The 72,089-nt window shown below is 50.6% G+C and overlaps 1 protein-coding gene across 1 annotated transcript; it reads left to right on the top strand.

Moving 5' to 3' along the window:
• The first annotated feature begins 21,268 nt into the window (after positions 1–21,268).
• tmem263 (transmembrane protein 263) lies at positions 21,269–54,838 on the top strand. Its single transcript, XM_038780964.1, has 4 exons — positions 21,269–21,367; positions 28,997–29,071; positions 32,793–32,862; positions 54,549–54,838. Exons 1-4 carry the CDS (start codon positions 21,353–21,355, stop codon positions 54,833–54,835), a joined length of 447 nt encoding a protein of 148 aa, XP_038636892.1. The 5' UTR covers positions 21,269–21,352; the 3' UTR covers positions 54,836–54,838.
• Positions 54,839–72,089: the final 17,251 nt, after the last annotated feature.

Here is a 72,089-nt window from a genome sequence, read left to right as displayed (position 1 = left end):
TTTCATTACCAGGGCCAGTTGAAATGTGTCCCAGGCTGCTAGAAGCAAAGGGAGAATAGCAGAGGAAGACAAACTCTCCTGTCATCTCTGCTGGACTTTTGGCTGAGTAGGGCCAACAGCAGGGCCAGAATATTCCAGCCTCTGTTCCTTTCTCCCCAGGTGCTGCCATAACTTGCTGAATGTTGCATTATGAGCGATTAATTCTAACGGTGTGATATGCTAATGAGATACCGTGTACCTCATCAGGAAGAGATGCAAAGTCTCATGACCTTGCTGCCTCTTGTACGACCTTGTGATGAGATGTAGCTTGCAGTAAGATGGCTTCCAATAGAGTTGATGTTTTCCTTACCTCTTTAAATATTCTGCATCAGCACAACGAGAGCAAGAATATTATAAGTTTTTCCAAAATATTCTGGGGGTTTTTCTAGGAATAGCAGAGGACCTGATTAGCATTTTCCATTCCTCTCTCTGTTATAGGTCTGGTGCTGGAAGACTGTGAACGTGGTACCATTGTTTAAAAAGGGAAGAAGGGACGATAGGAGTAATCACAGCCTAACCTCCATCGTGCACAAGCTATTGGAAAAAATTCCGAGGGACAGAATGAATAGTCATTTAGAAAGGCGTGGATTAACCAAAGTCAGCATGGATTTGATCAGGGAAATTTGAATCTGATTAACTTGATTGAATTTCGCGAAGGTCACAAGGAGGATTGATGAGGCTTTTGACAAGATTCCACAAGGCAGGCTGGCCAAAAACCACAAGTACTACTGGGATTCGAGGGAAAGTGGCGGACTGGATTCAAAATTGGCAGGAATTAGAGTGTGTTGGTTTGACTTGGAAAGCTATTTCCAGTGGGGTGCCACAGGGCTCAGTACTAGGTCCTTTTTTTCTTCTGGTATATATATTGTTTTAGACTTACATGTTGGGGACATGACCAAAATATTAATCATGTGGTTAGTGAGGAAGAAAGCTGTAGACAGCAGGAAGTTATCAATGTAGACTTGAGTAATTTCCCAACCTGAAAACCAAAAAATCAAAAACACGAGAAATAGGAGTAGGCCATTCTACCTAGCAAACCTGATGTACCATCATGACTGATTTTCAGCTTCAATGCCATTTTCCCACCCGCTCCCCATATCCCTAGATTCCCTGAAACCAAAAATCTGTCTATCCCAGTGTGAAATATATTCAATGTTGGAGCTTCCACAACCCTCTGGGGTAGAGAATACCAAAGTTTCACAATACAGTTAAACGCTGAACAGAAAACTAGGCTACTGCTCCATCCTTCCCCTACAACCTTCCTCCCTTCCTTGGTCATCTTCCACGCAACTTGGGCTGCCAACACCCACTTACACACATCGGCTGGCACTTACTGACCCACAAGGACAATGTGGCAGCAATTCATCATTGACCGTGGAAGAAGTCATATTGCCAGGTGTACACCACCTGCGAGCAGTTGTAAAAGTGAACCTTCTAATTTCTCGCTGGTGGGGAAACTTAATTCCGGCGAGGTGGACTTTTAGCAAGCTTGCAGGACTTGCAAGATTTTGCCGACATTAAAGGTGGGTTGAGCTACCTGATGAACAATGTCCTAATTCCTAAAGTTCATCCCACCTGTCGAGAAACTGATTTTTGGCCTCATGCCAAATTAAGTTCCTCTGTCCACCATACTCGCTGCTGCTAGTGGGACCGGAAGACTCCAGCCCTGGTGTCTGAATAGGAATAGGTTTTAGTCAGATTAACGAAAGTCAACAAAGTACTTCTCATTTGTCGTTCACTGTTTTAATGTAGGAAACAAGGCAGTCAATTTTTACGCAACAAGCCTGTACAACAACAAGCTGAGATTGTCCATGTCATTTTTTTTAAGAAATGAAGTTGATGGAGGGATATCTGGACACCAGGGAGAATTCCCCTTATCCTCCTTAAACACTACCATTAGATCGTTTACAATCACATGGGGCCTCACTTTAACGTCTCATACAAACGGCAGCACCTCTGACAGTGCCGCACTCCCTCAGTACTGACCCTCTGACAGTGCGGCTCTCCCTCAGTACTGACCCTCTGACAGTGCGGCACTCCCTCAGTACTGACCCTCTGACAGTGCAGCACTCCCTCAATACTGACCCTCTGACAGTGCAGCACTCCCTCAGTACTGACCCTCTGACAGTGCGGCACTCCCTCAGTACTGACCCTCTGACAGTGCGGCACTTCCTCAGTACTGACCCTCTGACAGTGCAGCACTCCCTCAGTACTGACCCTCTGACAGTGCAGCACTTCCTCAGTACTGACCCTCTGACAATGCAGCACTCCCTCAGTACTGACCTTCTGACAGTGCAGCACTCCCTCAATACTGACCTTCTGACAGTGCAGCACTCCCTCAATACTGACCTTCTGACAGTGCAGCTCTCCCTCAGTACCGTACTGGAATGTCAGCCCAGATTTCTGTGCTCAAATTGCTGGTCTAGGACTTGAATCCACAGTCTTCTGACTCAGGAGGCAGGGGTGTTACCCACTGAAGCACAGCCAATAGAGACCCTTGATTGATGCTTAGATTAGGAGGCTTGACCTTCAATCACTCTCATTTTAGATTGTGAGCAACAATTTGCATTTCAACGACTTTAAATTAATAAATATCACAAGGTACTTTGGGCGAACATTATTACTAGATTTCTTCTCCCATTTGTGTTAAGGAAAAGGCTACCGTACAGTATTCCAAATTGGTCTGGCTCGAATTTGAAGATTATTCCCTCTTTTCAGCAGAGGAATAAGTTTCTTTCTATCATCACCAGCAACTCCTGTGAGTTAAAGTAAAACTATAAACTCCCAAGAGATGGTGCTGTTTAGCACTGGGCTAAATCGCTGGCTTTGAAAGCAGACCAAGCAGGCCAGCAGCACGGTTCGATTCCCGTAACAGTCTCCCCGAACAGGTGCCGGAATGTGACGACTCGGGGCTTTTCACAGTAACTTCATTGAAGCCTACTCGTGACAATAAGCGATTTCATTTCATATCAACATCATTATCGAAACAGAAAAATGTCCGAAGACACCTCATTGACACAGACCGTATGGGGAAGGAACGAGGGCCTCCGATGTGGCCTGGCCCACGATCAGGACCCACTGATTGGCGGGCTGGGATCCTCCTTTCCTACGCACCGGCCCCTGTAGCCCTGCGCCATGTTGCATCGGGGCCAGCGCGTTGAAGGAGGCCACTGTGCATGCCCGCGTTGGCGCCACTGCGCATGTCCTCGTTAATGCCGGCGCAACTGCGCATGTGCGGATCCCGCGACGCAGGGATCGGCAGCTGGTAGCGACGTGAACCGCTCCAGCGCCGTGCTGGCCCCCTGTAGGGGCCAGAATTAGTACTGGGAGCGGCCCGTTCACACTGTTGTAAAACACGACGGCGTTTACAACGGCGTGGACACTGCTGTGGGATTGGAGCATCCCGCCCCACATGACAAACCTCATCTGGATGTATCCTGTGATCTGGTGGTTGTAAGAAAAGCTTTGGCTTGATATAACAATGGTGTGAGAGGAAGGGGTGGATGTATTCTGCTAGCTGTGAGCATCCTCTAGAGGCCACACAAATAACTGCACCAGAAAATTAGACTTTGAAACACTGCATGAACCATTTTGGAGATGAGCAAAATTCATTGAAGTAAAAAGACTGCTCGTTACTGGATTTGTAATCCAGCGAACATAATGTTTGTGCCCGATCAGAGTCCATGGGTCATATTTGACCCCACCCTCCAAAGGGGAGTTTAGATTGGGCGAGGCAGCTTGTTAATTGGGGTGGGGACCCCGCTGATCAAATCTGGGGAGAGAAGGTCATTAACCAGCACTAACTTTCCAGCCGCCAGACCCCACCACCACTGGGGGGTGTAAATTTGTGAAGTGTTCATTCACTCTACCCTTTGTCGGTTCTGGTGATTTCCTTACAACAGGTTTGAGGCTGACATTTAAAATTCCCTCGTTTCCCTCTCTCCCCTTTGGAAATAGCAGAGTTACAATTTTCCAGATAAAGAAACATTGGAAAATTAAAGTTACTTATTTCCTGTGGACTGCGGGTTGGAAACTACCTGATCCTCGGGATTTGCCATTTTCTGGTGCGATTATTCAATTACCCATATTTTGCTGACGATCATTTTGACAATTCCCAGTCCCCATTCAGGGTTTGTTTCGTTGGCCCCGGGGGGGGGGGTCTGACACGTTCTCTTCCTCTGCTGTAAGTCCTGATGCAATGTAATTATTCAACAGGTCTGCTAATTTCTTTTTTCATTGACAATACCATTTTCAAGGGTCCCACTTTGTGCCGAGAACTTTATTCTCGTAAAAACGTTTCATAAAACGTTAATTTTGATGGCTTCTGCAATTTTTCCCCATATTCTCTTTTAGTAGCTCCCATTATCTGTTGTGCCATTCTTGCTTTTTCCTTTGTACCTATCCCAATAACCAGGATCGGTGCTTCTAAAAAAAATTACGTAGTTATTTTATTTTTGTGTTGCTTCTTTTCTCTTTAGTCATCCATGGCTGTTTTCTTTTGGCAAGTCTGGGTCAAAACTGGTTCTGCTTCACATGCACATCTTTTTGAATACCTCACACTGATCTTCTGTTGTCTTATCCATTAAGGGATTTTCCCAATTTACTATGAAAACTCTATCGCATCACATGGAAGTCAGTCTCCAATAAATCGACAATCGTAGTAGCTATTTGGCGATTTTCCCTTTCCAACACCCATGGAACTCAATCATGTTGTGATTTTCATTAGATCATCATTTTTTAAAAATTAATTTACGGGATGTGGGAATTTCTGGCTAGGCCAGCATTTATTGCCCATCCCTAGTTGGCCTTCAGAAGGTGGTGGTAATTACCTTCTTCAAATGCTGCAGTCCTTGTGGTGTAGGTACACCCATTGTGCTGTTAGGGAGGGAGTTCCAGGATTTTTCCCCAGTGACAATGAAGGAACGATGACATATTGCCAAGTCAGGGTGGTGAATGACTTGGAGGGGAACCTCCAGGTGGTGGGGTTCCCAGGTATCTGCTGCTCTTGTCCTTCCAGATGGTAGTGGCCGTGGGTTTGGAAGGTGCTGTCTATGGAACCTTGGGAGGTTGCTACAGTGCACTATTAAGCTGTAAACTAAATATAGCACATTGTTCATCATCAAATCCAGCATATTTCTGACGGATTGGAAATTAGCAAACACCACTGTTTAAAAAAGGAGGTAGGCAGAAAGCAGGTAATTATAGGCCAGTGAGTTTAACTTCGGTGATAGGAAAGATGCTGGAATTTATCATCAAGGAAGAAATAGCGAGGCATCTGGATGGAAATTGTCCCATTGGGCAGACGCAGCATAGGTTCATAAAGGGCAGGTCGTGCCTAACTCATTTAGTGGAATTTTTTAAGGGCATTACCAGTGCAGTAGATAACGGGGAGCCAATGGATGTGGTATACTGTATTTCCAGAAAGCTTTTGATAAGGTGCCACACAAAAGGTTGCTGCATAAGATAAAGATGCATGGCATTAAGGGTAAAGTAGTAGCATGGATAGTGGATCGGTTAATTAATAGAAAGCAAAGAGTGGGGATTAATGGGTGTTTCTCTGGTTGGCAATCAGTAGCTCGTGGTGTCTCTCAGGGATCAGTGTTGGGCCCACAATTGCTCACAATTTACATAGATGATTTGGAGTTGGGGACCAAGGGCAATGTGTCCAAGTTTGCAGATGACACTAAGATGAGTGGTAAAGCAAAAAGTGCAGAGGATACCGGAAGTCTGCAGAGGGATTTGGATTGAATGGGCTAGGGTCTGGCAGATGGAATACAATGTTGACAAATGTGATGTTATCCATTTTGGTAGGAATAATAGCAAAAGAGATTATTATTTAAATGATAAAATATTAAAACATGCCGCTGTGCAGAGAGACCTGGGTGTGCTAGTGCACGAGTCGGAAAAAGTTGGTTTACAGGTGCAATAGGTGATTGAGAACACAAATGGAATATTGTGTCCTTCATTGCTAGAGGAATGGAATTTAAGACTAGGGAGGTTATGCTGCAATTGTATAAGGTGTTAGTGAGGCCACACCTGGAGTATTGTGTTCAGATTTGGTCTCCTTACCTGAGAAAGGACGTACTGGCACTGGAGGGTGTGCAGAGGAGATTCACTAGGTTAATCCCAGAGCTGAAGGGGTTGGATTACGAGGAGAGGTTGAGTAGACCGGGACTGTACTCGTTGGAATTTAGAAGGATGAGGGGGGATCTTATAGAAACATATAAAATTATGAAGAGAATAGATAGGATAGATGCGGGCAGGTTGTTGCCACTGGCGGGTGACAGCAGAACTAGGGGGTATTGCCTCAAAAAAAGGGGAAGTAGATTTAGGACTGAGCTGAGGAGGAACTTCTTCACCCAAAGGGTTGTGAATCTATGGAATTCCTTGCCCAGTGAAGCAGTTGAGGCTCCTTCATTAAATGTTTTTAAGATAAAGATAGGTAGTTTTTTCAAGAATAAAGGGATTAAGGGTTATGGTTTTCGGGCCGGAAAGTGGAGCTGAGTCCACAAAAGATCAGCCATGATCTCATTGAATGGCGGAGCAGGCTCAAGGGGCCAGATGGCCTACCCCTGCTCCTAGTTCTTTATAAGGTCACCCCCCCCACCCCCCTTCAAAGTGCAAAGACCCCCCCAAACTACCTCCCATCACATCCCCCCTCCACCCCCCAAACCACCTCTCCTTCCCACCTATTCCTCCATACCCCCCCACCCACCTATCCTTCCTCCACACCGCTCCACCCACCTCTCCCTTCCTCCAACCCCCACCCTCCCTTCCTCCACTCCCCCTTCCTCCAACCCCCCACCCACACTCCCTCCACCCCCACACTCCCTCCACCCCCCACCCTCCCTTCCTCCACCCCCCTTCCTCAACCCCCTTCCTCACAACCCCCACCCTCCCTTCCTCCACCCCCACCCTCCCTTCCTCCGCACACCCCACCCTCCCTTCCTCCGCACACCCCACCCTCCCTTCCTCCAACCCCCCTCCCTTCCTCCACACCCCACCCTCCCTTCCCCCACCCCCACCCTCCCTTCCCCCACCCCCCACCCTCCCTTCCCCAACCCCAACCCTCCCTTCCCCCACCCCACCCTCCCTTCCCCCAACCCCCACCCTCCCTTCCCCCACCCCTCCACCCTCCCTTCCCCACCCTCCCTTCCCCCAACCCCCCCACCCTCCCTTCCCCCACCCCCACCCTCCCTTCCCCCACCCCCCACACTCCCTTCCCCCACACCCCACCCTCCCTTCCTCCACCCCCACCCTCCCTTCCTCCACCCCCACCCTCCCTTCCTCCACCCCACCCTCCCTTCCTCCCCCCCCCTCCCTTCCTCCACCCTCCGACCTCCCTTCCTCCACCCCCCGCCCTCCCTCCACACCCCGCCCTCCCTCCACCCCCCGCCCTCCCTTCCCTAACCCCCCGCCCTCCCTTCCTCCACCCCCCACCCTCCCTTCCTCCACCCCCCGCCCTCCCTTCCTCCACCCTCCACCCTCCCTGCCTCCACCCTCCCTTCCTCCACCCTCCACCCTCCCTCCTGCCAAACCTCCTCCACCCTCCACCCTCCCTTCCTCCACCCCCCCACCCTCCCTTCCTCCACCCCCACCCTCCCTTCCTCCACCCCCCCACCCTCCCTTCCTCCACCCCCCCACCCTCCCTTCCTCCACCCCCCCACCCTCCCTTCCTCCACCCCCCCACCCTCCCTTCCTCCATCCCCCCCAAACTCCCTTCCTCCACCCCCCCACACTCCCTTCCTCCACCCACCACCCTCACTTCCTCCACCCCCCAACCTCCCTTCCTCCACCCCCACCACCCTCCCTTCCTCCACCCCCCCACCACCCTCCCTTCCTCCACCCCCCCACCCTCCATTCCTCCACCCCCCCCACCCTCCATTCCTCCACCCCCCCACCCTCCCTTCCTCCACACCCCCACCCTCCCTTCCTCCACACCCCCACCCTCCCTTCCTCCACACCCCACCCTCCCTTCCTCCACCCCTCACCCTCCCTTCCTCCACCCCCCTCCACCCCCCCACCACCCCCCTCCACCCCCCCACCACCCCCCCCACCACCCCCCTCCACCCTCACCACCCCCCCACCCTCCCTCCACCCCCCCACCCCCCTCCCTCCACCCCCCACCCTCCCTCCACCCCCCCACCCTCCCTCCACCCCCCCCACCCTTCCTCCACCCCCCCACCCTTCCTCCACCCCCCCACCCTTCCTCCACCCCCCACCCTTCCTCCACCCCCCCCCACCCTTCCTCCACCCCCCCCACCCTTCCTCCACCCCCCACCCTTCCTCCACCCCCCACCCTTCCTCCACCCCCCCACCCTCCCTTCCTCCAACCCCCCTCCACCCCCCCACCCTCCCTCCACCCCCCCACCCTCCCTCCACCCCCCCACCCTCCCTCCAACCCCCCCACCCTCCCTCCACCCCCCCACCCTCCCTCCACCCTCCCTCCACCCTCCCTCCACCCTCCCTCCACCCCCCCACCCTCCTCCCCCCCCCCACCCTCCCTCCACCCCCCCCACCCTCCCTCCACCCCCCCACCGTCCCTCCACCCCCCCACCGTCCCTCCACCCCCCCACCGTCCCTCCACCCCCCCCACCGTCCCTCCACCTCCCCCCACCGTCCCTCCACCCCCCACCCTCCCTTCCTCCACTCTCCCTTCCTCCACCCCCCCACCCTCCCTTCCTCCACCCCCCCACCCTCCCTTCCTCCACCCCCCCACCCTCCCTTCCTCCACCCCCCACCCTCCCTTCCTCCACCCCCCACCCTCCCTTCCTCCACCCCCCCACCCTCCCTTCCTCCACCCCCCCACCCTCCCTTCCTCCACCCCCCCACCCTCCCTTCCTCCACCCCCCCACATTCCCTTCCTCCACCCCCCCCACCCTCCCTTCCTCCACCCCCCACCCTCCCTTCCTCCCCCCCCCCACCCTCCCTCCCTCCACCCCCCCACCCTCCCTCCCTCCACCCCCCCACCCTCCCTCCCTCCACCCCCCCACCCTCACTGCCTCCACCCTCCACCCTCACTGCCTCCACCCTCCACCCTCACTGCCTCCACCCCCACCCTCCCTGCCTCCACCCCCCACCCTCCCTGCCTCCACCCCCCACCCTCCCTTCCTCCACCCCCCCACCCTCCCTTCCTCCACCCCCACCCTCCCTTCCTCCACCTCCCCCCACCCTCCCTTCCTCCACCCCCCCACCCTCCCTTCCTCCACCCCCCACCCTCCCTTCCTCCACCCCCCCACCCTCCATTCCACCACACCCCCACCCTCCCTTCCTCCACACCCCCACCCTCCCTTCCTCCACCCCCACCCTCCCTTCCTCCACCCCCACCCTCCCTTCCTCCCCCCCCCTCTCCACCCCCCCCACCACCCCCCACCCCCCACACCCCCCACCCCCTCTCCACCCCCCACCCCCCTCTCCACCCCCCCACCACCCCTCTCTCCACCCCCCCACCACCCCCCTCCACGCCCCCACCACCCCCCTCCACCCCCCCCCACCCCCACCACCACCCACCTCCACCCCCCCACCCTCCCGTCCTCCACCCCCCACACCCTCCCTTCCTCCACCCCCCACACCCTTCCTTCCTCCACCCCCCACACCCTCCCAGTCCTCCACCCCCACACCCTCCCTTCCTCCCACCCCCCACACCCTCCCTTCCTCCACCCCCCACACGCTCCCTTCCTCCACAACCCTCCCTTCCTCCACCCCCACACCCTCGCCCTTCCTCCACCCCCCACACCCTCCCTTTCCCTCCACCCCCCACCCTCCCTCCCTCCCTTCACCCCCCCACCCTCCCTCCCTTCACCCCCCCACCTCCCTCCCTTCACCCCCCCACCCTCCCTCCCTTCACCCCCCCCCCCCTCCCTCCCTTCACCCCCCCACCCTCCCTCCCTTCACCCCCCCACCCTCCCTCCCTTCAGCCCCCCCCACCCTCCCTTCCTTCAGCCCCCCCCCACCCTCCCTTCCTTCAGCCCCCCCACCCTCCCTCCCTTCACCCCCCCCACCCTCCCTCCCTTCACCCCCCCCACCCTCCCTCCCTTCACCCCCCCACCCTCCCTTCCTCCCCCCACCCACCCTCCCTCCCTTCACCCCCCCCCACCCTCCCTCCCTTCACCCCCCCCCACCCTCCCTTCCTCCCCCCACCCACCCACCCACCCCTACAACACTCAAGAAATTTGCTGCCTTTCTAGCATGCGCTAGGCTGCTTATCAGAACTATATAGAATTTACGGTACAGAAGGAAGCCATTCGGACCATCGAGTCTGTACCGGACCTTCGAAACATCACCCTACCCAAGTGAGCACCTCCACCCTACCACCCTTAACCCCACCCAACTATTTTTTTGGACACTAAGGGCAATTTAGCGTGGCCAAACCACCTAACCCGCACATCTTTGGACTGTGGGAGGAAACCGGAGCACCCGGAGGAAACCCACGCACACACGGGGAGAAAGTGCAGACTCCGCACAGACAGTGACCCAAGTTAGAATCAAACCTGGGACCCTGGGGCAGTGAAGCAACTGTGCTAACGACTGTGCTACCATGCTGCCCACACATATGGAAGTTAATATCCTCCATTAAAACCCCATTGCATTTACTACAGTCTTGTTTAATCTCAACATTTACACCACCTGCCACCTCCTGGTGTCCACCAACAAGAGGCTGATACACTGCTCTCACTGTGGTCCTTTTCTGTTTCTTAAATCTACCCATAAAGTCTCCACTGTCATTTCACCTCTCATTTGATCATCTTTTTTTTCATTGAAGTGATTTCATCCTTAATCGCTCCTCCCCACCCCTCCCATTTCCCCCACCTTTCCTGCAGACTTCATAACCTGAGAAATTTCATTCTGGTTCTGTCTTGTAACCATTTCTCAGTAGTGGTTACCATGTCATACTGTAAATTTGAATTCGCACCTGTAGTTCGATCAATTTGTTCCTTTTGATTCTCGTCTTTGTACAACACTTATTTGGGTCACATATCCTAATCTGTCATTCTGCATTTTAATAACACATTTCCCATCTTCCTGTCTGCTGGTTTGATTACTCTGTATCTTCTAGTTTTCCCTTTACCCATAAATTCTATTTTTGACTCTTTCCCCCTCCCCCATTTGTTTTAGAAAGTTATCTTATCCACCTCAAGCCTCCCTCCCCACTAGTTGAAAGTCCTTGTGATTGTCCGGTTTATCCTTCCCACTAGCATCCAAGTCTCAGCCTTGCCCAGAGGGAGCCTGTCCCAGTGGTACAGCTCCTTCTTGTCCCAGTACTCATGGCAGTGTCCCATCAAATGGAACCCCTCCTTTCCACCCCAATCCTTTAGTCACATGTTCACCTCCCAAATCTGCTTCTCCCTACACCAATGTGCACATTCCACCAGGAATGGAACATACCAGGTGGGAGTTTTGTTCCTGCTTGCTAAGGATGCTTTCCTTCCCCTGCGATGTTGTTGAAACACCCAACGGCCACCATGTTACACTTGGTTTCCTCTTCCTCCTCCTTTGGCCATCCTCCTGCTCCAGGTTGCCCTAGTAAGCATTCTTGCTGCCCTTCACTCTGTGTCCTTGTCCTCACAGGTAGCAACTACACTCTACCCGGTGAATAGGATCAGTCTCAATGTTTCCTCGTTCTCTATCAGCCCTGTTCTGACCGTCCATCTCTCTATGAGGTGTGACTGAACTGTCCAGATATGGATCCCTCTCTTTTCCATGTCAGATAATGTCTCCAACTCACACTGTAGCTCAATGAAGTGGAGAAATTTGAGACGGATTCGTTCAGGACAGCTCACACCCCACAAACTCCCACGTACAGCAGTCCAGATACACCACTGCTTTGGTATCTTGGCCTAGATTATCCACATGGTACAATAGCACAGGAGATCAATCCGCCTATCGAGTCTATTCAATCTCTGCAATCCAATTAGTCCCATTCCCTTGCTCTATCCCCATATCCATGAAAGTTTATTTCCCTCAAGTGCTCACCCACGTAGAGTTTCCCAGTGTTTTCTCCACTGCAACACCTCGGCCAACCAGAGTTGACTTGTAAACCAATCAGCTCTACTTTCTCCTGTAGCGTAGCTTGTTGTGATTGTTTGAAATTTGGTATTCTTGTGTTTGTCCTGATGAGTGCAAGAATACAAACTTCAGCAACATACATCTTTTACATTCGATACATTTTTAGATTTCCCAAGATATTCTTTCCTCTGCGAACATGCACTAAGCTGCTGGTCAAAAATGTTAAATATTTATTGCCTCAGGTTTGCATTAACCATCACATTTCTGGAGGTGAATAAACCCACTTCTTTCCTCTCCATTAAATTCCCAATCTCATCCAATTTCCTGCCTTTCCCTCTCGATTTGCAATATTACTTCTGCTCAGGTTCTGCCCCTCTCCTGTTCAAATCTATCACTATCACCCCTCAGCACTCTTTGCGTAAAGATACTTAATTGGTGCCTACTTGACATTTTTGCCACTTTGGCCTGGTTTCACCCGCAAGAGGAACTAATTTAAGCAAGTCCAAACGATTCACAAAATTTCATAATTTTAAGAAAACATCACAAGCTCCTCGCTACCTCAGACTGCTCAATCTTTCCTGACTGTTTTGTGCCCTTCATTCTCATAACACGTTTGTAAATCTTTAAATATCGGGTTCTTCAATGTGATTTTTATAGTTTAGAGACCAGAACTTGACACAATATTCCAAATCTGTCCCACAAAGACTCCACAAACATTTAAGGTTATGTCCCTACATTCTGTTCCTCCAGAAATAAACTCTTTAATAACTCACCAGCCCCTACTCCACACTCACAAGGGTGTCAAGGGGGGGGGGGGGGGGGGGGGGGGAACTGTCGTGCAAATCAAGAGTGAGGGGGAGGGGGTCAGCAGGGAAGGGGGGGCAGAGGGGGAAGGGAGGCAGAGGGGGAAGATGGGCAGGAGGGAAGGGAGGGAAAGGGGGGCAGGAGAGAAAGGGGGGCAAGGGGGAAGGGGGCACGGGGAGGGAAGGATGGGCGCGGGCAGGAACGACGTGGGCGGGAACACCACGCGGAGGAGAAACGACATGCAGGGGGGGAACAGGGCGGGGGGAACGATACGGGTGGGCAACGCGGGGGGTGCGGGAGGTGACGCAGGGGAGCGGCATGAGGGATGGTGGCAGGAGGGAAGGGAAGGGAGGGCAGGGGGAAGGGAGGAGGGAAGGGGGCAAGGGGGAGGGAGGGGGGAGGGAAGGGGCGGGGGAGGGGTCAAAGGGGAGGGAAGGGAGGCGGGGAAGGGAAAGGGGTCAGAGGGGAGGGAAGGGGGAAGGGGAGTGGGAGGGTGGGGGGCAGGGGGGAAGGGGGCACGGGGAGGGAAGGATGGGCGTAGGCGGGAATGGCACGCGGAGGAGAAACGACATGCGGGGGGGGAACGGGGCGGGGGGAATGACGCGGGGGGATGCGGGGGGGGGAATGGGGCGGGGGAGCGACACGGGGGGAATGACGCGGGGGGGGAAACAGGGCGGTGGGAAACTGGGTGGGGGAACGGGGCGGGGGGAACAGTGCGGCGTAACGGGGCGGGGGAACGTGGCGGGGGGAACGTGGAGGGGGGAATGGGGCGGGGGAACGAGGCGGGGCAACGGGGCGGGGGAATGGGGCGGGGGGGAAACGGGACGGGGGAACGACGCGGGGGTGGAATGGGGCGGGGGGAACGGGGCGGGAGGAACGGGGCGGGTGGGAACAGGCGGGGGGGAACATCGTGGGGGGAACGGGGCGGGGGGAACTGCATGAGGGATGGGGGCAGGAGGGAAGGGGCAGGAGGGAAGGGAGCTGGAGGGAAGAGGGGGCAGGAGGGAAGGGGCAGGAGGGAAGGGGGGCAGGAGGGAAGGGGGGCAGGAGGGAAGGAGGGGCAGGAGGGAAGGGGGCAGGAGGGAAGGAGGGGCAGGAGGGAAGGGGGCAGGAGGGAAGGAGGGGCAGGAGGGAAGGGGGCAGGAGGGAAGGAGGGGCAGGAGGGAAGGGGGCAAGAGGGAAGGGGGCTGGAGGGAAGAAGGGACAGGAGGGAAGGGGTCAGGAGGGAAGGGGGCTGGAGGGGAGGAGGGGCAGGAGGGAAGGGGGCAGGATGGAAGGGGGCTGGAGGGAAGGGAGCAGGAGGGAAGGGGGCAGGAGGGAAGGGGGCAGGAGGAAAGGGGCTGGAGGGTAGGGGCAGGAGGGAAAGGCGGCTGGAGGGAAGGGGGCTGGAGGGAAGAGGGGGCAGGAGGGAAGGGGGCAGGAGGGAAGGGGGGCAGGAAGGAAGGGGGCAGGAAGGAAGGGGGCAGGAGGGAAGGGGGCTGGAGGGAAGAGAGGGCAGGAGGGAAGGGGGCAGGAGGAAAGGGGGCAGGAGGGAAGGGGCAGGAGGGAAGGGGAGCAGAGCAAAATGTGACACGCCGTTTTGGGGGGGGGGGGGGAGAATCGTGTGGGGGTGCCAGGGCGGCGTGGCGTGATTCACTCGGCACTCCCGCGATTTTCCCACCCGGCGTGGGGATCGGAGAATCGCACCCACTGTCTTCGAGGCAGATGGCCGCCTTTACCACTTTCTCAGGGTTCCCTTTGGCATCACCAACGGGTTCTCGGTTTTCCAACTGGAAATGGACCAAATGATTGACCGGTACGGACTGCGGGCCACTTTCCCGTACCTGGACAATGTCACCATCTGCGGCCACAATCAGCAGGACCATGACGCCAACCGTGCCAAATTTCTCCACACCGCCACTCTCCTCAACCTAACTTGAGGGGCTGGTTTAGCTCACCAGGCTAAATCGCTGGCTTTTAAAGCAGACCAAGCAGGCCAGCAGCACGGTTCGATTCCCGTACCAGCCTCCCCGGACAGGCGCCGGAATGTGGCGACTAGGGGCTTTTCACAGTAACTTCATTGAAGCCTACTCGTGACAATAAGCGATTTTCATTTTTTCATTTTCACTTAGAATAAGGAGAAGTGCGTATTCAGCACGAACCGCTTAGCCATCCTTGACTAAGGGGTCCAGAACGGAGTTCTGGGGCTCGGTCCCGACCGCATGCGCCCACCTCATGGAACACCCCCTCCTCACTGCCCCAAGGACCTCAAACGATGCCTGGGGCTCTTCTCTTATTACACCCAGTGGGTTCCAAACTATGAGGAAAAGGCCCATCCACTCATTCAATCCACACTGTTTCCCCTGACGGCCGAGGCTCACCAGGCCTTCAACCATATTAAGGCTGACATCACCAAGGCCGTGATGCACGCAGTCGACGAGACGTTACCATTTCAATTCGAGAGCGATGCATCAGACGTCACTCTAGCCGCCACCCTCAACCAGACAGGCAGGCCCATGCCATTCTTTTCACGAACCCTTCATGCCTCCGAAATTCGGCATTCCTCCGTCGAAAAAGAGGCCCAAGACATTGTTGAAGCTACTGACCAACAGTCGGTAGCCTTCATTTTTAACAACACACAGCGGGGCAAGATCAAAAACTATAAAATCTTGAGGTGGAGGATCGAGCACTCCGCCTACAACTACGAGATGTTGTATCACCCCGGTAAGCTTAACGAGCCCCCGATGCCCTATCCCGAGGTACATGTGCCAGCACATAGGTGGACCGACTTCGGACTCTGCACGACAACCTTTGTCACCCGGGAGTCACACGTTTGTACCACTTCATCAAGGCCCGCAATCTGCCCTACTCCGTGGAGGAAGTCAGGGCAATCACCAGAGACTGCCAGGTCTGTGCGGAGTGCAAACCGCAGTTCTACCAGCCAGACTGCGCGCCTGGTGAAGACCTCCCGTCCCTTTGAACGCCTCAGCGTGGACTTCAAAGAGCCCCTCCCCTCCACCGACCGTACCACGTACTTCCTCAGTGTGGTCGATGAGTACTCCAGATTCCCCTTCGCCATCCCATGCCCCAATATGACATCTGCCACCTGTCATAATATACATCCAGGTATATAATGGAGGGCAGACAGGCAGTGATTGACACACAGGATGATCAGTGAACACACAGAACACAGCAGCCAATTACCAGACAGGATACGACCACTATAAAGCCAGAGGGCACTAGTTTTCCCGCTCTCTCGGGATCCAGCCTCTGCGAGAGTCAGAACTCGTGAGTAGCAACTACAACAAGTGGTAATAAGATAGTCTGGTCAGGTTAGCCTCAGGTCTCCAGTCAAGTCAGCATAATGTCAACCCACAGTTAAAGCATGTATGATAGTTAAGTGTTCAATAAAATCGAGTTGCATTTCTTCAAGTGTTGGAAGCCTGTCTCTCTCACTGCTGCAGTAAACACAGTCCTCGTAGACCCAGCTTACCCAACACATCACCACCGTCAAGGCCCTCAACACCATCCTCGCTCTGTTCGGCTTCCCCGCCTACGTCCACAGTGACAGGGGATCCTCAGTCATGAGCGATGAGCTGCGTCAGTTCCTGCTCAACAAGGGTATCGCCTCAAGCAGGACGACCAGCTATAACCCCCGGGGAAACGGGCAGGTGGAACGGGAGAATGGGACGGTCTGGAGGGCCATCCAGCTGGCGCTGCGGGTTAGAAATCTCCCAGCCTCCCGCTGGCAGGAGGTCCTCCCCGACGCACTGCACTCCTTTTGGGTCACTCCAATGCACTGCGCCTAATGACACACCCCATGAACGTCCCTTTGCCTTCCGCAGGAAGTCCACCACCGGGGTGTCGCTCCCGACTTGGCTCGCAATTCCAGGACCCGTACTCCTTGGTAAGCACGTACGACTCCACAAGGCGGACACGTTGGTTGAAAAGGTACAGCTACTCCACGCCAACCCACAGTACGCTTACGTAGCGTACCCCAAGGGCCGCCAAGATACTGTCTCCCTCAGGGACCTGGCACCAGCAGGTTCCACACACACACCCCTCCGGCCCTGCACCATCCTCCCCTCCCCCACCGCAGGACAATCCATCCTCCCCCTGCCTGCACCCGAGGATGACGAGGATTTTGACACGCTCCCCGAGTCACCGAGGACCAGACCGACACCGGAATCGCCGCCACCACTGCGGCGCTCCCAACGGCAGAACCGGACCGACTGAACCTGTAACTTGATCGCGACTCTTAAAACATCATCCTTCTGTATAATTCTCCTCCACCCCGCTGGACTCAAATTTTTTCACTGTATTTTAAAACATGTATTTGTATATAGTCCTCCACCACCCCCGCCGGACTCAATTTTAACAGGAGGTGAATGTGGTAGTCACCACTGATGTACATATTAGGTGATTTGTGGTAAGGCCCTGTACTACAGGTACGGGGGTAGTTCCCTGCCTGCTGGCTCCGCCCAGTAGGCAGAGTATAAATATGTGTGCTCCTTGTACAGCAACCATTTCGCCAGCTGCTGTAGGAGGCCACACATCTTAGAGTAATAAAGCCTCAATTGCATCCAACTCTCGTCCTGCATCAGAGGGAAAGGGGGCAGGAGGGAAGGGGGCAGGAGGGAAGGGGAAGGAGGGAAGGGGGACAGAAGGGAAGGGGGAAGAAGGGAAGGGGGCAGGAGGGAAGGGGGAAGGGGGCAGGAGGGAAGGAGGGCAGGAGGGAAGGGGGGCAGGAGGGAAGGGGCAGGAGGGAAGGGGCAGGAGGGAAGAGGGATGAAGGGAAGGGGCAGGAGGGAAGGGGGGCAGGAGGGAAGGGGGCAGGAGGGAAGAGGGGCAGGAGAGAAGGGGCCGGAGGGAAGGGGGGCAGAAGGGAAGGGGCAGGAGGGAAAGGGGTGGCAGGAGTGAACGGAGGGCAGGAGGGGGCAGGAGGGAAGTGGGCAGGAGGGAAGAGGGATGAAGGGAAGGGGGCAGGATGGAAGGGGGCAGGAGGGAAGGGGCAGGAGGGAAGAGGGGCAGGAGGGAAGGGGCAGGAGGGAAAGGGGTGGCAGGAGTGAACGGAGGGCAGGAGGGGGCAGGAGGGAAGGGGAGAGGCAGGATGGGGGGCAGGATGGAGGAGAGGCAGCTGGGAAGGGGGCAACAGGGAAGAGGGTTAGGAGGGAAAGGGCAGGAGGGAAGGGGCAGGATGGAAGGGGGCAGGAGGGAAGGGGGCAGGAGGGAAGGGGGCAGGAGGGAGGTTGGGGTGCAGGAGGGGGGAGGAGGGGGTAGTAGGGAGGAGGGAAGGGGAGAAGGGAAGGGAGGAGGGAAGGGGGCAGGAGTGGTGGGGGGCAGGAGGAGCAGGTGGGAAGGAGGGGCAGGAGGGAAGGAAGGGCAGGAGGGGTGAGGTGGGAAGGAGGGGTGGGGGCAGGAGGGGAGGAGGGCAGAAGGGAAGGAAGGGCAGGAGGGAAGGAGGGGAGGGGGCAGGAGTGGTGGGGCAGGAGTGAAGGAGGGGCAGAGGGAGGTTGGGGTGCAGGAGGGGGGAGGAGGGGGTAGTAGGGAGGAGGGAAGGGGAGAAGGGAAGGGAGGAGGGAAGGGGGGCAGGAGTGGTGGGGGGGCAGGAGGAGCAGGTGGGAAGGAGGGGCAGGAGGGAAGGAAGGGCAGGAGGGGTGAGGTGGGTAGGAGGGGTGGGGGCAGGAGGGGCAGGAGGGGAGGGGACAGAAGGGAAGGAAGGGCAGGAGGGAAGGCGGGGAGGGGGCAGGAGTGGTGGGGCAGGAGTGAAGGAGGGGCAGGAGGGAAGAGGGCGCAGGAGGTGGGAACGACGTGGGGGGAATGACGCAGGGGAATGACGTGGGGGGGCACGCCACATGGGGGCATGACGCGGGGGCACGACACAAGGGGGGTACGCCACAGAAGGGGGAGGGGCCAGCAGAAGTGCAGGAGGGAGGAGGGAGGCATGGAGTGGGGAAGGTGGGGGGAGTGGGGAAGGTGGGGGGAGTGGGGAAGGTGGGGGGCGGGGGGGAGTGGGGAAGGTGGGGGGCGGGGGGGAGTGGGGAAGGTGGGGGGCGGGGGGAGTGGGGAAGGTGGGGGGCGGGGGGGAGTGGGGAAGGTGGGGGGCGGGGGGAGTGGGGAAGGTGGGGGGCGGGGGGGAGTGGGGAAGGTGGGGGGGCGGGGGGAGTGGGGAAGGTGGGGGGCGGGGGGGAGTGGGGAAGGTGGGGGGGGCGGGGGGGAGTGGGGAAGGTGGGGGGCAGGGGGAGTGGGGAAGGTGGGGGGCGGGGGGAGTGGGGAAGGTGGGGGGCAGGGGGAGTGGGGAAGGTGGGGGGCGGGGGGAGTGGGGAAGGTGGGGGGGCAGGGGGGAGTGGGGAAGGTGGGGGGCGGGGGGGAGTGGGGAAGGTGGGGGGGGCGGGGGGGAGTGGGGAAGGTGGGGGGGCGGGGGGGAGTGGGGAAGGTGGGGGGGACGGGGGAATTGGCTCCGTTTGTCCCGAACCTAATACGGTTCCAGCAGAGTTTAACTCCGGGCTCACTCACTCACTCACTCAGTTTAACTCCGGGCTCACTCACTCACTCACTCAGTTTAACTCCGGGCTCACTCACTCACTCACTCAGTTTAACTCCGGGCTCACTCACTCACTCACTCAGTTTAACTCCGGGCTCACTCACTCACTCAGTTTAACTCCGGGCTCACTCACTCACTCACTCAGTTTAACTCCGGGCTCACTCACTCACTCACTCAGTTTAACTCCGAGCTCACTCACTCACTCACTCAGTTTAACTCCAGGCTCACTCACTCACTCAGTTTAACTCTGGGCTCACTCACTCACTCACTCAGTTTAACTCCGGGCTCACTCACTCACTCACTCAGTTTAACTCCGAGCTCACTCACTCACTCACTCAGTTTAACTCCAGGCTCACTCACTCACTCAGTTTAACTCCGGGCTCACTCACTCACTCAGTTTAACTCCGGGCTCACTCACTCACTCAGTTTAACTCCGGGCTCACTCACTCACTCAGTTTAACTCCGAGCTCACTCACTCACTCAGTCAGTTTAACTCCGAGCTCACTCACTCACTCACTCACTCACTCAGTTTAACTCCGAGCTCACTCACTCACTCAAACTCCAGGCTCACTCACTCACTCAGTTTAACTCCGAGCTCACTCACTCACTCAAACTCCAGGCTCACTCACTCACTCAGTTTAACTCCGGGCTCACTCACTCATTCACACTCACTCACTCAGTTTAACTCTGGGCTCACTCACTCACTCACTCACTCAAACTCCAGGCTCACTCACTCACTCAGTTTAACTCCGGGCTCACTCACTCACTCACACTCACTCACTCAGTTTAACTCCGGGCTCAATCACTCACTCACTCAGTTTAACTCTGGGCTCACTCACTCACTCACTCAGTTTAACTCCAGGCTCACTCACTCACTCAGTTTAACTCCGAGCTCACTCACTCACTCACTCACTCAGTTTAACTCCGAGCTCACTCACTCACTCAAACTCCAGGCTCACTCACTCACTCAGTTTAACTCCGGGCTCACTCACTCACTCAGTTTAACTCCGGGCCCAATCACTCACTCACTCAGTTTAACTCTGGGCTCACTCACTCACTCACTCAGTTTAACTCCGGGCTCACTCACTCACTCAGTTTAACTCCGGGCTCACTCACTCACTCACTCAGTTTAACTCCGAGCTCACTCACTCACTCAAACTTCGGGCTCACTCACTCACTCAGTTTAACTCCGGGCTCACTCACTCACTCACTCAGTTTAACTCCGGGCTCACTCACTCACTCACTTATACACTCTCAGTTTAACTCCGGGCTCACTCACTCACTGACTCACTCAGTTTAACTCCGAGCTCACTCACTCACTCACTCACTGACTCACTCAGTTTAACTCCGAGCTCACTCACTCTCTCAAACTCCGGGCTCACTCACTCACTCAGTCAGTTTAACTCCGGGCTCACTCACTCACTCAGGTCCGAGTTTTTATCCAAGCTCTGACCCTCGCTGACCCTCACTAACCGCTCAGACTCTCACTGACCGCTCTGACCCTCGCTGTCTCTCGCTGACTGCTCTGACCCTCGCTGACCGCTCAGACCCTCGCTGTCTCTCGCTGACTGCTCTGACCCTCGCTGACCGCTCTGACCCTCGCTGACCGCTCTGACCCTCACTCACCCTCACTGACCGCTCAGACCCTCACTCACCCTCACTACCCGCCCTGACCCTCGCTGACCGCTCAGACCCTCGCTGTCTCTCGCTGACTGCTCTGACCCTCGCTGACCGCTCTGACCCTCACTCACCCTCACTGACCGCTCAGACCCTCACTCACCCTCACTACCCGCCCTGACCCTCGCTGACCGCTCAAACCCTCGCTGTCTCTCGCTGACCGCTCAGACCCTCGCTGACCTGCTGCAATGTTGACACATAAAATTCTGGAGTTGGTTTCCATGGTGACGTTAGTGTAGCGGCTCTGGTGCCGGGCAGCTGAGTGTCGGTCAGAGTGGGGGATGTTGAGCCTGTCCCGGGACCATGGAGCTGCCTTCTGTGAGTTACTAATAGTCTGAGCACTTTGACAGAGCCTGACGCTGGGCAACCACTGGGGAACTCACTGCTCCTTTAGTCAGATCACTGGGGAATTCACTGGGGAACTCACTGCTCCTTTAGCCGGATCACTGGGGAATTCACTGCTCCTTTAGTCAGATCACTGGGGAATTCACTGGGGACCTCACTGCTCCTTTAGCCAGATCACTGGGGAATTCACTGCTCCTTTAGTCAGATCACTGGGGAATTCACTGGGGAACTCACTGCTCCTTTAGCCAGATCACTGGGGAACTCACTGCTCCTTTAGTCAGATCACTGGGGAATTCACTGGGGAACTCACTGCTCCTTTAGTCAGATCACTGGGGAATTCACTGGGGAACTCACTGCTCTTTTAGGCAGATCACTGGGAATTCACTGGGGAACTCACTCCTCCTTTAGTCGGTTCACTGGGGAACTCACTGCTCCTTTAGTCAGATCACTGGGGAATTCACTGGGGAACTCACTGCTCCTTTAGTCAGATCACTGGGGAATTCACTGGGGAACTCACTGCTCCTTTAGTCAGATCACTGGGAATTCACTGGGGAACTCACTGCTCCTTTAGTCAGATCACTGGGGAATTCACTGCTCCTTTAGTCAGATCACTGGGGAATTCACTGGGGAACTCACTGCTCCTTTAGTCGGTTCACTGGGGAACTCACTGCTCCTTTAGTCGGTTCACTGGGAAATTCCATGCTCCTTTAGTCAGATCACTGGGGAACTCACTGCTCCTTTAGTCGGTTCACTGGGAAACTCACTGCTTCTTTAGTCAGATCACTGGGAATTCACTGCTCCTTTAGTCAGATCACTGGGGAATTCACTGGGGAACTCACTGCTCCTTTAGTCGGTTCACTGGGAGTTCACTGCTCCTTTAGTCAGATCACTGGGGAATTCACTGCTCCTTTAGTCGGTTCACTGGGAAATTCACTGCTCCTTTAGTCAGATCACTGGGGAATTCACTGCTCCTTTAGTCGGTTCACTGTGGAATTTACTGGGGGATTCACTGCTACTTTAGTCAGATCACTGGGGAACTCACTGCTCCTTTAGTCGGTTCACTGGGAAACTCACTGCTTCTTTAGTCAGATCACTGGGAATTCACTGCTCCTTTAGTCAGATCACTGGGGAATTCACTGGGGAACTCACTGCTCCTTTAGTCGGTTCACTGGGAGTTCACTGCTCCTTTAGTCAGATCACTGGGGAATTCACTGCTCCTTTAGTCGGTTCACTGGGAAATTCACTGCTCCTTTAGTCAGATCACTGGGGAATTCACTGCTCCTTTAGTCGGTTCACTGTGGAATTTGCTGGGGGATTCACTGCTACTTTAGTCAGATCACTGGGGAATTCACTGCCGCTTTAGTCAGATCACTGGGGAAGTCACTGCTCCTTTCGACGGTTCACTGGGGTATTCACTGCTCCTTTGTCGGTTCACTGGGAATTCACTGCTCCTTTAGACAGATCACTGGGGAATTCACTGAATCTTTAGTCAGATCACTGGGGAATTCACTGCTCCTTTAGTCAGATCACTGGGGAACTCACTGCCCCTTTAGTCAGTTCACTGGGAAATTGACTGCCACTTTAGTTGGTTCACTGGGGAATTCCCTGCTCCTTTAGTCAGATCACTGGGGAATTCACTGCTTCTTTAGTCAGATCACTGGGGAACTCACTGCTCCTTTAGTCAGTTCACTGGGAAATTGACTGCCACTTTAGTCAGATCACTGGGGAATTTACTGCTCTTTTAGTCGGCTCACTGGAGCATTCCTTGCCTTTTTAATCAGTTCACTGGAGAATTCGGTGCCTTTTTAATCAGTTCACTGGAGAATTCGCTGGAGTATTCACTGACCCTGGGGCTGAATTCTCCGCACCCCAACGCTGAAATTGCGTCCGGCACCGGGGCGGATAATCCAGTTTTACACATGGAAACGGGACCGGCGCGGGTTCCTCGATTCCCCTGCGCGCCGCGTATCCCACACCTGCAACCATTGCCAGAGGCACACCCTGCTATTCTCCACCCCCGACCGGTTGAACGGGGGGCTGCCTCATACGGGACTGTGCCATTATTGCACAGGAGGTCTGGGTCAGGCACGCGGCTGAATGGGGCACTATTTCCGCGGTCCAGCTCCGCGGTCTGAGTCCACTGTGAAAGACGGCGCGGCCGCTGGAGGCACATGTGTGTCCTCTGATCCGCAAGTACGGGAGGCCATATCTACAGCTGGAGCTGTGAGCTCCACAAAAGCTGCCTGCTGGCCCCCTGTAGAGCTGTGAATGTGTGGCCTTTGGATCCCAGTTTTTCTGGCATTAACAGCCACAGTTTTCACGATGGCGTGGGAACAAAGGACAGAATTTTCTAATAATGCGGCTATGTCCCCATGCCTGTGAGAAAACGGCATGAATCCCACGCTGGACTCTCCTGGAGAAAGTCCAGAGTGATTCTCCATTTTGCAGGGGGCTAGCAGGGCCCCAGAGTGCTCCTCCCAGCTCCGGCTGCCAATACCTGCCCCTGCACATCCGGCCACAGGTCCGCACATGCGTGCGGCGGCTCTGCACGACATGGCGAACCCACACCGCATGCCGGCCCCGACATATAGGCCCCCCCCCTGAGATCACGCACGCCCGTCGATCGGTGGCCCCCGATCGCAAGCCTGGCTGTCCTGGAGGCTTCCCCAGGTGACGGATCCCCCCACCCCCCAGCAGGGCGGCTGCGGACTCACTCCGAGCTCCCGCCGGGTGGAACCATGAGTGAATCACGCCGGCGGGAACTCGGCCAGTTGTCGGTGGGAATTGACACGGGGCCTCTTTCAATGGCCCCCGATTAGCGCCGTGTCGACCGCGCGCTCGATTGGCGGTGATTCTCCGGTCCCCCGGAGAATTGGTGGAGCGGCGTCGGACCCGATCACGGGTTTGACGGCCATTCTCCGCCCTCACACTGAGCGCGATTGCGGCTCGAAGGCTCGGAGAATCCCGGCCATAGTCCCTGAAACAGAGAATCCAGCCCAGAATGAATGGAGAATTCACCGCTCCTATAGTCAGTTGTAACTCGGAAAACTACTGCTGCCACTGTGCATTGTGGTGGAGGGGTGGATGTTGAAGGTGGTGGATGGGGTGCCAGTCAAGCAGGTTGTTTTGCCCTGGATGGTTTTGAACGTCTTGAGTGTTATTGGAGCCATACTCATCCAGGCAAGTGGAGAGTATTCCATCATATTCCTGACTTGTGCCTTGTAGATGGTGGACAGGCTTTGGGGAGTCAGAGGGGGAGTTCCCTGCTAGAGGATTCCTCTGACCTGCTCTGGTGGCCACAGCATTTAGATAGCTAGTCCAGTTGAGTTTCTGGTCAATGGGAACCCCCAGGATGTTGATGATCGGGGATTCAGTGATAGTAATGCCATTGAAAGTCAGGATAGGAAATCAATGCTGGCCTTGCCAGTGGCATCCACGTCCTATTAACACAAATGGCCATTCACTGCTCCCAGTGAGAATTTTGCACTGTTGAGCTAGCTCTAATTCCTTCCTGCTCAGGATCCGGTCCCCAAACTGTTGAATTATTTGTGCTGCGTGTTATACCCCTGACAGATGAGCCAGAAGCTGACTCCCAAACCTTGTTCAATTATTGTTTTTCATGAGAGAGTCACCGGGACAATATCCTGTCACTTGCGGCCTTCCGGCCAGACTGTAGCACAGCTTCTGATGAAAGATGACGGGAAGAACCTTGGCCAGTAAACACCGGGAGTGTTTCACGCCGGCATCAATGGGCCTCCTGGCCCAGCGATTCTGTGGCCCACAGGGGGCCAGCACGGCGCCGGAGTGCTCCACGCAGCGCCGACGCCGATACATGGCCCTGCACTGCCAGCCACGGGTCTGCGCATGTGCGCAGCGACCGCGTCCGCGCCGGGCCTGTGCATCATGGCAGAGCAGCGGGCCGGCGCAAAAGAAGGTAGCCCCCCCCCACCGGATCACGCGCGCCTGCCGATCGGTGGCCCCCGATCATGGGCCTGGCTGTCGTGGAGACCCCTCCCGGTGTCAGATCCCCCCACCAGGATGGCCACTGCAGCCGCGGGTCCGAGCACTTGCCAGGTGGAACCATGTTAGAACCACGCCGGCGGGAACGTGGCCGGTCGACCACAGAGAATCGCCGCAGGGACCTCTTTCAACGGCCCGTGACTGGCACAATGTCGATCGTGCACGGCTGGCGGCGATTCTTTGGTCACCGGAGAATTGCGTCCCGGCGTTGGACCGGCGCCGCAGGCCGTCTCGACGTCAACTCTGCTTCTCCAAGCCAGTGTGGGCTCGGGGAATCCCAGCCCTTGTTTATTCCTGTGGTTTAACTACTTTGCAGAGCTGAACTACTATTATCTCCGAAAAATGTCATGATGGCCTCAAGTGTGGGCAACACTTTTCTCCAAGTAATTTGGAATGTTTCCTGGTTCTATTTGGGAAGTCTGGAGGAAAAGGAAATCCAGTTCCCCATAAGTTCCAATGGGGAGTCAATAACCAGATAATCTGTTGTTTGATATGGGCCAGGACACGGAGGAGAATTGCCCTGTTCTTCTTTGAAGTAGTGGCAAGGAATATTTTACACCCACCTGAGAAAGAGAGAACAGGTCTTCAGTTTAACATCTGAAAGGCAGTGTAGCACCCCCTCAGTACTGTGACGGAGCCTTGGTCTGAAAGACAGTGTAGCACCCCCTCAATACTGTGACGGAGCCTTGGTCTGAAAGACAGTGTAGCACCCCCTCAGTACTGTGACGGAGCCTTGGTCTGAAAGACAGTGTAGCACCCCCTCAGTACTGTGACGGACCTTGGTCTTTGTGCTCATGACCTGAAGTTTTTGTATTCTTTCATGGGTGTCGCTGGCTGGGCCAACATTTATTGCCCATCCCTAATTGCCCTTAAAAGAGCGGTTAAAAGTCACACCACATTGTAGACCTAGAGTCCCATGTAGGCCAGGCCAGGTAAGGATGGCAGATTTCCTTCCCTAAAGAACATTATGACAACAGACAATGGTTTCATGGTCATCATTAGAATTTAATTCTAGATTTTAAAAATTGAATTCAGATTCAACCTCCGTGGTGGTGGGAATCAAACCCAGGTCCCCAGAGCATTACCCTGGATCTCTGGATTACTCCTCCAGTGGCAATACCACCTCACCACTGCCTCTTGAACTTGAAGTAACAGCAATCAGGAGCGGGATTCTGTGATCCTGAGGCTGTGTCGCATTTCTCGACAGCGTCAACACGGCCACAGGATCAACAATTCTGGCCCCTACCGGGGGCCAGCACGGCACTGGAGCGGTTCACGCAGCTCCAGCTGCTGATCCCGGCGTCAAATGGGTTCCGCGGGATCTGTGGCACCAGTGCCAACGTGCACATGCACAGTGGCATCCTTCAACACTCCAGCTCCGACGCAACATGACGCAGGACTACAGGGTCCGCCGCTGAAGAAAGGAGGCCGCCAGCCAGAGAGGCTGTATCATCATCTTCCCAAAGACAAATAGGAACGGGCTAGAAATGTTGACAATTCCACATCTCGAGTTATTGCAAGAAGCCAGTGACCGGAACAAAGTGTGTTTCAATTGTCATGAACTTACCCCCTGTTGGGCAGGATAAAACTGAACTCTAGTTCTGATAATGCTTTACTCTTTTCCCAGCAAGATATTTGCTTTCTAAAAGGGCACTTAAGGGGTCTCCAATGTAGAATGGAATTCTTTATTCTGTTATAATCCCGTTGGAAACTGGTTATTAATTCATGCAGTGCCTGTTGCCATTTTAATATCACCCCCCCATGGACCTGGGTAGCCTGGATTGCAGCCGTGGTGATTAGCTGACAACATGGATCTGTCTCTTTAACGGCATTGTGGAGGAACACCTCATGGAAATCCAGGAATTCTCATCTGCACTGTCAATAATTCTCAAGCTCCAGAGTGACATTCGTTTCTCTTTTTAAAGGTTATTTTTCATTTTCAGAAGATCATAAGAAATAGGAGTAGGCAATTTGGCCCTTCGAGCCCTCTCTGCCAGTCTATAAGCTCATGTCTGATCTGACTGTGGCTTTAGCTCCACTTTCCTGTCAGTACCTCCCCCCCTGCATAACCCTTGACTCCATTGTCAATCAAAGTCTCCACAGCTCTCTGTGGTAAAGAATTCCACAGATTCGCTACCCTCTGAGAGAAGAAATTCCTCCTCATCTCTGTTTTAAATGGGCGATCCCGTGCTCTATTATGCCCTCTGGACCTGTCACTTGCGGCCTTCCGGCCAAGACTGTAGCAGAACTTCTGATGAAAGATGATGGGAAGAACCTTGGCCGGGGTTCTGCAATACGGTGGCTAAGTGTTGATGCCGGCGTATACACCAGAGTGTTTCACGCCGGTGTCAACGGACCTCCTGGCCCAGCGATTCCGTGGCCCACAGGGGGCCAGCACGGCGCCGGAGTGCTCTCACAAGGGGGAACAACCTCTCAACAATTGCCCATCAAGCCCCTTGAGAATCCCATTAACCATTGTATAACTGCCCACCAAGCCCCTTGAGAATCATATGTGACTCAATAAGGTCATCTCTCATTCTTCTAAACTCTAATGAGTAGAAACCCAACATACTCAACATCTCCTCATAAGACAACCCCATTAACCTAGGAATCGGTCTCCTGGAATGTTCTCTGAGCTGCTTCCAATGCATATATCCGTCCTTCAGGAAGGAAACCAAAGCTGTACACCGTGCTCCAGGTGCAGTCTCACCAACGTCCCAAAGTGTGACCGACACCTGCCAGAGACGTAGCAGATGTACTCCTGCAAATCTCCTGTTGTGTTACTCATTGTATAGAAATACAGCAGTTTATCTTAATAAGGACATGTGCACTGTATCAAATAACGCACAGTATGTTATACCACTCAGGACACACAGAAATCTGCTGAGAGTCAAGCGTCAGCTTTCAATTTGTAGTCTGGCAGGGGAAGAGCACACAGTGATAGCCCCGGAGAAAGCTGATGAGGAATGACAAATGGGGATGGTGGTGTAAGGCGGTTAAGCATGCTCCTTATGATCTGATTGGGTGATTTTTGACAGTTTGGAAAACAGCCTTTTCTTTCCCAACTTTTTGATGGTTAGCAAAGAAAAGTGCTGAAAGAAAAGTATTTCATTTTGTCAGCCCTAAGATTTTTTTTCACTTGTCTTTAACCCTCATCCATGCAGCTGTGTCCTGGGGAATATCTTTAATTCTGTATGAAGTAAAAGGAATGACCGCTTTGAAATTCATTTCCTGGGACCGTATGCCGCCAAAGAAGGTGATGAGGCTCACAATGCCTTCTGAAATAATTGGAAATGAACAGCCCCAATCACATCGAATGCCAGTGGGTTGATGACGTTACCCTACTGATGAATGCTGGCAAATTCCCCCACTCTCCAGTTCCTTGTACTGCAGCGGCCCTTTAGTTCCAGGAACTGGTTGCCCTCAGTAATTGTCTCCAATTCTGGATAGCACGTCAACCCCAAGCCCAGGCTTTCAGGAGAGGCCTGAGACAGGTAAGTGCCATATTTTCCAGGTGAACTCTGTTCTGGCGTGCGAACAACTTCTGTCAAAACTTTTTATCCCCCATTGATTTCCACACAGGATCTGCCAACTGCCTCGTACAACATCGGTGAAAGAACAGAGAATGTCCCTCAGAGACGGCGCAAATATATACAGGTAAACGTGCACTGAAATCATATGGGAATTTTCTTCTCTTTCTGCCCTCGTACGCAGCCCCCCCCCCCCCCCCCCCCCCCTTCCCCACAACACATTTTTAACACTATGTTCTCCTGTCCTACGTTCTCCTTCTACTAGGTAGCTGACTTAGGGCGGCACGGTAGCACAGTGGTTAGCACTGCTGCTTCGGAGCACCAGGGTCCCAGGTTTGATTCCCGGCTCGGGTCACTGTCTGTGCGGAGTCTGCATGTTCTCCCCGTGTCTGCGTGGGTTTCCTCCGGGTGCTCCGTTTCCTCCCACAAGTCCCAAAAGACGTGTTTGTTAGGTGAATTGGACATTCTGAATTCTCCCTCAGTGTACCTGAATAGGCGTCGGAATGTGGCGACTCGGGGATTTTCACAGTAACTTCATTGCAGTGTTAATATAAGCCTACTTGTGACACTAATAAAGATTCTTACTATTATTATTTGTTACCAAACGATAGATGGGTCAGGCGTCAAAGAATCATAGAATGATAGAGCATCGAAGACATTTGGCGCAACAAACTTAAAAAGAAAAGAAATGGGAGCAGGAGTAGGCCATTTGGCCCCTCAAGTCTGCTCTGTCATTCAATAAATCATGGCTGATCTGAGTGTGGCCTTTGCTTAATTTTCCTGCTTAATTTTCCCCCCATAACCCTTAACTCTCTTGTCGATCGAAAATCTGTCGAACATAGCCTTGAATATACTCAATGAACCCACCTGCACTGGTCTCTGTGGCAGAGAATTCCAAAGACTGAAGACCCTCTGAGAAGATATTCCTCCACATGTCCCGCTTGAGTGGGAGGCTCCTGAATTTTGAAGCTGTGTCTCCCGGTTCTAGATTTGCCCACACATCCCCATAGCATCTACCCTGACAAACCCCCTCAGAATCTTATATGTTCCAATTAGATAACAGTTTCAAATCTGTGAAAGGACTATTCAACTGAAAGAAAGAAAAGAAGAGCTTGCATTTATGTGAGATTCAAAAAATATTCATAGAGTGCCCTTCAGGATCTCGGGGAACTTTAGAACCGATGAACTACTTTGAAGTGTAGCCACTGTCGCAATGTAGAAACAGCATTATGATTGTGGCCAGATCATATCTTACATATCTCTTAGCAGCTAAACAGTAAAAGGAGGAACAGTGCCAATTATGGACTGCAAAGGGGATCCATGGGTGGAAACTGAGGGCATGGCTTAGGTACTAAATACACCAGTCAACAAAGTCATTGCAAGAGAGGAGGCGGTTGAGCCACTAGCTGGGCTACAAATTGATAAACAGGAGACATTAGACAGGCTGGCTGTACTTAAAAGTCGATAAATCATCAAAACCGGATGAGCTGCCTCTGGACACTGAGGGAAGTAAGGTTGGAAATTGTGGAGACACTGGCTATAATTGTCTACCCCTCCTTAGAGCCGGGGCTGGTGCCAAAGGACTGGGCAATTGCCAAATGCCACACCCCTGTTCAAAAAAATGTCTTAAGGATAAACCCAGAATCTACAGGTCAGTCAGTTTGACCTCAGTGGTGGGAAAGCTTTTAGTCACAATAATCTGGGACAAAATGAACAGTCACTTAATCCTTCTGTGTTGTGACCATTCTACGGTTCTGTTCTATAATTTGTTTGAGTGGTGTTGATTGAATTGCAGCTCCACCTTCACCCCTAGCCCTGTGGACCTTTCCCCTTCAAGTATCTATCCGATTGACTTTCTAAGGTTTCTGTTGAATCAGCTTCTGTCCCCCTTTCAGGCAGCGAGCTCCAGGTCACAATAACTCACTGTGTAATTGTTTCCCCTCATGTCATCTCTGCTCCGTAGATTTTCTCCCATCTCCCTGCCTCCTGTGGAGCTCACTCTGCAGCCAGCCTGGCAAAGGTGACAATCTGACCTTGGGGATGGTGTTGGTTGAGCTAATCGATCACTGCCAATCTTCCAATTCACAAGGAGCTGCAGAAGGAGATCTTTATCCTGTTCAGTGACTCTGCTCATTGCCAGTCTCTGCTGGTGGAGAAATGCTAAGAGTGGAGGAGGTTCAGGGAGATTTGATGGAGGTATTCAAATCATGAGAGTTTTTATTGATTGGGCAGCACGGTAGCACAGTGGGTAGCATTGTTGCTTCACAGCGCCAGGGTCCCAGGTTTGATTCCCACTTGGGTCACTGTCTGTGCGGTGTCTGCACGTTCTCCCTGTATCTGCACGGATTTCTTCAGGGTGCTCCGGTTTCCCCCCACAGGTCCCGCAAGGCGTGCTATTAGGTGAATTGGATTTTCTGAATTCTCCCTCCGTGTACCCGAACAGGCGCCAGAATGTGGCGACTAGGAGCTTTTCACAGTAACTTCACTGCAGTGTTAATGTAAGCCTACTTGTGACAATAATAAAAAGATTAAGAGATGAGAAATTGTCTCCAGTGGAAGAGAATAAATCCAGGGAACAAAGATTTAAGGCTCTGTCCACTGCCGATCGCTCACCCCATCCACTTCCAAGACCCATAAGAACAAAAGACGTAGGAGCAGAAGTGGGCGATTTGGCCCATCGAGTCTGCTCCACCATTCAATGTGATCATGACTGATTTGATATAATTCTCAATTCCACTTTCATGCCTTATCACCATAACTTTTGATTCCCTCACTGACTAAACAAATCTGTCTATCTCACCCTCAGCTGTCTGTATCAGCCTATACTTAATGACGTAGCCTATAAGGCCCTCTGCCATAAGGAATTTTACAGATTTACTCTCCTCTGAGAGAAGAAATTCCTTCTCATCTCTGTCCGAAACGGGAGCACCCTTACTCTGAGATTATGCCCTCAGGTCTTAGACTCTCCCTCAAGGGGAAACAACCTCTTAACATCTATCCTGTCAAGCCCCCTGAGAATCCCACACATCTTAATAAATTTGCCTCTCATCCTTCTAAACTCCAATGAGTACAAGGCTAACGTCTCTTCATAAGAAAATCCCTTCATACCAGGGATCAACGTAGTGGATCGTCTCTGGAATCACTCCTATGCCAGTATATCTTTCCTTAGAGAAGTGGACTATAAATGATCACAGATAGGTATGGTCTATCTCATGCCTTGTATAGTTTTAGTGAGACTTCCCCATATTTATACTCCATTCCCTTTTAAATAAAGGCCAACATGTCATCTTCCTTGCCTATTACCTGTAGAATATGTATGCTAGTTTTTTTGTGATTTATGCACAAGGACCTCAAATCCGTCTGAGCTGCAGTTTTCTGAAGTCTTTCTCTACTTAATATTCAGCTCCTTCATTCTTCCTATCAATGTGCATAACTTCACATTTTCCTACATTATATTCCATCTGCCAAGTTTTTGCCCAATCATTTAACCTGTCTATAATGCCTCCCTGCAGCCCAGCACCCTCTCCCCACCCATTGCCTGATGCCCCTCCCACATCTGCTGCCCAGCCCCCTCTCCCACTTGCAGAGGTCAATGGAAATCAAAATGAAGATGTTTTACTGCCAATTCACTATTCTCCATTTTACAACATCACACAAATTCGGAATTTACCTCAACATGTGACATGAATTGTGCCTGCTGTCCCTGGGCCAGTTTCCCCTACCACTCTAACCACACTGCACCCAAACACAACTGACCCGCAGAGTGGGCCTTCACAGGAAATCTGCTGGACTTGAGAAAATGCTGTCCATCTGGACGTCTGCTAAGATTTTCGATTGTTTCTTGATAGAGACCAATGGAACAAGCAAGTGGAGATCAGAAGGACATCCCGTCATATCTGAGGGAGCTTCCTCCAGAGGGTGAGTACCGTGACTGAGGGCCATACTTGACACATGAGCAAGAGCTCATTCTGCTCCGTTGATAGTCAGTATGGGAACCAATATAATCACCGAGTGAGAAGTCAGCAGTGAATCAGACTTCCACGTTTACCAAGTGATTTTGTTCCTGAGAGGTTTGAGGATGGAAGGAAAGCTGTCAGGTAAGTTGTCCAATGAGAGTGAGTGAAGCTTTTGTCCTTCATTCTCAATTGTTCCCAGTATCGTGGAACATTGAGCAGGAATATTGGACTTTAGAAGAACATAGAACAGTACAGCACAGAACAGGCCCTTCGGCCCTCGATGTTGTGCCGAGCAATGATCACCCTACTTAAACCCACGTAACCCGTATACCCAGTAACCCAACAATCCCCCCATTAACCTTACACTACGGGCAATTTAGCATGGCCAATCCACCTAACCCGCACATCTTTGGACTGTGGGAGGAAACCGGAGCTCCCGGAGGAAACCCACGCACAAACGGGGAGGACGTGCAGACTCCACACAGACAGTGACCCAGCCGGGAATCGAACCTGGGACCACTGGAGCTGTGAAGCATTGATGCTAACCACCATGCTACCGTGAGGCCCCTGACTTTGTGTGGTAAAATTACACAGAGATAAGAGAGCCGTTGGTTTGATCTCAATAGGCTTTGAATAGGAAAGTACGGAAATGACGCTTCTGTCGTACGGAGCCTTGGTCAGACTCCTATCAGGAGTAATTGGGCTGGATTCTCTGTTTTTGGGACTATGTCCCCACGGCATCGTAAAAACTGTGGCCTTTCACGCAGAAAAAGTGGGCGGAGAATGATGGGGCGGGCCTCCAGCAATGGCTGCAGGTAGGGGATGTGCAGCGCGGCGTACTCTCCGAGTATTCCATGCGGGGAAATGGATTCTCTGCCCCGGTGCCGGCCACGATTTCGGTGTGGTGGTGCGGAGAGACCAGCCCATTATGTCCATTTCTGGGCACTGCATCGCAGGAAGGATTTATTGGAATGGAATCCATCTGATTCACCAGAATTATACCGGGGTTAAAGGGGGATGCATAAACAGAATTTATATCTCATTCAGCTTTTTGTCTTTATCTCATCAGGGCCATTCACCAGAATACCAATTGTAAAGTGAACAACAATTTATACTGCCTGAAGAGAGTGCTTATTGAATGGCAAGTGGGGGGGGGGGGGGGGGGGGTGTTGTGTGGAGGGCCAGGGTAGGCTAGTACTATAGTTACCTAGGAGTTAAAACTATTTTAATCCTTCCAACTTTTCCTGGGTAATTATTGCTGTAAGATAGTCAAAATCATCCAAATTTTGAGATTTAAATCGGAGTTTCGGATGGTTTTTGTTCCAGGGAAATCATCCAACAGAAGTATGAACCTCCTGGGAATTGCCATGCCATCTTTATAAGGGGACACCAGTGCATCTTTGAGGTTGTCAGGTTTGAATTTGAACAAATGCCAACGCGTCTACCAATCAGAGTCCATTTGCCAATCAATCAGCGCTCTCTTCTCATGCAATTCTAATCCCTTTACAATTGGTATTTTGCAAATTACCCAGATGAGTGTAAGATGAAAAGTGTCTACGGCATGTCTCTTTTTTTCAGCAATACAAAAGGGTTTGAGATATAGAGAAACTATTTCCTCTGGTGGGAGAGTCCAGAGAAAGGGGGCATTATCTTCAAATTGGATTTAGGTAGGTTAGGCATGAAATCAGGAATTACTTGTTTGCACTAAAGCTTGTGGAAAACTGGAATTCTCTCCCTTCAAAAGACTTTGGATGCAGGGATTCAATTGGAGCCTGCAAGGGTTTGATCAATAGAATTTTATTGGGTAAGGAAATCAAAAAATATGGAGCAAGGTTGGATAAATGGAGTTGAGATATAGATCAGCCATCATCAAATGACAGAACATGTCAAGGAGCTGAATGGTCTCCTTTCCCTACGTTCTTATGTTTTGTCCCCAAATGGAACACGCTCACAGGATGGGTAATATTCACCTTGTGGGAAAGATGGAGTTAAGGATGGGCATATTTCACTTTGGATGAATGTGGTTCCTGTGTTGCTGGATCTGATCAGTTGCTTGTGCAACATATCAGGGCAGACATAGATGAGCAGGAGCATGGGGAAATATTGGGGAGTGATAGGCTATTCTTCAATTTTGCTCCATTGAATTTTGGGCTGGAACACCCATCCTAAACTGGGGGTGATTTGGCAGGCGGGAAGGGTGCAAAAGGGTGCACCATGATGACAACACTATGTCCGTCATCTGCTTGGTGGCACTGGGATTTTAGCTATGGCGGGAGAGGCATCAGTTCCGCTCGCGTGTCAAGTGAGGCTCCGATGTGGCCAATCAATGGACATTGAATGGTCTCCTCCTGCCATCACTAGGATTTTATCCACTGTGGTGGATGCCAGTGCCAAGTGTCTGGTGGTAAGATGTGGCAGCCTTGTTGTCAGCTGTTGGCAACATGTGGCCAACTGAGCCCTCCCCCCCACCTCTTCCCCCTCTGCCTCCCAGAATTGGGCCCTTACACCTCCCTCACTCGGAACTGCCAGCTTCAACCGGGTGAGATCCTGGATTTACCTTCAGGAACAGCTCCATGGCCTGACTTCTTTGGGCACTGCCCGTGGCCACTGTCCCCCTGGCCCTGCTCGGATGTCAGAGTTGCTGATCATTTGATTGGCCAACTGCTCTCAGAGGCGGGACTCCCTCCCAGTTGGAGTTGGAGGACCCACCTTGAGCCAATGGCCTGCGTCCATTAAATGGATATGGAGTGAATGGGACATGTGGAGACAGACTCACCCTTGGATTTTTCATAAGAGGTGGGGGAGCCACCACCTCCACATACAATTCTGGCATGAGTTGGAGAGCACTTGGAGTTTTTCAACGTGCAATTGATTCCCAGCTCAGGAGAGAGGGGAGGTTATAATGACACCATGTTTCAAGAATGAAAACAAAAAAAGCAACTTGTATTAATAACGAACCTCGAACCATTAACAAGCTCAGAACATTCCAAAGTGTTTCAGAGCCAATGAAATACATTTGATGCAAATGTAATAATCAAAATATAGCCAATATATGCACAGCAAACTCCCACAAACTGATAAATGACCAGGTCATCTGTTTATAGTGCTGTTGGTTAAGGGATACATGTTGACCAGGGCACCTGGGAGATCTCCCCTGGCTTATCTGAAAGACAGCACCTCAGACAGTGCCACACTCCTTAGCACAGTGAAATGAAATGAAATGAAAATCGCTTATTGTCACAAGTAGGCTTCAAATGAAGTTACTGTGAAAAGTCCCTAGTCGCCACATTCCGGCGCCTGTTCGGGGAGGCCGGTCCGGGAATTGAACTGTGCTGCTGGCCTGCCTTGCTCTGTTTTCAAAGCCAGCGATTTAGCCCTGTGTTAAATCAGCCCCAGGGGTGTCATACTGGATTATGTGCACAAGTCTTTGGAGTGGGCCTTGAACCCACAACTGTCTGACTCAGAGGTCAGGCAGTGCCAGCCACTGAGCCAAGGTTTTATTATCACATTTGGCCAAATTCCCTTTCGTAGCTCTACCTCTTCACCTCCCGTCTCGACTCTTCCACTATCTCTTTGTTGTCCTGCAACCAAAATTGGGTGCACAGTCTCCCTCTATGATATTTTGTGGCCTCAGTATTGGAAGTGAATTCAGAATCAGACGTTTCATGGTTTGAGTCGAAGTGCAGGGTGAATGCCGGCCCTTCCACCGGGCGGAGCCCTTGGACCATAATTTGTGGGAATGTTTCCTGTATTCCATAGATTCTCAGCTCCTCCAGTTCTGGGACTGTAAAATGAACCCAGTGTAACTTGATTTCTTGATTTAATACCATTTTTCCCTGCAATTTAATGGATTGGATAGAATAGTTAACCAGTTCTATGGAATTATTCGATTGTTGTGATTAAGGCAGAGGACATAGTAGAGCACGTTAGAGGGTGCGGACATAGAATCATAGACTTTACCGTACAGAAGGAGGCCATTCGACCCATCGAGTCTGCACTGGCCCTTGGAAAGAGCACCCTACTTAAGCCTATACCTCCACCCTATCCCCATGAAGGAAGCCTCTTCATTTATTGTTATTTATAAGGTTGCCTCACAGCTCTGTAACTCTGGTGGCACTGTGGCGCAGTGGTTAGCACACCTTGACTCACGGTGCTGAGGAGCTTGGTTCGATCCCGGCCCCGGGTTACTGTCCGTGTGGAGTTCGCACATTCTCTCCGTGTCTGCGTGGGTTTTACCCCCACAACCCAAAGGTGTGAAGGGTAGGTGAAGGGTAGGTTAAATTGCTCCTTAATTGGAAAAAAAAAATTGGGCACTTTAAATTAAAAAAAGACTCTGTAACTCTGCGTACCTAACCTCTAACCCTAACGTAAGCCTTTGCAAGGGGAAAGGGATACTCTGAAGCTATCTCTTAAGAGAGGAAGTTTTTTTCTATTCATGTATGGGTATCGCTGGCTGGCTAGGCCAACATTTATTGTCCATTCCTAATTGCATTTAAGAGTCACGTTGCTGTGGATTTGGAGTCACATGTAGGCCAGACCAGGATGGCAGATGGGTTTTTACAACAATTGACAATGGTTTCATGGTCATCATTAAAATTTCAATTCCAGATTTTTATTGAATTCAAATTTTGCTGTGGTGGGATTCAAACCATGGCACCCAGAGCCATGGACTCTGGATTACTAGCCCAGTGACAATACCACTAGGCCACTGCCTCCCCACAAGGACAAGGTCAATTATCAACTCATAACATTCAATGTTCCTATTAATGAGACTGATGATAATTGTTATATTCCTGTGGTTGTAATCATTTACTGCGATGGGGAGCAGGCCTGGATTATGTATGCAAGTCTCCAAAGTAGGGCCCAAACCCACAACCTCCTGACCCAGGGAACATAACAGAATAGGAACCAGAGGTAGACCGCATGGCCCATTGAGTCTGCTCCACCATTCAAAGAGATCATGGCCTCAACCAAGGCACCTTAGGCAGCACCTTCCAAACCCATGACCACTACCATCTAGAAGTACAAGAGCAGCAGATACCTGGGAACCCCAACACCTGGATGTTACTATCCAAGCCACACACCATCCTGACTTGGAAATATATCACCGTTCTTTCACTGTCATTGGGTCAAAATCCTGGAACTCCCTCCCTAACAGCACTGTGGGTATACCTACACAATATGAACCCCAGCATTTAAGAAGGCAGTTCACCACCACCACTATCTGAAGGCAATTGGGTATGGCAAATAAAGCTGGCCTAGCCAGCAACATCCCATCCTGTGAATAATCAAAAAGAGCTGAATTTTTAACCTTCTCTATTGTTCAATATTCTGCCCATCTCAGCTTTGACCATACTCAGTGACCTAGCCTCTACATCTCTCTGATGTATAGAATTCCAAAGATTCATGACCCTTTGGGAGAAGAAATTCTTCCTAATCTCTGTTTTAAATAAGTCACAACCACAGCTGCCATATCCCAGAGGGAAACCTGTCTTATTGATCATAAGCCTTTTTTCTGTATTTTGAAAATGAGATGGAAGAGTTACTGATGCCAAAAATATAGAATTATAATAACTTCTTCAGGATTTTAAAAATTAAAAGATTTATTAACAAAAAATAACTTAAACACATAAGATTAAAGTTACACAGTTAAAACAACCCTAGCAGAACAACCCCCCCCCCCCCCTCCCCCCACCCCCCAAAAAAAACACTTGGTCAGAATACACAAGTAAACAACTACTGTCTGTAGGTTTTTAATTATAATATTACCCAGTAATATTACCCAAAACAAAGAACTGCTGACACTTGAATAAAGGGATAGCAGGTGACTTCTCAAACAATTCCACCCTGATATGGAATGCAAAAGAAAGGTTAAGAAACAGACTGCTTTTTAATCAAATACTTTTTTGACTTAAAAATGGGCGACATGCTTCAAATTCACAACCCTCACACCTTTTCCCAGCACAGTCTCACACACGGCCATCTCAACTCAGCTAAAACATCTTTCCTTAAATATCCTTTTTTCCCCTTTCATCTCAGATTCCATTGTCCTCAAACACCTCTTTGAACTCAAATTTTCCAAATATAAGAATTTTTCATGTTTGCCTATTGCCTCCGCTTTCAGGTAAATAAAATTCAATATACTTTTCCCGGTTTACTAGTGAAACTTTTGTAAGCTGTTAAAAGATCCTGGTCACTTCAGAACCTCCTTTGAAATTCAACAGCTGAAAAGTCAAGCGCCCACTTACTTCATAATGCAAATTTTAAATACGCACACACACACACACCCCACCCACCTTCTTTACAGAATACCACCATTTTCCCAAAAATATTTTAAAAATAACATCCGTCATCGCAAACGGGAGACCCCTTATTCTGAAACGATGACCCTTAGTTTTAATTTTCTCCACGAAAGAAAGCATCCTCTCAGCATCTACCGTATCAAACCCCCTCAGAATCCTATCACCTGAGAGTGTTACCCATTAAACCACAGCATATCATGAGGTTGAATGACTTGATTTGATCTTATGGTGTACATTTGGGAATGGACCCAGCACTAATCTGTCTGAAGCTGAAGGAATACCAACGCATGCCCTAATGTACAAACTGAGTGGGGGGGGGGGGGGGGGGGGGGTGAAATTGCCCATGGATGGTGGGGTGTGGGGCCCCATTCTCTGAGGAGCTTGTTTCGCCAGTAAGTTCACCACCCCACTGCTGATAACATTCCTAAGTGTGGGCTAGACCGAGGAGAAAAGCCCCAAAGCCCGAGAAATAACTAAGTGTAGGTGAATCCATGTCTGGATCTAACTCAAAAAGCAGGGTGGGTGAATCGCGCCCTAATTCCTTGTTCCAGAGCCCCCCCCCAGCCAGAAAAAACAATATCCCTACATCCAGTCGGTCCAGCTCTGTCAGAATTTTAGACGTGTCAATGGGATCTCCTCTCATTCTTTTAAATGCCAGAAAATCCAGGTCCAGTCGACCCAATCTCTCCTCATATGACAATCCTACCATCCCAGGAACCAATAGATAGATAGAATAGAACAGTACAGCACAGAACAGGCCCTTCGGCCCTCAATGTTGTGCCGAGCCATGATCACCCTACTCAAACTCACGTATCCACCCTATACCCGTAACCCAACAACTCCCCCCCCTTAACCTTACTTTTTTTATTAGGACACTACGGGCAATTTAGCATGGCCAATCCACCTAACCCGCACATCTTTGGACTGTGGGAGGAAACCGGAGCACCCGGAGGAAACCCACGCACACAGGGGGAGGACGTGCAGACTCCACACAGACAGTGACCCAGCCGGGAATCGAACCTGGGACCCTGGAGCTGTGAAGCATTTATGCTAACCACCATGCTACCCTGCTGCCCCTAATCTGGTGAACTTTTGCTGAACTATATGATTTCTTTGATTAAAGAGACCAAAACTGCACACAATACTCCAGGTATGGTCCCCGTACAGCAGTAAGACATCCCTGTTCCTGTACTGGAAGTCCTCTTGCAATGAAGACCAACATATTATTTGCCTTCTATCTGCTTGCTGTGCCTATATGCTTGCTTTCAGTGACTGGTGTACTTGGACACCCAGGTTCCTTTTCTACATCAACATTTCTCAATCTATCACCATTTAAATTATGCTCTGCCATTCTGTTTCTCTGTCCAAAGTGGAAAACTTCACATTTATCCGTGTTATACTGCACCTGCCATTTATTAGCCCACTTACTCAGCATGTTTAAATTACCTTAAAGCCTCCTGACATCCTCCTCACCACTCATTTTCCACAGGTTTTGTGTCATCAGCAAACTTGGAAATATTACTTTTGGTTCATTCATCCAATTCATTGATGCATATTGTGAATAGTTGAGGCATAAGAACTATTCCCGGCAAATCCCACTAATCACTGCCTGCCACTTTGAAAAAGATCCATTTATTCCCACTCTTTTTTTCCTCGGCTAACCAATCCTCAATCCATGCCAATAGATTGGGGCAGCACGGTAGCATAGTGGTTAGCACAGTTGCTTCACAGCTCCAGGGTCCCAGGTTCGATTCCTGGTTGGGTCACTGTCTGTGCGGAGCCTGCACGTTCTCCCCGTGTCTGCGTGGATTTCCTCCGGGTGTTCCAGTTTCCTCCCACAGTCCAAAGATGTGCTGGTGATGTGTTAGGTGGATTGGCCATGCTAAATTGCCCTTGGTGTCCAAAAAGGTTAAGGGGGGGTTACAGGGATAGGGTAGAGACGTGGGCTTGAGAAGAGTGCTCTTTGTAAGGGCCGGTACAGACTAGATGGGCCGAATGGCCTCCTTCTGCACTGTAAATTCTATGAAATATTACCCTCAATATCATGTCCTTTAATTTTGCACACTAACCTCTTACATGGGACGTTATCAAAAACTTTCTGAAAATCCAGATCCGCCTCATCCACTGGTTCATGCTTATCTGTTCTATTAGTTACATCCTCAAAACCCCAGTAGGTTTGTTAAACGTGATTTACTTCTATAAATCCGTATTGACTTTGTCCAACCCTGTTGCTATTTTCTAAATGGCTTGTTCTCACAACCTTTATAACTGATTGTAGTATTTTCCCGACTCCTAATGTTAAATTAACTGGTCTGTAATTCCCTATTTTCTTTCTCCCTCCTTTTTATAAATTGCGGGGTTACATTTGTCACCCTCCAATCTGACGGGACTGTTCCAGAATCTACATAATTTTGGAAGATGAGAACCAACGCATCCACTATTCCCATGGCCACCTCCTTTAGTACCCTGGGATGTAGAATGCCAGGCCCTGGAGATTTATCGCCTTTCAGTTCCATTACTTTCTCCAGCACTATTTTTCGAGTCATACTAATTTCCTTCAAGTCCTCCTTCTCACCAGACCCTTGGCTCACTAGCATTTCTGGGAAGTTATTTGTGTCTTCCTCCATGAAGACTGAACTAAAGTAGTTGTTTAATTGTTCTGCGGTTTCCTTATTCTCTGTTATAAATTTTCCTGTTTCAGACTGTAAGGGACCTACATTTGTCTTCACTAATCTTTTCCTTCTTATATACTTATAGAAGCTTTCACAGTCTGTTTTTATGTTACTTCCAAGTTTACTCTCATACTCTATTTTCCCTTCTTACTCAATCTCTATGTCCTCCTTTGCTGAACACTGAAGTCCCAATCCTCAAGCTTGCTACATTATCCAGCAAGTGTATATGACTCCTCTTTGGATCAAATATTATCCTTAACCTTTTTTGTAAGCCATGGTTGGAGTGCTTTTCTTATTGTGTTTTTTGCACCTGAAAGGAGTTTATATGCACAATCAATGTGGTAATTTTAAAATTTGTTCTGGGAATGTGGACATCATTGGCTAGGCCATCTCTATTGCTCATCCCTATCTACCTTGAGAAGGTGCTGCAGTCCATGTGGTGTAGGCACATACACAGTGTTGTTAGGGAGGGAGTTCCAGGATTTTGACGACGCAACAATAAAGGAATGGCAATATAGTTCCAAATCAGGGTGGTGTCTGGAAGGGAATTTGAAGGTGAATGGTGTTCCCACTGGATAATCCCTTTAAATAAAGGATTCATAGCTATATATGTTTACCTTCAATGATCTGTGTAAACCTTCAGATTAATCAGTCCCTGAGCTAACTTTCACAAACTTTCAGCTTGGCCAGTATACCTTTATAGCCACGATCAGTTTGAACCTATGAATCAAGCTAAGATTGGATGCCGGGAAGGCATCCCTTAAATAGAAGCCACTTCTGGAAGCTCACAAATACACATTATTTTGAAAAGTCCTCGTCCTTAACAGGGTCCAAATTGGTTGCTGAAGCTGAAACTAAGACACAGACCTTTTCTTCTTTGAGAGTGTTTATTGACTTGTTCAATCTCACAGCTCCCCTCCCACTCAACCCAGTGTCCCAGCTGTCCCCTACTTATAGTCTCTTTTAATGGAGCAAAGTGAAATGAAACAGTCAGAGGGTTTGACAGCCCCTAGTGGACGGCAAATTTAAGTAACTAAACCACAATATCATTATCAGGAGTGACAATACATCCCGGACCCCCAATACCCACCGGCCGAACTCCTTAGATGAAACAAAAATCAATCAATGAACAAAAAAATGAAACTTACAGAAACAAATTAAAGGGGGGGGGGGGGGGGGTGGAGGCTGATGCACGCCAGCTATCATCTATTTACATGCTCCTTTTGAACCAATAAAATAAATATACTAATTAACCAGTTGAAATCCCCTTAAAATGGGCATTGTAGCAAAAGGGCAAATCTTTAGAGAAAACGTATCAAATTAAATTAAAATGTTGTTCCCCATTGATATGCTCTTTTGAATAAAACAAATGATCGATAAAATAAACAAATTAAGGAGGTGAGACAGCCCCTAGTGGAGCGATCCCCTGTTTATAGCCTGGTTAAAAACAATATCCAGTAAATGAAACAAGAATTACAGGTGTGACAGCCCCAGGTGGGGTATTGTAACTGCAATATAACAGCAAAAGGAAACTTAATAAATTAAAGCAAAATGCCATTCCCGGGGGTGATGATGCACCCACTGGTCGGGGAAGGCCTGAAACAATCTATTATAATATGTGCTCAAAGACAATTAATAACACCATCTGTTTCGCATAACCTTAACAATGACATTAACAAAGCCTTCCAATGTAACTGCGAGGACATTGGACAAGGGAAACATATGCTGTCTGTACAGTTTGTCCTGCGGCTCAGGGATTGAGTAATCTTGCTCGAACCTTTTCCAGGATGAATCAATTGAGGTAGCATTGAGGCAGCTTTTATTACGCTCTGTTTCACGACAAATGCCTGAATTTCAAGACGATAGTTGGTACAGTACTCATTCTGCAATGCAGACTCAAATTATATTTCAGAGAGACTGTGGAGTGAAGGAATAATCCCCATCAACTACAGTCTGTTCCCTTGTTCTCAATAAATATTTCAGGCGGTTTAGAAAGATAACTGTCTGACAATCAAGGTGCCTTGTTAAATCACTGTGGCGCGCATGCATACTTCCAGCTGCTATAAATTATGAATTACTTTCTGTTTTGATTTGCCCAGTGCACCTGCAGTACTGTGTAATATTCAGAGAAAAGCGACTTGAGTGGAAAAAAATAACTCCAAAGAGTTTCATTAGTTTGACTGTGGCTTGCCACAGCACTTTAGAGCTAAGTGGAAGCATTTTTATCAGAACAGTCAATGCTATTAACTTCTGAAGAAACCTTTGAAAAAGACCTTGCAAATCTATCTTGCTAATCTCAAGATGCCTCAAAATGTTTTACATCCAATGAGATGCAGCCATTATTGTAACAATTGCTGTTACACAGTAACTCACCACGACTCCTTTCACATCACCTTCCAAACCCACAACCGCTACCACATAAAAGACGAGGGAAGCAGGTGCATATGAATACCACCACCACCTGCAAGTTTCCCTCCAAGTCACTCACTTCCTGACTTGGAAATGTATCGTCGTTTCTTCACTGTCACTGGGTCAAAATCCTCCTACTCCCTCCCTATCAGCACTGTGGGTGTACCTACACTCCGGGCCCCGTGCTGTGCCGGAGAATCGCCGCAACCACGCAACGACACCCCGACGCCCACGCGCGATTCTCCAAGTTGCGGAGAATCAGTGCCATTTGCGCCGGCGCGTTTGACGCGGCGTCAGCTGCTGGAATCGGTGGGGCCGCCGATTCTCCGACCCGGATGGGCCGAGCGGCCGTACGGATACGACAGAGTCCCGCCAGCGCCGTTCACCCCTGGTCGCTGCCGGCGGGAACTCGGCATGAAGAGTCAGGGGGGGCGGCCTGTGGGGTGGGGAAAAGTGATCCTTCACCTGGGGAGGGGGGGGGGGGTCCTCCGATGGGGTCTGGCCCGCAATCGGGGTCCACCGATCAGCGGGCCGGTCGCTCCTCCCCCGGGCCTACTTTCCTGCGCAGCCGGCCCCTGAACACCAACGCCATGTTGAGTCGGGGCCGGTGCGCTGAAGAAATCCCCCGCGCATGCGCAGGTTGTTGTGGCGAAACTGCGCATGCGCGGGTTGGCGTTACGCCCATTTGGTGCCTGGAAGGGAGGCTGGAGCAGCGTGAACCGCTCCAGCGCCGTTCTGGCCCCCTGTGGGGGACAGAATCGGTCAACCCCGTGCCCGTTTTGTGCAAACACTTCGTCTCCATTTTGGAGAATGGCCCCCGCTGTGCTCGCTTCTTGAGATCAAATATATTTTAAAAACAGGAATTGTGCACACAGCTGACTCCAACAAATAGCAATAAAATTTATTATGACATGATCCGTTTTGGTAATGTATAATAACAAAGCTTAGCCTGGACACTGGGGACAATGCACGCCCATCAATGCCATGCCTACCTGAGAGGGCAGACCGCTCACTTTAACATCCCATCACTTGTGGAACATTTCAAATGGAGCTGAACTCATTTAATTAAAGGAAAATAGTGGGATGCAGGAAATCTAAAATTAAAACAGAAATGCTGGAAATACTCAACTGGTCTGGCAGCAACTGTGGAGAGAGAAAGAGAGTTAACGTTTTCAGTCCATCATAGATCATAGAATTGACAGTGCAGAAGGAGGCTATTCAGCCCATCGAGTCTGCACCGGCCATTGGAAAGAGCACCCTACTCAAGCCCACATCTCCGCTCCATCCCCATAACCCAGTAACCCCACCTAACCTTTTTGGACACTCAGGGCAATTTATCATGGCGAATCCACCTAACCTGCACATCTTCGGACCATGGGAGGAAACTGGAGCACCCGAAGGAAACCCATACAGACACGGGAAGAACATGCAGACTCCGCACAGACAGTGACCCAAGCCGGAAATCGAACCTGGGACCCTGGATCTGTGAAGCAACTGTGCTAACCACTATGCTACCATGCTGCCCTGTCTCCTTCAATACTGTAGAAGAATAAATTAGTTCCAAAAATTAGCTCATTTTGTTTCTACAATTTGCTTGAATACAATTTGAATTCTCACACGAGTTATTGAATATTTTTCCATTTAATTACCCGCTCTTTTAATTTTGCAATCTTCATTTCAAAGGAACCCCTGAAGGAACTCTGCAGGTTCTGTGTGCAAGTTGGAACACCTTTGGGATCAATAACTCCCGAAGCGAGATTGTAGGACAATTGAACGCTTTATTGAACTAGATGTTTCCCTCAGCAGCGCAGGTACAGAAATGCAGCAGCTAGGGAAACACAGACTCTTATACTCCACCTTACTGGGTGGGACCAGCAGGCAGGCTTCACCAATGATCTTACAGTATCAGGTACCTCCAACACCAATGATCTTACAGTATCAGGTACCTCCAACACCAATGATCTTACAGCATCAGGTACCTCCAACCTCGGTACCGTAATAGCCCTAATACCGACTACCACATAATGTACTTATGCTTCAAGAGTGGCAGCAATTGTGATCTGCTTTTCCCCTGTCCACACTGCCACCCTGGTGTAACTCTCACTGGCGCTTACTGTCCTTTGCTCATCCCAATTTTTCATCCTTACTTCTCAAGCTGTCCACCAAATGACTTATCCATATCCCTCCCTCACTCGCTATCCACACAACCATTTCACATGAAGTTTGGTAGGGTGCCCAGGACACATTACAGTTAAATTGATTTTAAGCCCGACTAGAAATTTAACTGTGTGTGTGTGTGTGTGTGTGTCTATACACATCTGTGTATCTGTCCACAGTTTAGAATTTGGAATAATGTCAAAATGACAAAGTTAACAGCACTCTAACTGAAAGCACACAGCATTCGCAACAAGATCGATGATATAACGGCACAAATAGAGGTAAATGGGCCTGATCTGACTGCCATTATGGAAACATGACTGCAGGGTGACCAAGACTGGGAACTGAACATTCAAGTATTTGATATCTAGGAAGGACAGACAAAAAGGAAAAGAAGGTGGTGTGCTGATAATAAGTACATTAGTAAGGGACGATCGCAGATTGGGAGAACAATTGGGAGACTCTGTTTGGCTGGAGCTAAGAAACAGCAAGGGGCAACAAACATTTGAAGGGCAGCAAACAATAGTGGTAGTGTGGGCATGGTGTTAATCAAGAGATTAGAGAAACATGTAGCATTGGTAACATAGTAATTATGGGTGATTTCAATCTGCATGTAGACTGGATAAATCGTATGAGCACTTATGCTGTGGAAAATGAGTTTCTGTAGTTTTCTAGAGCAATATGTTGAGGAACCAGCTAGAGAGATTATTTTAAATCTAGTATTATGTAGCTAAAAGGGCTAATTACTAATCTTGCAGCAAAATAACCTTTAGGGATGAGTGAGCATAATATTATAGAATTTTATATTACCATTATGTTGTTGTGACCACAGCAGGTGTTATTTGCAGAGCAAACTAAATCCCAGAGGGAAATTTGTTTTACTAATCAGAACCTCTTTTGGTATTCTGAAAATGAGGAGAAAGAAGCATAGAATTCCGACTTTTGGAATTTTACAAATTAAAAGATTTTTTAGCAAGAAGAAAAGTACACCTTAAGCACACAAGATGATCGTTACACAGTAAAATAATTCTTCCAAAACTTTCTCAAAAGAATCCTCTTGGTCAGAACACACAAGTAAACACCTTCTTGGTAACACTTCCTTATAGATTTTTAACTCTAAAACTCATTAATATTATCCAAGGCACAACTGCTGGCACTTTATTTAAGGTTTACCACACAACTCCTCCCTCATCCCCACTCTGCTGTGGAAATCCAAGAATATTCAGAAACAAGACTGCTTTCTGAAACAAAGACGTTCCTGGTTTCTGGATGGCTTCTCAGATTTTGCACCTTCTCTGAGCACAGAGCTGGTCTCTGGACACCTCCCCCACACAGCCAACACAACTCAGCTCCCTCATCTTTCCTTAAATATCCCTTTTCCCTTTTATCTCTGATTCCATTGTCCTCAGAATCCCTTTGAATTCAGCTTTTCCCAAATATAAGCAGAAGATCATCTGACATAGGAGCAGAATTAGGCCCATTCGGCCCAATGAGTCTGCTCCGCCAGTCAATCATGGCTGATATGTTTCTCGTCCCCATTCTCCTGCCTTCTCCCAATTCCCCCTCTTCATCAAGAACCGATCTATATCTGCCTTTAAGACACTCAGTCATTTGGCCTCCACAGCCTTCTGCGGCAAAGAGTTCCACAGATGGATGGTGAATTGTATCTATGAGGAGAGATTGGAGAGGTCGGGGTGGTTTTCCTTTGAACAGAGAAGGCTGAGGGCTGGCATGATTGAGGTGTACAAAATTGTGAGGGGTAGAGATAGAGTAGACAGCAGGAACCTGTTGCCCTGGGCAGAGAGTTAAAAAAACAGGGGGTCATAAATTCAAGGGAAGTGGCAGAAGGATTGGAGGGGACATGAGGAAAATCCTTCTTACGCAAATGGTGGTGGGTATCTGGAATTCGCTGCCTGTGTTGGTGATGGATGCAGGGACCCTAAACTCTTTTTAAAAGTACCTGGACCTGCACCTTAAGTGCTGTAGGCTGCAGGACTATGGGCTGTGTGCAGGAAGATGGGATTAAAAAGCGTGCCTGGGTGTCTTTGGGTCAGCATGGACAGGGTGGGCCAAACTGCCTCCTTCTGCGCTGCATCATTTCTATGATTCCTTGCTTCAATCTGAAGCCTGTGTTTTAAATTTGAGCAAAGGAAATTTTGAAGGATTGAGGGGCAGATTGGCTTAAGCGAATTGGGAAAAAAAGTAAAAAGATATATGGGCAATTGACGGTCTTAACAACAAAGTATTACATAGTTTACAGCAACTATACACTCCTTCAAGGCACACAAGCCGAAAAAGAAAAGTCAGAACCGTGGCTAACAAAGGAAGTTTTGAGATTAAAAGAAAAGGCCCACAAAGATGCCAGAAGAGGTAGTAAATCTGAGGAATGGGGCTGGGGTTGGATTTTAGAATATAGCAAAGGAGGACCAAGAAACTGATAATTAATGGGAGAATAGAATGTGAATGTAAACGAACAAAAATACATAAAAACAGACTGTAAAGCTTCTATAGGTATGTAAAAAAAATTGTTTGGCTAAGATAAATGTGGGTCCATTGTTGGCAGTGTCAGGAGAATTTATAATGAGGAATAGAGAAATTGGCAGAGGCACTAATTGATCAATTTATGTCTTCCTTCACTGAGGCAGCTACAAGAAATCTTTTGGAATTAAGGGATCTGAGGGAAAAGGAAGAATGTGGATTTGAAGAAAATTAGTATCTGTAAGAAGGTTGTATTGGAGAAATTAACAGGATGGAAGTTGACAAGTCCCCAGGACCTGATATTCTACATCCCGGTGTTGAAAGGGGTAGCTAAGGAGCTAGTGGAAACATTGAGCAAAGAGCGGCACGGTTACACAGTGGTTAGCACTGTTGCTTCACAACTCCCAGGTTCGATTCCCGGCTTTGTCACTGACGGTGCGGAGTCTGCACGTTCTCCCATGTCTACATGGGATTCCTCCGGGTGCTCCAGTTTCCTCCCACAGTCCAAAGATGTGCAGGTTAGCTGGATTGGCCATGGTAAATTGTCCTTAGTGACCAGAAAGGTAAGGTTGGGTTACTGGGATAAGGTGGAGGCTTGGGGCTTAAGTAGAGTGCTCTTTCCAAGGACCGGTGCAGACTCGATGGGCTGCATGGCCTCCTTCTGCTCTGTAAATTCTATGATTCTATGATTAGTGATCATCTTCCACAATTCTATAGATTCTAGAATGCCTCCAGAAGATTGAAAGGTAGCAAATGTCACCTCAACATTCAGGAAGAGAGTGAGAGGGAAAACTTGGAACTGCAGACCTACTGGTCTTACATCAGTGGTAGAAAAAAGCTAGAATCTATTAAAAACTATGTGATAAATGGACATTTGGGTAATAATTGATTGGGCGTAATCAACATTAATTTATGAATGGAAAATCTTGCTTTGATGAACTTGTTCAAGTTTTTTCAGGATGCTACTAACAAAATTGATAAAGGGGAAATGGTGGATGCAGTATACTGGGTTTTCGAAGGCTTTTGATAAAATCACCCACATGAGGTTGGTTAGCAAAATTGAAGCACATGGAATAGGAGGTAATATAGGCATGGATTAAGGATTGATTAACAGGCAGAAAACGAAGCACAGGTGTAAAAGGCTCCTATTGACAGACTGTGGCTAGTGGATACTGCAAGGATCAGTACTTGGTCCTCAGCTGTTCCCAGTATATCAATGATTTGGATGTGGCCACAAAATGTAATTTTTCCAAGTTCATGGATAACACAAAGCTAGGCGGAAACATGTGTAGTGAGGAAGATGCAGAACGACTACAGGAGAATTTGGACAAACTTAGTGAGTGAGAAGATTGCAGATGGAATATTTTGGGGGCGGCATGGTGGCACAGTGCCACTGGTTAGCACTGATTCCTCAGCGCCAGGGACCTGGGTTCCATTCCGGCCTCGGGTGACTGTGTGGCGTCTGCCCGTTCTCCCCGTGTCTGCGTAGGTTTTCTCCGGGTGCTCCGGTTTCCTCCCACAGTCCAAAGATGTGCAGACTTGATGGGCTGAATGGCCTCTTGGACTGTAGTTATTCTATATAATGTGGAAATATGTGAGGTTATTCATTTTGGTAGGAGGGACAGATGTGCAGAGTATTACCTTAAATGGTAAGAGATTAAAAAGTGGAGATGTACTAAGGGACCTGGGTGCCCTCGTCAATAAGTCACTGAAGGCTAATATACAGGTGCAGCAAGCTATTAGAGAGTATGTTCGCCTTTATCACAAGAGGAATTGAGTACAGGAATAGCGAGGTCTTGCTTCAATTGGACAGAACCTTGTTAGACCACACCTGAAGTACTGCGTGCAGTTTTGGTCTCCTTACCTGAGGAAGGATATTATTGCCATGGTGGGAGTACAATGAAGGTTGACCTGACTTGTTCCTGAGATGGCCGGATTGTATTATGAAAGGAGATTAGGGAAACTGGGCCCGTATTCTCGAGAGTTTCAAAGATTGCGAGGTGATCTCATTGAGACCTACAAAATACTTAAACAATAGATACAGGTCTGACGTTTCCATTATTTGGGGAATCTAGAACCAGCGCAACAATTTCAAAATAAGGTGTGTGTGTGACCCTGTGTATGTGTGTGAGTGTGACTCTGTATGCGTTTGTCTGTGCGCGCTTGTCTGTTTGTCTGTGTAGGTGGGTGTCTGTGTGTCGGGCGGGGTCTGTCTGTGTGTGGGGGGGGGGTGTCTGTGGGAGAGGGTTGTGCGTTGGGTGAGCTTGTGAGTGTGGAAGCGTGTGAGCGAGTGAGTGTGTGGTTTGATCATTAGCACAATGATTCTGCATTCATGCAACTTCAGTTCTGGAATCTGTGATCTGATTATATAGACATGGAGTTAACCCCCTCCCCCCCCCCCCACCCCCTTGCCATCTTCCCCCAAGCAGGGGCGGGTTCGTACCCGGGTACCCCAGAAGATGCGGTGGGGACCTTCTGGATTCCGACTCTCTCAGCAGAATAGTTACCCAGGAAAAGGTAGAAAGATTAAAACTGCTTCTAACTCCTGGGTAAATATGGCACTGACCCTCTCCCAGAACCCCTCTGGACACCCCACCCCCGACTCAACCCCAACCACCCCCTATGACGCAACTGACTCAATCTGAAATCACATCCACCAGCCGCTCGTTTATCAGTTAGTTATTTAAAATATTCAAATCAAAGAGGAATGTTGACCAGGAGAATTCCTTACAGTTCTCCAAATGGTGGCAAAATGAGCAGGGAGCATGGGCCTGTATTTTAATGTTTGATCAAAACATTGGTACCTGCGATGATGCAGCACTCCTTCAATGGCCCTGCGGTTTCTTTTTTTCCTTTTTTCTTTTTAAAAAAAATAAATTGAGAGTACCCAATTACATTTTTTCCACTTAAGGGGCAATTTAGCGTGGCCAGTCTACATACCCTGCACATCTTTTGAGTTGTGGGGGCGAAAGCCATGGGGAGAATGTGCAAACTCCACACGGACAGTGACCCAGAGCCGGGAGTGATCCTGGGACCTCGGCAAAATGAGAGCGGTGCTAACCACTGCACCGCCATACTGTCCAGGCCCTGTTGTTTCAATGTGGATTGTACACTCAAGTCTCAGGAGTGGGACTCAAACCCATGACCTTCCAACTCAGAGGCGAGAGAGCTACCCAAGGGGCTAAGGCTGCCATTTGATCTGTTGTCCCTTGAGTTGTTCTAACAGCCATCCTGCAGGCTCCTGGTCCACATACACACAATAATGGAATAGTTAGAGTACAGAAAGAGGCCATTCAGTCCATCACAACCATGTTGGATTGCTGCAAAGGCAGTTTAGCTGGTTCCACACCTTCCTGTCCTTTCCCTGTGGCCCTGCAATATATCTGCCTTCTGATGCTTATCAAGTCCCTGTTGAAAGCCAAAATCAAATGTCTTCATCAGACACACAGGCTGTATAATCCAGATACCCTTAGATTTAATTTGAATGATTTGATACTTTGTGATTGGGCACTCACTGCCATGTGCCAGTGATCTGTAGTAAATGTCGGACAAAGAAGGTGGCACAGTGGCGCAATGGTTAGCACTGATGCCTCACGGTGCCAAGGACCCAGGGTCGATCCTGGCCCCAGGTCACTGTCCTTGTGGAGTTTACACATTGTCCCCGTGTCTCACTTCCACAACCCGAAGATGTGCAGTGTAGGTGAATTGGACACGCAAAATTGCCCCTTCATTGGAGAAAAAAAAGTAAATGTCGGACAATATGGCAGATGTAGTTCTTTAAAATGCTGGTACACTCGTGTTATTTGACAAAATGATTTGGCAAGAATCTCAATTAGAGGCAGTGAATTTTTATCATATCCAATTCCACTATTGCTTTTCAGCAACAGACTGGACTATTGGATAGTATTCTCATTCACAGAATACAATATTTGAAGTAAATCTGCATGTTAAACATTTAACCAAATCTGGAATGGCAGTTTGTGTTTTATTTCCTGCATGTCGATTGGAAGAGGTCCCGCTCTACAATCATTCTGCGACATTGTGTCCTGCGTATTATTCTGCAGCTAGTAAATGGGACAGTTCCCCATAGTCGGCCAGCAAGCCTCACGATACAACCTCACGGGGATTAGCTACACACTCATACATTTTCACTTTGCTCTGTGCCAATTGATGCTCTCATTTTCAAGCATCATGTTCTGAGTTGTCGCCACTCGCACCAATTCCCAGATTCACATTTGGTTGCTGCTTTGTTCTGCAAGTGTCCCAGGAGGCCCAAGGTATTGTCGGTCCTTTCACCCGAATTGAGACTTCGAATAGGAAGAATGTTGCAATTTGAAACACAGAATTAGATGGGGAATGGTATCTGACTATGTTGTCAATGCGTCTAACAACCCGTAGGGGGGATCATGAGGAGTATATGAGCAATGCAACTTGATTGAAATTGTTCTTTACCTTATCACGAACGAGTAACTGGGTGAGGGGAATTTGTTTCTCTGGAACTCTTTTCCTGAAAAGTCAGTGGAAGTAGAGTCCTTGAATATTCTTAAGGCAGAGCTAGATGGATTCATTTTTTAAAAATATAACTTTAGAGTGCCCAATTAATTTCTTTCCAATTAAGGGGAAATTTAGTATGGCCAATGCACCTAGCCTGCACATCTTTGGGTTGTGGGGGCGAAACATGGGGAGAATGTGCAAACTCCACACGGACAGTGACCCAGAGCTGAGATCGAACCTGGGACCTTGGCGCCGTGAGGCAGCAGGGCTAACCCACTGCGCCACCGTGTTGTCCCTGCTAGATGGATTCTTGATTAACGAGGGGGATGAAAGGTTATTGGTGGTAGGTGGGAATGTGGAATTGAGGTTACTCCAATCAGATCAGCCATGACCTTATTGAATGGCGGAGTAGGCTTGAGGGGCCGAGTGGCCTGCTCCTGCTCATAATTCATATGTTCATATGTAGCAACAGAAGCAAAGGTAAGACATTTATTTCACTTGATGTTCCTGGCACTGCACTTGCTTCATAAAGATTCAGAGTTCAATTTCTCAGCGGGGCAAATTGTGACATTGAGTTCAAAACATCTGGTTATTTGTGGGAGGTTATGTGTCTGTGAAAGCAGGGGTCTTGATGTAAAAACCCAACTGCTTCATCACACCTCAGGAAGGGAACCTGCTGACCTGTGGCAGGGATATTGGTGACTCTAATCCTGCTCGCTTTCTTCTGACGTGGCCCCAGCCTAACTGTCACAGGTCTGCATAGGATGGACGCTGACTGCAGACAATATGGGTAATAATTACATCCTGCAGACAAACCACCAACAGCCGATTAGATAGACTTGCATTCATGTAGCGCCTTTCACAACATCGGGCTGCCCCCCAAAGTGATTGAGAGCCAATGAGGTTCACTTGTCATGTGGTCACTGTTGCAATGTAGAAACCCTGTCAGCTCATTTGTGGACAGCAGGATCCCACAAACAGAAACAGGGATTGATGACTGTTTTCCCCGACATTAGTTGAGGGGTAAATGTTGGCCCCGAGGACGGCAGGGAGATGTCTGCTGTCCACAAACTGTGGAAAGTCCTGAGAATGGAGGATGAAGGATTGTGTTTTCTTTTTTTTGTTCCCATTTTCAGATAACGGGAAACGCCATGTGGAGGAACAGGCAGGGCTGTTTTCACGGGTGACCGGTGGCATCGCTGGAGTGACCAAGGGAGCCGTCGGGGCCACGGTTGGCGCAGTGGCCTGGCTGGGAATCAAAGGCTACAGAGTCACCAAGACAACGGTGACTGCAGTGCCTTCGCTGGGCATTGAGCTGGTCAGAGGTGGAGCCTCCAGCCTGGTCTGTGGTGTAACTGCAGTGGGATCCGCAGTAAAGAATAAAGTGCCTTTCGCCGGGAACAGTAAAGACAAATCAGATTAAAAACTGCCTGCGGAATCCATTATTTTGAAAGCTGAAGTACTGGTGGCTGATGGAATAACCGGTGAAACTGGGAGCGCAGAGTATGTCGCTCATGCTGTGTTTGGTCATTTACGAAGGATTCCGCCAAACACTTCAACTTGTCCAAACCAGAATCTTTTATTGAGTCTCGTATGGTAAGATAGCAATTTGATAGAGAGCACTTTAACATGGCGTCTGCTAACTACTCCTCTGAAACTTACCCCTCATACTGACCACTCATATATATGTCTTATTACCCTGCCGGATGTGTCTCCCCTTATACTGGTGTCACATGGCCTTGGTTTGGAGACGGCATGGTGTGTCTGTACCGCCACGTGCTGGTTGGAGGCCGCACACCATCGAACTATGATATAGCCCACAGGCATATCACCTCAGATTGCATCCCCACCCGTAATATGGCTCCATTGCCTCACATTGTACCAATTGTCATTACGTTTGTGAGATGTTTCCAAAATAGCTCGGGATAAACACATTGGCTGGGATTCTCCGCTATCTGGAGGAGCGGGCTGTACCGGCGCTGAGGAGTGGCATAAACTACTCCAGCGTCGGGCTGCCCGGAAGGGGCGGAAACCTCTGCACCTTCAGGGGCTAGGCCGGCGCTGGTGGGCTTGGCGCTGCGCCAACCAGCGCCGAAGGGCCTCCAACGGCCGGTGGGAGTTGGTGTATAGCGGGAGCGCCAGCGTGTTCTGGCGTGATCCCAGCGCATGCTCGGGGGGAGGGGTTCTTCTCCGCGCTGGCCATGGCGGACCATTACAGCGGCCGGCATGGAGGGATTACAGTGGCCGGCGCAGAGGGAAAGAGTACCCCCACAGCACAGGCCCACCCGCAGATCGGTGGGCCCTGATCGCGGAACAGGCCACTCTGGGGGCACCCCCCCCGGGGTCAGATTCCCCCCCGCGCCCCTCCCCGAGGACTCTGCAGGCCGTCCCCAGAGCCGGGTCCCACCGGTAAGGACCTTGTTTGATTTACGTCAGCGGGACTGTCTGAAAACGCGTGGCCACTTGGCCCATCGCGGAGTGAAGAATCGCCCGGGGGTTGGGCCACTGCCAACGTCCCCTGACTGGCGCGATGCGATTACCACCCCCGCCGACAAACTGACGGCGGAGAATCCAGTAGCCGGCATCGGGGCGGAATTCACGCCGCCACACAGCGATTCTCCGGCCCGGCAAGGGGGAGGGTGGGGGAAGGTTGGGGGGGGGGGGGGGGGGGGGGGGCAAGAATCCCGCCCTTTGCTCTCAGTCTCACATCAGTGGTGACTGGAAGTGAAATCAGAAAGAAAAACTGTGCCAAACATGTGGTTGTACTGCGGAATGGACAGAAATCTGGGATCTACCTCATCTTTGCCAAAAAATTATTTAAATTTATCTATCCTTCCAAACAAAAGTAATTAATAATAATAATCCCTCATTGTCACAAGTCGGCTTCAATGAAGTTACTGTGAAAAGCCCCTAGTCGCCACATTCCGGCGCCTGTTCCCGTACCGGCCTCCCCGATCAGGCGCCGGAATGTGCGAATAGAGGAACAAATGAGAATTGGGGGAATGTATGCACCGGAGTGAGTGAGTTAGATTTGTGTCTCAAAGTGTCAATATGATTTTAAATGAATGTGCTAGTACGAAGCTAGCACGATTAATGTTTATTGAAATCATGATGATTCTATCTAATGGTCAGGTCATCTCTCTCCGAAAGGTGGTGGTGGGGGGGTTAAGGTGGTTGACATGATTTAGATGTTGGGTACTGTGGACAGGGACACATTGATTCATCCCATTCAATCTTACTTTGAGGTCAGGGACAGGTGCTTTTCAAACATAATGGGAAATTCGGCCCAGTATCATTTGATAATCACAACATTGCAATATAGTTATATTCGTGTGATGCCAGCATGAATATTTTACACATGATACTGGAGTTTACCTTCAAGGTGGATCCATGCCGAAACACACCCTTGAGCTGTACAGTAAATATTTCCATGTTGCAGTTCAATATGCTGCAACGCAGAAGGTTTTAGGAGAAGTCTACAATCGTCTCGACCACGGAACCCCATAATTGTTTTAACAAAAACTGCAAATGCTCGGCAGGTTATTTGCCGTATCCGTGGAGACGAACAGAGTTTGGCACTTTAACAGGCTCCCAACATTTCAGTTCAACAATTTTGGTTTCTCGACCCCAGCGAGGGGTGGAGGCCGGGTCATTGAGTGTATTCAAGGCTGGGTTGGATGGGTGTTTCATCTGTGAGGGAGTCGAATGTTGTGGGGAGTGGGAAAGCGGGACGGTGGAGGTGGGAAGGCGGGAGGGTGGAAACTGGAAAGGCGGGAGTGTGGAGAGTGGGAAGGCGGGAGGGTGGCGGTGGGAAGGGGGAGGGTGGAGAGTGGGAAAGCGGGAGTGGAGAGTGGGAAGGCGGGAGTGTGGAGAGTGGGAAAGCGGTAGTGGAGAGTGGGAAGGCGGGAGTGTGGAGAGTGGGAAGGCGGGAGGGTGGAGAGTGGGAAGGCGGGAGTGTGGAGAGTGGGAAGGGGGAGGGCGGCGGTGGGAAGGCGGGAGTGTGGAGAGTGGGAAGGCGGGTGGAGAGTGGGAAGGCGGGAGTGTGGAGAGTGGGAAGGCGGGAGGGTGGAGAGTGGGAAGGGGGAGGGTGGAGAGTGGGAAGGCGGGAGGGTGGAGACTGGGAAGGCGGGAGGGTGGAGAGTGGGAAAGCGGGAGGGTAGAGTGGGAAGGGGAGGGTAGAGGTGGGAAGGGGGAGGGTAGAGAGTGGGAAGGCGGGAGTGTGGAGAGTGGGAGGGTGGGAGGGTGGAGGTGGGAAGGCGGGAGGGTGGAGAGTGGGAAAGTGGGAGGGTAGAGGTGGGAAGGGGGAGGGTAGAGGTGGGAAGGGGAGGGTGGAGAGTGGGAAGGGGGAGGGTAGAGGTGGGAAGGGGGAGGGTAGAGGTGGGAAGGGGGAGGGTGGAGAGTGGGAAGGCGGGAGTGTGGAGAGTGGGAGGATGGGAGTGTGGAGAGTGGGAGGGTGGGAGGGTGGGAGGGTGGAGAGTGGGAGGGTGGGAGGGTGGAGAGTGGGAGGGTACAGAGTGGGAGGGTGGTGGGAAGGCGGGAGGGTAGAGGTGGGAAGGGGGAGGGTAGAGGTGGGAAGGGGGAGGGTAGAGGTGGGAGGATGGGAGTGTGGAGAGTGGGAAGGGAGGGTGGGAAGGCGGGAGGGTGGAGAGTGGGAAGGCGGGAGGGTGGAGAGTGGGAAGGGGGAGGGTGGGAAGGCGGGAGGGTAGAGGTGGGAAGGTGAAGGTGGGTCCACGTTCAGGTCAGCCACCTTGCTGAGTGGTGGAGCAGGCTCGATGGGCCGAGTGGCCTATACTCCTATTCCTATGTTCAGGCCAAAATGTCTGTGAGTATTTTGTTTCCTTTGCATGTTTCAGTTCCTCACTTACCTTTTCTCAGACCCAGCCCACCTGCTCCGGGTGCTTTTGGATATTTCTTCTTCTTGCACCATCACCATTCCCTTCATCACAGGAAAACCAATTCTGACTCTCTCGGGAGGAAAAACTCTTCTGTCCCTCAATCTCTCCTACCTTTTCTCTCGTCACAGACCTTTTAATCCTCGTCCCACCCACCGCTTACTGATAACCTCTTACATTTCTAACATTTCCCAATTTTGATGTAAAATTCTCTGATTCTGAGGCTGTGTGGAGGATCCATGGTGTTTTATGTGGAAATAAATCAGCGCCGCTCCTTCAACGATGCTGTGGCCGGTGAGGGACCTGCCTCCATGAAATAAACGGCCAGAGAATTGCTGGGTCCGTGGCCGCGCATGCGCAAGGCGACGACCTGCAGCGGCCGCGAGTACAACATGGCGGCGGCCGTGCGTGGACCCGATCTGCCAGATAGTGACCCCCCTGGATACCCCTTACCAGCCCCTGGCCATCCCCTCACCAGACCCCCCCAGCCCCCGTAGAAGCCTCCCCCCCCTCCCCCGGCCAGCAACATGGCTCCCACCCGACTGTGGCGGTGCTGGTCTCTATCCGCAGTCGCCCCACGGGTTCCCGCATGTCCGGGACCCCACCTCCCCCACACCATCGCGAACGTCACCTATCGGGGGCGGAGCATTGGGGCCTTCAGGTGATGTCCTGAGGCCGCTCCAACGGCACGCGCCACGATGACGCCGGTTTGGAGGGGGCAGAGCATGTGACACTTGTGTAAAACAGGCACCTACCCCCGATTGCGTCATTAAAATGGATTCTCCGCCCAATCGCCGATTATGAAATCAGCGTCGGAAACGGAGAATCTCGCCCATGAACTCTGTTTTTCTCTCCACAGATACTGGCATAACCTGCTGGGTACTTCCAGCACTTTGTGTTTATTTCACATTTCCAGAATCCACGGTACCTTTTCTTTCGATTCCTGCTGAATATAATATTTTTCTGAAACAAGGTTGCTTTCTGATTTGCACAGGTTCCAAATATAATGATCAAAAATGAAGCACGTGGTCAGTTACAGCTCAAACCGAGCTACCATCAGGGAATTGCTTGGTGCAATCTTCAGCTAAGTAATTGGCTGTTTCATTTCCTTGGAGAATATTGCTCAGCAACTCTGGCTACAACTTTTTGATCAAACTCCAAATGCAGACATTTACATCCTCATAGACTGGAGATAGGAGCAGGGGGTGGGGGGGGGGGGGGGGGGGCGTGATTCCTCTTTTTCTCAGCAGAAAGCAATTAGCTCCATTTGATGTGGTGAGAAGCTGTCAATCATAGTAATTGTTTGTAAACATTGTGATTTGCATCAAAGCAGAATAATTGAGATGCATTCAGTCGTGAAGAAAAGATGAATAAACAAAATCTCCTAAGCAGCTGTGTCTGGACCACTAAAACTGTCAATCACTAGCTCAGGAAATGTATTGCCGTGTGAAACTGAAAGGAAGATTTTTGTTTCAAACGCTGTCAAGGAAGGGGTGACTGATGGGGGTCTCTGATGGGGGTCTCTGTTGGGGGGGGTGTCCAAGGGAGGGGGTATTGTGAGGTGGGGTGACATTATGTGGAATTTTCAGAATACAAAGGGTCAATGTCATAATTAACCACTAGATGGAGCTAGATGCAGAACTATATAAAGCACTGACTCACAGACTTCTGGGAGAAGGCTGGATGGAGTGTAGAGTAGAGCTATAGATAGAGTGTATAAATTAGTGTTAGAAGTGTGCAGATTACTAGATTATTGTTTACTAAAGGAGTAAGTCGTCGAACTTTAATAAGTAGTGTAAATAAAAGTTAGCTTTGTTTATTAACTTAGCTTCTGTGGTCTTTGTGAACACTCCAGCATCCATCTTGATAACAGAATCACAAAGAACACCACAAGGAGGTGACCCCATTATTATCATGGTGGTGGTGGGGGAGGATGCCTCTACTTGTCGGGGTGGGGGAGGCAGGGTTTGCTTTGTGGGGGAGAGGAGGGCTTTCTCATGGATTCTGGGCGGCATCTCAGTGATGTTGTGATGTCCTTGACCCACCTCAGGATCCACCACGCCAGCGCCACGCTTGGGCAAACTTGCACCAAAGCCCTCTCGTGGATTTTCCACTGTGGGGTTGGAGCATAAGCGGAGGGGAGGTGGGGGAGGGGAGGTGGGGGGAAGACTCTGGTTTTGAGATGGTTATTGATATTAACACTTATTTAAATGATCACTTTGTATCCTCCCGCTGGTGTGGGGTGGGTAGCGTGCTGAGGTCAAAACCGGCACCAAACATCTTTATCTCTCGACACTCCATTCTCCGCCCAACCAGGAATCGCGATCGGAATGGTGATGAATGGAGAATCCCAGCCTGGGAGTAGGGTATCGGGTGTGACTTCTCACACCCTGGGAGTCAGGAATAAGGTGGATGCGAAGATGACATGGATCAGATTATTTGTGTCATTGAAATTCTGACCAGACCTGAATAAATTCACAGACGACCATTGCTGAGAACATATCAGGTGAAACCTCTCGAGTTTGTGTGAATATGGAATTATTTTATGTTGAATCATTACACACATCACTGATCTTTCCTGTCTGTTCCTGCCCCTCCAGTCTTGGCTAACTCCTGTGAGATAAACCTGTAATTCTTTTTCTAAATTAAAGCCTTGAATTTGTCAGGTGTAGGTATCCTACTCTCACCATTTGACGAGAAGCAAGAAACTGTATTTCTGCCGTGTCTCTTACACCCTCAGGCTGTCCCAGGGCATTCTTCTATCACTGAGTTACTATTGAAGCATTGTCTCTGTTGTAGTAAACAGAACAACCAAACCTTCACACAGTCATCTTCCATAGATATCAAAGTGGTAATGATGTTGGATGAAGGATGCCAGGGTGAACACCATCTGTTCCCTTTTGGAACTGAGTTGTGGGGATTTTTTGCAAACCCAAACTAATCGCAAACTAAAAGGGGCGGCCCGTTAGCACAGTGGTTAGCACTGTTGTTTCACAGCTCCAGGCTTCCGGGTTCGATTCTCAGCTTGGGTAACTGTGCGGAGTTTGCATGTTCTCCCCGTGTCTGCGCGGGTTTCCTCCGGGTGCTCCGGTTTTCTCCCACAAGTCTCGAAAGACATGCAGTTATGTAATCTGGACATTCTGAATTCTCCCTCTGTGTATCCGAACAGGAGCCGGATATGTGGCAACTAGGGGCTTTTCACAGTAACTTCATTGCAGTGTTGATGTCAGCCTACTTGTGACAATAAAGATTATTATTATCCCACTGTCCCACTCTCTCCCCATATCCTGGTATCAGTCTCAGATTATCTCTCTCCGTCTGCATATATCAATCCCAAACTAATCCCACTGCCCTGCTCTCTTTCCATGTCACCCTATTAAATCCAAACTAATCCCACTGCCCTGCTCTCTTTCCATGTCACCCTATTAAATCCAAACTAATCCCACTGCCCCGTTCTTTCCCCACAGTCCTGTTTTGATTTCCAATTAATTCCACTGTTTCATTCTCCTCCCCTAGCTCTGATCCAGGCCTGAATTAATCCCAGTGTCCTGCACTCCTCTGTCTCTGTGCCAATTCCATACTACTTGCATTGTAAAATATTAATTCCTGAAGCAGGGTTACAATGAACATGCACTTTTCTTTTTCATGCCTGGGAATAAAAATAAAAGATGTAAATTCTGATGAAAGCCAATCAGAACTTTGGGTCCAAATGAATTGTTTCTGGGGCTTTGACTGAACCCCCTTCAGATTTGCTGTTTTCTATCTCGATGAACATAGATGGATCACAGAGCAGTAAGTTACAGAGCTGAAACAAATGCTGGATTTTATGTCCCTACAGGGGATGGCGATGAATTATCTGGCTTGTTTCCTGACAGAAACGCCCCAAGCATTCCAGAAGATGTATTTACATTCAGCCTGGGGTAGGAATGAAGTGCCGGCCTTGCCAGTGATGAATCCATTCCGAGAATCGATAGGAAGCTGCCTTCCGATTTGCTTTCTCGCTAATCACGCAACCCTGAAAATCCCAACTTTGAAATATCACATTTATTAATAATTAGGTGTACTATTACAAAGTAAATTTTATTTTACCTTGTGCAGACCCACATGGTAATAAAACCAAAATACCGCAGGTGCTGGGTGTCTGAAATAAAAACAAAGTAGTGGAAATCGCAGAATTGTTACGATGCAGAAGGACGCTATTTCTCCCATCGTGTCTGCACCGACTCTGAGCATCGTAACTACGTGCCATTCCATTTTCCCCATACCCCTGCACATTGTTTCTCCTCAAGTAATCATCTAATGCCTCAATCAACATGGCCGTCACCACACTTCCAGGCAACGCAATCCACATTCACCTGTTGTGTGAATAGGTTTTTCTCACATCACGGCCTGGATTCTCTGTTCTGGAACCTAAGTACTCCCTCCAGTGGAGAATTGTTTCTGGTCTCCACAGGTGCGAGGAGCAGGGCCCAGTATGTGGGTCCCTCCCATTCACCATGCTAATTTATGCATGGGGGTGAGTGGTATCGGGCTGTCACTTTGAGCAGGCAGCCCGATACTGAGTTCTGGCGGCAAGTCACCTTACCCAACACCCCAAATCCAGGCCTCTGCCCTCCCCCTCCCCACCCACCACTGACAAGGCGGGGGCATCCTGCCACCCACCATGGGAATAATGGGTCACCGCCCCACAGAGCACACATGCATGATGGTGGCTCTTCCCCCACCAAACACCCCCCCAATCAGTGACCCATTCCCATCAGTATCCCCCCATCAGAGATGCCCCCATCAGAGACCCCTCTGCCAGAGATGCCCCTGTCAGAGATGCCCCCATCAGAGACACCCATGTCAAAGACTGTCATCAGAGACAAAAAAGGTTAGGTGGGTTACTGGTTTATGGGGATAGGGTGGAGGCGTGGGCTTAAGTGGGGTGCTCTTTTCAAGACCCGGTGCAGACTCGATGGGCCAAATGGCCTCCTTCTGCAATGTAAATTCTATGAGACTCTCATCAGTGGCCCCCAACAGAGACCCCATCAGAAAATTTGCTGAGAAAAAGAGAAAGTGAAAGCACTTAGCTCCTTTTGATGTGGTGAGAAGCTGTCAATCTTAGCAAGAGTGTTTACAAACATTGTAGTTAGCATCAAAGCACGTTAATTGAGATGCACTCAAGCATGAAAGAAAAGTTAAAGAAAAAAGCTTCCTAAGCAACTGTGTCTGACCTAAGAAAACTATCAATCATTGGTTAGCGAAATATTTTGCTTTGTTGGGGTCTCTGATGGGGAAGTCTTTTATGAGGTTCTGATGGGAGGGTCAGTAGGGGAGTGTCGGTTCACCCTCATGCATGCTTGCTGTGGGGAGGGGTGGTAACCCATTTTTCCCATGGTGGGAGGGAGGGTGCCCTTACTTGTCAGTGGGGATGGCAGGATTTACATTATGGGGACAAGGGGGGACTTCTGATGGACTTTAGGGACACCTCAGTTATGCACCGACCTCCTTGACCCTCCTTGGAGTCAACCAAGTCAGAGCCATGCTTGGGCAAACCTGCACCAAAGCTCGCCCGGAGGATTTCCCGCCATGGGGTGCATAACGGGGAATGGAGACCCGAGCTCCCAGCCCATTAGTCAAATAAAAATGAATGCAAATCGATCATTTCTATCCTCCCGCTGGAGTGGGGCAGGTAGCACGCGGAAGCCACCGGCAGAGGGGTCAGAGCATCGTAAACCCATGTTTCCCTCAGCGCTCCATTATCCACCCGATCGGGAATTCAAATACCAACATCGGCCGATGGAGAATACACCTCCACATCACTTCAAATCTGTGCCCTCTCATTCTGATACTATGCAGGTCTGACAATTAACACTCACTCTGAACCATTGCATTGTTTCTTTAATATCACCAATACCACTCCCTTTGCCTTCTTTTCCATGACATCTTTACCATTCAGCTATCCCACCCTCGATCCTCATTCTCATAGAATTTACAGTGCAGAAGGAGGCCATTCGGCCCATCGAGTCTGCACCGGCTCTTGGAAAGAGCACCCTACCCAAAGTCAACACCGCCACCCTATCCCCATAACCCAGTATCCCACCCAACGCTAAGGGCAATTTTGGACACTAAGGGCAATTTATCCAGGGCCAATCCACCTAACCTGCACATCTTTGGACTGTGGGAGGAAACCGGAGCACCCAGAGGAAACCCACGCAGACACGGGGAGAACGTGCAGACTCCGCACAGACAGTGACCCAAGCCGGGATTCGAACCTGGGACCCTGGAGCTGTGAAGCGGTTGTGCTATCCACAATGCTAGCGTGCTGCCCCATCTCTATCTCCATCCTCTATCCCTATCCTATCTCCATACTCTATCCCTATTATATCTCCCACCCTCTATCCCTACCCTATCTCCCACCCTCTCTCCCTATTCTATCTCCACCCTCTATCCCTATCCTATCTCCATCATCTTTCCCTATCCTATCTCCATCCTCTATCCCTATCCTATCTCCATCCTCTATCCCTACCCTATCTCCACCCTCTATCCCTATCCTATCTCCATCATCTTTCCCTATCCTATCTCCATCCTCTATTCCTATCCTATCTCCATCCTCTATCCCTATCCTATCTCCATCTATCCCTATCCTATCTCCACCCTCTATCCCTATCCTATCTCCACCCTCTATCCCTATCCTATCTCCCACCCTCTATCGCTATCCTATCTCCCACCCTATACACTATCCTATGTCCACCGTCTATCCCTATCCTAACTCCATCCTCTATCCCTATCCTATCTCCCACCCTCTATCCCTATCCTATCTCCCATGTGCTATCCCTATCCTATCTCCACCCTCTATCCCTATCCTATCTCCACCCTCTATCACTATCCTATCTCCACCCTCTATCACTATCCTATCTCCACCCTCTATCACTATCCTATCTCCATCCTCTATCCCTATCCTATCTCCACCCTCTATCCCTATCCTATCTCCACCCTCTATCCCTATCCTATCTCCCACCCGCTATCCCTATCCTATCTCCATCCTTTATCCCTATCCTATCTCCCACCCTCTATCCCTATCCTATCTCCATCCTCTAGCCATATCCTATCTCCTTCCTCTATCGTTACCCTATCTCCATCCTCTATCCCTATCCTATCTCCACCCTCTATCCCTATCCTATCTCCACCCTCTATCCCTATCCGATCTCCATCCACTATCCCTATCCTATCTCCCACCCTCTATCGCTAACCTATCTCCATCATCTACCCCTATCCTATAGGGATATCCCTATCCTATCCCTATCCTATCTCCATCCTCTATCGCTATCCTATCTCCCACCCTCTAACCCTATCCTATCTCCCACCCTCTATCCCTATCCTATCTCCACCCTCTATCCCTATCCTATCTCCCACCCTCTATCCCTATCCTATCTCCATCCTTTATCCCTATCCTCTATCCCTATCCTATCTCCATCTATCCCTATCCTATCTCCATCATCTTTCCCTATCCTATCTCCACCCTCTGTCCCTATCCTATCTCCCACCCTCTATCCCTATCCTATCTCCATCCTCTCTCCCTATCCTATCTCCATCCTCTATCCCTATCCTATCTCCATCATCTATCCCTATCCTATCTCCCACCCGCTTATCCCTATCCTATCTCCCACCCTCTATCCCTATCCTATCTCCCACCCTCTATCCCTATCCTATCTCCACCCTCTATCCCTATCCCATCTCCATCCTCTATCGCTATCCTATCTCCCACCCTCTATCCCTATCTTATCTCCCACCCTCTATCCCTATCCTATCTCCACTCTATCCCTACCCTATCTCCCATCCTCTATCGCTATCCTATCTCCCACCCTCTATCCCTATCCTATCTCCATCCTCTATCGCTATCCTATCTCCACCCTCTATCCCTATCCTATCTCCATCCTCTATCCGTACCCTATCTCCATCCTCTATCCCTATCCTATCTCCATCCTCTATCCCTACCCTATCTCCCACCCTCTATCCCTATCCTCTATCCCTATCCTATCTCCATTCTCTATCCCTATCCTATCACCATCCTCTATCCCTACCCTATCTCCCACCTTCTATCCCTATCCTCTATCCCTATCCTATCTCCATCTATCCCTATCCTATCTCCATCATCTTTCCCTATCCTATCTCCACCCTCTGTCCCTATCCTATCTCCCACCCTCTATCCCTATCCTATCTCCATCCTCTCTCCCTATCCTATCTCCATCCTCTATCCCTATCCTATCTCCATCATCTATCCCTATCCTATCTCCCACCCGCTATCCCTATCCTATCTCCCCCCTCTATCCCTATCCTCTATCCCTATCTATCCCATCCTCTATCCCTATCCTATCTATCTTCACCCTCTATCCCTATCCTATCTCCATCCTCTATCCCTATCCTATCTCCATCCTCTATCCCAATCCCAAATCCACCTTTTGTTTCTCCCTCACTGTCTTTCCACAGTAAAAAACACATCACATTTCTTCCTCTCTTCAGTTCCAAAGGAGAGCCCTGTTCAACTTGAAACTTTAACTCTGTTTGTCTGTGCACAGATTCTGCCAGATTGCTGAGTATTTCCAGACTCACTTGGTATCTGACTATGCTTTTCGTTGTCTAAATCCTGTTAAACAATCACAGCAGAGAATGATTGGGTTCGGTATTGAAGTACTAGTAAGAACAGGAGTAGGCCATTCAGCCCGTTGAGCCTGCTCCCCCATTCAATTAGATTTTGGTTGATCATAAATCTCAATACCACTTTCCTGCGCTATCTTCAGATCCCGAGATATCATTAGTACTCAGAAATCTATTGTTTTCTGTGTTGAACATGCTCAATGATGGAGCTTCCAGGGTCCTCTGGGATGGGGAATTCCAAAGATTCACCACCCTTTGAGTGAAGAAATTCCTAAATAGCTGACCCCTTGGGCGGGATTCTCCGCCCCCCCCCCCCATCGGGTCGGACAATCGCCGGGGTGGGGGGTGGCATGAATCCTGCACCGCCGCTCCGATGCCGGCTGCCGAATTCTCCGGCACCGGTTTTTTGCCGGCGGCGGGGATCACGTCGCGCCTGTTGGGGGCCGTTGGCAGTGCCCCCCCGGCGATTCTCCAGGCCCCGATGGGCCGAGCAGCCGCCCGTTTTCGGCCAGTCCCGCCGCCGTGAAATCCACAAGGTCCATACCGGCAGGACCTGGCTCTGAGGGCGGCCTGTGGAGTCCTCGGGCAGGAGGGGGGAGGGGGGGGAGGATTCGGCCCCTGGGGGGGGGGGGCTCCCACGGGGGCCTGGCCCGCGATCGGTGCCCACCGATCTGCGGACGGGCCTGTGCCATGGGGTCACTCTTTCCCTCCGTGACGGCCTCTGTGGAGCTCCGCCATGGCCGGGGCGGAGAAGATCTCCCCTGCGCATGCGCCAGAACACGCTGGCACTCCCGTGCATGCACCAACTCGTGGCAGCCGGAGGAGTCCCTTCAGCGCAGGTTGGCGCGGCGCCAACCACTCCACACCGGCCTAGCCCCCGGAAGTGCGGCGGATTCCGGCCACTCTTTGGCGCCGGTACAGCACGCCCGCCGGTTGGGGGGAGAATCCTGGCCCTTATCCTGAGATTGTGGCCAGAATTCTCCGGTGTTTGCGATTCAATTTACTCGCCGGCAGCGCACTCCCGCCAGCCGGTTTGAGGCGGGTGGAGTCATTACAATGGGAAAACCGATTAACAATTGGCAGAAAGATAGAATCCCAGCGGGAGGTGTGCAGACGAGAAACACGCGGCTGGCAGACTGGAGAATCCCACCCAGTGTCTCTGGTTCCAGACAGACCAGCCAGGCATCCACCCTGCTACCCTGTCGGAATTCTGTAAGTTTCAATGAGGTCACCCCTCATTCTGCGAAACCCTGTAGAACATCGGTCCAGTTTCCTCAATCACTCCCGCCATTCCAGGCAATAGCCTGATGAGCCTCTGTTCCACTTTGATAAATATACCTCTCCTTAGACAATAAATTAACTTATGGTAAAGATTTACCCTGTCTTATCATTCATGAAAAAGAAACTGGAATAGAGAAAGGAAAGAGATTCAGGGCAGGGTGAGAATTAGAATAGGCGGAGTTCATGGGTATGGTATCAAGGTGCCTCTGTTGCTCGATGTGTAATTCAGAGGCATGGATGACTAATCAAGACGAGTCCAAATCTCACCAGGGCAGTCTCATCATTTAATTCAGTTAAAAATATTCAGAGATTTAAAGCTGAACTGTTATAAACACCCACCTGGTTCATTAATGTTCTTCCCTGAGTTTGGATCTGCCTGTGACTCTAGCCACACTCGCGTGCTCCTTAATTGGTGTCTGAAGTGGGCAAGCTGGATGTTCCCTTGCAACAAAATACCTCCGCCACAGGACTGCAATGGCTAAAGAAGAATAACTTTGCAGGGCCACAAATTCTGCCCTTGCCAGCAACGCCCACATCTTACAAATGAATAAATAAGAGACCAGCTCAGCCGGTTCCTTCAGTACAATATATTTCACACAGTTCGGATTTTAATTAGCTGTTGCAAATGTCGGTGTTAGAATGTTGCTTATTATTCTGAAAGTAGGGATATCATTGTTGGAACGATAAAACACTGACAGGCATGCTCATGTTTCAGCTCCAGTGATTCATGGCAACTCGAACCCGGGAGGAGTCTCCATTTCAGCAAAATAAAATCTTTCACTATCAACGCGGCTCAGTACTGAGGGAGTACTGCAGTGTCAGAGGGTCAGTACTGAGGGAGTGCTGCACTGTCAGAGGGTCAGTACTGAGGGAGTGCTGCACTGTCAGAGCGTCAGTACAGAGTGAGTGCTGCACTGTCAGAGGGTCAGTACAGAGGAAATGCTGCACTGTCAGAGGGTCAGTACTGAGGGAGTGCTGCACTGTCAGAGGGTCAGTACTGAGGGTGTGCTGCACTGTCAGAGGATCGGAACTGAGGCAGTGCTGCACTGTCAGAGAGTCAGTACAGAGGGAGTGCTGCACTGTCAGAAGGCCAGTACTGAACGAGTGCTGCACTGTCAGAGGGTCAGTTCTGAGGGAGTGCTGCACTGTCAGAGGGTCAGTACTGAGGAAATGCTGCACTGTCAGATGGTCAGTACTGAGGGAGTGCTGCACTGTCAGAGGGTCAGTACTGAGTAACACACTGACAGAGGATCAGCACTGAGGGAATACCACACTGTCAGAGGGTCAATAATGAGGGAATGCTGCACAGTCTAAAGGTCAGTACTGAAGGAATGCTGCACTGTCAGAGAGTCAGTACTGAGGGAGTGCTGCACTGTCAGAGGGTCAGTACTGAGGGAGTGCTGCACTGTCGGAGGGTCAGTACTGAGGGAGTGCCGCAGTGTCAGAGGGTCAGTACTGAGGGAGCACTGGACAGTCAGAGGATCAGTACTGAGGGAGTGCTGCACTGTCAGAGGGTCAGTACTGAGGGAGTGCTGCACTGTCCGAGAGTCAGTACTGAGGGAGTGCTGCACTGTCAGAGGGTCAGTACTGAGGGAGTGCTGCACTGTCAGAGGGTCAGTACTGAGGGAGTGCTGCACTGTCAGAGGGTCAGTACTGAGGGAGTGCTGCACTGTCGGAGGGTCAGTACTGAGTGAGTGCTGCACTGTCAGAGGGTCAGTACTGAGGGAGTGCTGCACTGTCAGAGGGTCAGTACTGAGGGAGTGCTGCACTGTCAGAGGGTCAGTACTGAGGGAGTGCTGCACTGTCCGAGAGTCAGTACTGAGGGAGTGCTGCACTGTCAGAGGGTCAGTACTGAGGGAGTGCTGCACTGTCAGAGGGTCAGTACTGAGGGAGTGCTGCACAATCAGAAGGTCAGTACTGAAGGAATGCTGCACTGTCAGAGGGTCAGTACTGAGGGAGTGCTGCACTGTCGGAGGATCTGTACTGAGGGAGTGCTGCACTGTCAGAGGGTCAGTACTGAGCGAGTGCTGCACTGTCAGAGGGTCAGTGCTGAGGGAATGCTGCACAGTCAGAAGGTCAGTACTGAAGGAATGCTGCACTGTCGGAGGGTCAGTACTGAGTGAGTGCTGCATTGTCGGAGGGTCAGTACTGAGGGGTGCCGCACTGTCAGAGGGTCAGTACTGAGGGAGCACAGCACTGGACAGTCAGAGGATCAGTACTGAGGGTGTGCTGCACTGTCAGAGGGTCAGTACTGAGGGAGTGCTGCACTGTCTGAGAGTCATTACTGAGGGAGTGCTGCACTGTCAGATGGTCAGTACTAAGGGAGTGCTGCACTATCAGAGGGTCAGTACTGAGGGAGTGCTGCACTGTCAGAGGGTCAGTACTGAGGGAATGCTGCACAATGAGGAGGTCAGTACTGAAGGAATGCTGCACTGTCAGAGGGTCAGTACTGAGGGAGTGCTGCACTGTCGGAGGAGCTGTACTGAGGGAGTGCTGCACTGTCAGAGGGTCAGTACTGAGCGAGTGCTGCACAGTCAGAAGGTCAGTACTGAAGGAATGCTGCACTGTCGGAGGGTCAGTACTGAGTGAGTGCTGCATTGTCGGAGGGTCAGTACTGAGGGAGTGCCGCACTGTCAGAGGGTCAGTACTGAGGGAGCACTGGACAGTCAGAGGATCAGTACTGAGGGTGTGCTGCACTGTCAGAGGGTCAGTACTGAGGGAGTGCTGCACTGTCTGAGAGTCAGTACTGAAGGAGTGCTGCACTGTCAGAGGGTCAGTACTGAGGGAGTGCTGCACTGTCAGAAGGTCAGTAGTGAGGGAGTGCTGCACTGTCAGAAGGTCAGTACTGAGGGAGTGCTGCACTCTCAGATGGTCAGTACTAAGGGAGTGCTGCACTATCAGAGGGTCAGTACTGAGGGAGTGCTGCACTGTCAGTGGGTCAGTACTGAGGGAGTACTGCACTGTCAGAGGGTCAGTACTAAGGGAGTACTGCACTGTCAGAGGGTCAGTACTAAGGGAGTGCTGCATTATCAGAGGGTCAGTACTGAGGGAGTACTGCACTGTCAGAGGGTCAGTACTGAGGGAGTGCTACACTGTCAGAGGTTCAGTACTGAGGGAGTACTGCACTGTCAGAGGGTCAGTACCGAGGGAGTACTGCACTGTCAGAGGGTCAGTACTGAGGGAGTACTGCACTGTCAGAGGTTCAGTACTGAGGGGGTGCTACACTGTAAGAAGGTGAGTACTGAAGTGTGTTGCACTATCAGGCAGACCATACTGAGGGAGGTCCTGCAGTGTCGGAATGTCAGTACTGAGGAGTGCTGCAGTGTTGGAGGGTCAGTACAGTGGCAGCGCTGCATTGTTGGAGGGTCAGTACAGAGGGAGTTCTGAACTGCCGGAAGGCCAGTACTGAGGGGGTACTGCATTGCCAAAGAGAAAGCTGTCTTGAAGGTTGAGAGCTGTCCAGACAGAGGCAGTGAAAGAAATTACTGTTGTAATGATCACCTGGACATGCACCTCCTGGCTCAGACACAGGGAGCACCCCATGCCAATTCTTGGAAGGAGAAAGTACTCATATGTGTTTAACTCCATCCTTGAGCTGCAAGCTGTTCATTCATTTACGTTACTGGGCTGTGATTGACAACTTACACATACACTCACTCACTCACAGTGGACAACCTTGCTTCATTTATCTTCCTTCATGGTTAGGTAACTCTGAAGTGCTCCAACCACAGTGTTTATAAACATCAACTACTTCAAAGAGAGTTAAGTCCTGTCAATTTCCAGCCGAGCACTTATGAATCAGTCAAGCATAAAGGGGGTGTTTTGCGATGTGGGAATGGTGGGGGGTGGAGGGCGGGGGTAGCC

The sequence above is a fragment of the Scyliorhinus canicula genome, chromosome 20 (genome assembly GCF_902713615.1).
Source record: "Scyliorhinus canicula chromosome 20, sScyCan1.1, whole genome shotgun sequence".
Taxonomy (NCBI): domain Eukaryota; kingdom Metazoa; phylum Chordata; class Chondrichthyes; order Carcharhiniformes; family Scyliorhinidae; genus Scyliorhinus; species Scyliorhinus canicula.
Note: the sequence above shows the minus strand (reverse complement) of the source record. Positions and strands in the feature narration are given on the sequence as shown.

Bases quoted from the DNA above. Each gene is read 5' to 3' on its own strand.
- tmem263 (XM_038780964.1), top strand. The intron at 29,072-32,792 runs GTAAACGTGCAC...GTTTCTTGATAG, and splicing joins GACGGCGCAAATATATACAG to AGACCAATGGAACAAGCAAG. The intron at 32,863-54,548 runs GTGAGTACCGTG...TCCCATTTTCAG, and splicing joins GAGGGAGCTTCCTCCAGAGG to ATAACGGGAAACGCCATGTG.